This window comes from Silene latifolia, chromosome X (assembly GCF_048544455.1).
Source record: "Silene latifolia isolate original U9 population chromosome X, ASM4854445v1, whole genome shotgun sequence".
In the NCBI taxonomy this organism is placed as follows: Eukaryota; Viridiplantae; Streptophyta; class Magnoliopsida; order Caryophyllales; family Caryophyllaceae; genus Silene; species Silene latifolia.
Genome location: NC_133537.1, coordinates 334,475,672 through 334,543,602, shown reverse-complemented (window position 1 = coordinate 334,543,602; position 67,931 = coordinate 334,475,672). Strand labels below are relative to the sequence as shown.

Below are 67,931 nucleotides of genomic sequence, written 5' to 3'. Positions count from 1 at the left end.
AAATATTTATTCATTGATAGAATATGAAAAGCTAATAGAAACAAACAACAATAAGTACTAATATCTACCATATTTGTAGAGTAAGAGTCACTTTTTTTATATATATTTATATCTATGAATGATAAACATATAAATATCATAAATATCACAAAGTCAAGTTTACAACAAATCCTTGATGAAAATTTAATCACCAATTTATGTTTCAAAACTTCATTAAAAATACAAATACTTTGACTTAAATGGCAAGACATTGTTTATACAATTGAATATTTTACATGAAATGTATTAGAAAATTAAAAACCAAGTGAAAAGAATAGGAAACCATAAAGCTACAATAAACCAAATGTGTTAGATGGGAAGTGATGAATAAGGGAATGAAAGTTACAAGAGCATAAACCATCACCTAAATTACACTACTACAGATACAACCTATAACAACGGTCAAAAACCGTTGTTATATAAAAAAGCGGACGTTGTTAAAGCGTCCGTTGTAAAAGGTTTTAACAACGGTTTGTTTTCTTAAGGAAACCGTTGTGAAAAATATTAACAACGGTTTTAAGTATAAAAACCCGTTGTAGAAAGTGTGACTCAATTTTGGGGGGGAAAGTTATAACAACGGGTTGTTTGTAAATAACCGTTGTTGTTTGTTCTTAAAAAAAAAAAAAAAAAAAATTAAATATTACTAGCTATAAATATTAAAGCATCCTTTACTAACATATTAAAACATCCTTTACTAACATTCATTAATTGAAACAACATGGCAATGAACCCTAATTTTATCAACAACGAAGAATGGCTTACACAAACGATTGAAGATGATGGGAAGGTTCTCGCCAGCTTCCGCCGATCAACACCCATTAATCAAAGCATCCCTTGAACATCAACGGAATTATTGGATTAAGAGGCGTGAAGCAGTCCGGCTTGTCAACAAAGCCTCATCATCATCATCATCATCATCTTCATACCCTCGTCGGCCTGTTACTCGCAACTTGGCTCGACCCGGAGATATGTTGAGTTGTACTCTTCCAACCTTATCTCCACATGCAAGTCGTGTCCTTGCATATATTCAATCTGTTATTGCAAAATATGAAGCCAATGACCCGGAAGTTAGCGGTATACCAGAGTGGCGTGATTGGTGGCGGGTTGAGAAGCGCTTTTTACGCTTAACCGGGTTGTTCCTAAAACTATTATACATCTTTTGATTTCGATAATTCTTTGTAATGTATTTGGTTTAAAATTAAATGAAATGATCATTTTGAAAGTGTTGAGTTATGCTTGTTTGATTTGCTTCCATTTTTTCAACTCCATAGATCTATCAGTCATCATCAAGATCTGATTATGGCACAACTTCCTAACATATATGGCACAACTTCCTAACATATATATTAATTAAAAAACAACTCAACCCACACATTAGTATAAATACATTGCATTATCTCAACTAACATGCATTTCCATTATCTCAATATATTCTCCAAACCCTAACTGCTAAAACATGCTCGATCCGTACTGAAGGACGCCAAAGAAGATGGAAATGAAATAATTAGAAACACATACATGGAAATGAAATAATTAGCAGATGCTGAACGGAACCTAATGGTCGATAAAAACACATACATTGAAATGAAATAATTAGAACGAACAATAAAATAATGACGATGAAACAAACCTGATAATTACAGAACGTACGTAAAGAGACGATGAAATCAACAGTGACGGCGAGAAGATAAAGCGACGATGAGAAAGAGAGAAAGAGACGATGAGAAAGTGTGTGTTTTGTGTTTGTGTTTGGCTTCTTTCTGCTGGGTTTGTGTTTGTGTATTAAGGTTTGTGTTTTGTGGCTGCAGCAGACTTGTGTTTGTGTGGTTTATAGTATGGAAGGTATTGACAACGGTTATTAAACAACAACCGTTGTGAAATATGTTTTAACAACGGTTATAAAAAACACCCGTTGTTAAATAAGTTTTAACAACGGGTTTCAAAAATAACCGTTGTGATTACTTTTCACTAACTTTGCGCCAATTTTGCGCCAAATTATTAACAACGGTTGTTCATGTGTGACCCGTTGTTAAAACGAATAACAACGGTTTTTATAACCATACCCGTTGTAATTGATTTTAGTAAAATTCGCGCCATACATTCTACAACGTCTATTGTGATTTTCGTGAATATTCGTTGTTAAAGGGGCATTGTAGTTGCCTGGATTTGTAGTAGTGTTAATTACTCACATATATAATAAGAAAGAGTAGGTCTCCTGAGAGACGGTCTCTTAATAACCTTTATTGAGAGACTATTGTACAATTTTGAGAAAAAGTGGTACTAAAGGTAATAAAATAGGTACAAATCATAATTAATAATAAAATGGGTACATTTATTATGTAAATAGGTACGAAATTACTATGTCACGATCAATAATAAAAAGGCTACGAAATACAAATAAAAGGGTACGAAAGATTGGTCTCTCAATAACTTAGTGAGAGACCGTCTCTCCCAAGTTTTAGTGAATAAGAAAATACATACCCTTAGTTGAGTAGTCATTTGTTATCATAGTTTGAGAATTATTACCCTTTCGCATTGTTACAACGAAATTTTAAGTAGAGCCTCAACATGAATGTATACACATGTTTCTTAAGCGAAACTCACAAAATTTAGCATTTGTTAGTGGCAATCAAATTAATCAAACCAAAAATATTAACCTAAATGAGGGCCAAATGGATCAAATGCTTAGTAGCAAGTGTCGACACTCTTGACGCAAGTAAACCTGCAACTCCAAACACTTTTATTAGTAACTTAAATCTCATATCTACAATACACCAATTAAAAAAAAAAACTAATTAATACAAAAAAAATATATATTGAACTGTAAAATAATACTATATTGAGTATTAAAATATTTTAAATGATAAACATAACTTCGCCAACCTAAACTAGCATATGGAAATATAAACATATTAATAAAAAAAACTAAAAAACGAAAATATTGGCAAAGAGAATATGATATTGAAAGAGAGAGAAAACTTGTATACTATACATTTTTTAAGACATTAAAGATTTGGGTATGCCTCTTCCTCTTCCCTAATATTAAAACATGAAAATGAGTAAATTAACTATATGAATTTATGAGATTAAAATTTGTCAAATTACTATAAAGATTCTTTAACTATGTCATTAATGAGTTCTTAATTAGTTTTCCATTCTCTTGAACTTCTATTAATGTAAATACATAATTAAACAATAGGTAAAGATGAAAGATGGAAGTTTATGTAGGCATAAGTAAAAAGAGTTTAGTGCTAGCATGAGATGATGTCCCATGTCCTTTAGTTAGATGCTCTACATACTTTTTTTTTTATATTATTGTATGTATAAATGAGTGAATTAAATTAATATTGTGTCACAATAAATTATTTTCATGTCACATTGTAGCTGAATAGAATCCTAAACCAATGGCTGCGTCGAGGGGACTCTCTGAACTGGCCATCTTCGGCAACTGTGTGAAGGTCAAATTGGGGGAAGATGATATTTTGGAGGTTGTGTAGGTAGTAAATTCATGTGGGTTGGCTAAAAGAAGCTAGATTAGAGGGGATTAAGAAGGTAAGAAAGGGGGTGTTAAGAAATGACGGGCAAATATGGTATATGCCGATTGTGGGTAGGCAACGATAGCTAGGTCCACGGTATGTGAAGGTGGTGACGTGGGATTTTTGTAATGCAAGATGACATTTAGTCCATGTCTACGTGGCGTTTAAGGTGGTGAGTGGGATTTTCGTAATCCAAGGTGGCATTTAGTCCAGGTCTATGTGGTCTTTAATGGTTACCCTTTTAATAATATTTATAGATAAACTAGTTTTGGAGCCCTGAAAATCACGGGATCGTCAATAATTTGGTTGTCTTGAGAATTTAATTGGTAATTTGTGCATAACTTATATGGAATACTCCTTCCGTCTTAATCATTTGTTAACTTTAATTAAACAACTGTTCACAAAGAATAAAAAGGTATGAAAATGAATTGGACGGAATAAGCAGTATTTTAAAAACGAAATCTGAATAGCTTGGTGGTCCCGAGCCTAGGGCACGGTCCGTTTGTTTGAAGCAAAGCGAAAATGAGCTTTCGGGTACTTATGCGGTTATGCACAGTCAAGATGGCTATAGAAATACGTAACATGAAGTTGGTGCTCCAATGTCATCCGGTATTTTAAGAGGATTTAAAAATATGAGTATTTAAAAATATGAGTATCATTAACTACCAGTAAAAAATATTAAAAGAAATCATTTTTCATCATATATGAACAAATTGTATTGAAATTTATTGTATACTCCTATGCTACAGAAAAGTACATGATGATAAATGTAGCACAAACACTAAGGCATGAATCTCAAATTCGCCGCTGTAACACCCCCTCATACCAAGGTGCCTTACCAGGACCACCCTACCATGAAAGTGCGTTACCATCTCGGTTTCCCGAGGTTAGTATATACCAAAGCGTCTGAATTGAGCATCATTATTAAAGTAATGTAAAAAGCAAAGTTTACAATATCCAAAACCAAATACTGTCTAACGAAATACAACTTCAAAGTCTTAACAATAAAAGAAAACTCGCTAAGACTCAGACGGTGATGCTATGACTCGTGGTGGCAAATCTCCCAAGAAAATCCCCAAGCTCTCACTAGCAAAACCTGTCAAGCCTGCTCACCATCCCCGAATGGATCACCGCAGATTCCACAAACAACAACGGGGTCAGTATAATGCAACAAACAAGACAAACAAATGCAATATTCGTCTGATCATCACCAACTCCCAATCACCCAAGCTCACATAGTAACCGACTACACACCAAAGTGTGTAGCCCTGCCAGATTACCCATCGCAACAGGTAATCCTCGCCGCCGATGGGTGACCGGCAGCCGATCCCACCTAGTCCAGCTCCTCAACGAGCGACAACAATCCCTGTCCCTTAATGTGCACATCCCCTCCCGTGGCGGGTTCCACGGAGGGCGAACTAGGGTGTGAAGCCACTCCCGCAAGTGACTCCACCACAATCACAATCACATGACATTACTGTCATCTCAATCCCCTCACACCAACACTGTCACAAAAACCTTCATTCTACGATGATCAATAGACGACGATAATTACAACAACAAGTCATGTAAAGCACAGTAAACTGAGTAGGGAAACCCTATCTTAGCAATAACAAAGAGATGCAACACGAACAATCAAAAAGGCTCCTCTACGAAGTCTTCTCCTATACAATGATCATGCAACACGATTACACTTTGTACAATTCTCAGAATCTTCTTCTCATGTAAATGTACAGTAACTCACAACAATACAAATAATCATGAAGATAGAACTTACCAACAGTGTAACGAGAACTTAAACGCAAGAACCACGACGATTATCCACACAATGACGCTACAGAATGCTCGAGAGGAGGATTAGGGAATGATTTGGGTGTGATTAGGTTAACGTAGAAATGATAACGCTTATGAAATGATATTAGAAACTGACGCGGTTGTATAAAATACCCTAAACATTCCCTAATCAAACCGTCGAAATAACACTCCGCCAAACCGGACACTCGGTCGAGTAAGTGCATACTCGGCCGAGTGTCCAATACTCGGTCGAGTATTCACTATACTCGGCCGAGTATTCCTCGGCAGAACCAAAATAACACGCACTCAGAGCACTACTCGGCCGAGTAGGCTCTACTCGGTCGAGTAGGCTCCAAATAAAATCCGTAGTGTCACAATCTTTCCCCCTAAAAAGAACTTCGTCCCGAAGTTCACACTCTACTACACAAGCAAGCACAACACTATGTCACAAGACTATAACAATCACATGAGACAACTCCAAGGAACTATACAAGCATTACAACAAGTTACCCCAAACGCATCTCCCGACTCGAGCCAAACAAAGAAAAGAAACCACAAAACACCATCGCGACCATCTCCTACCCCCCTAAAAAGACAACGGTTACGTCCCCGTAACCAAACATACCTGATCAAAAAGGTTAGGAAAACGTTCTCGCATAGCGTCCTCAGGTTCCCATGTGGCTTCCTCCACATTATGATTAGACCAAAGGACCTTGAGTAAGACCGTCTCACCATTCCGGGTCTTACGAACCTTGCGATCAAGAATCTCCTTAGGAGTCTCGGCATAGGACAAGGATTCATCAAGTTCGATGTTCTCCATCTCGAGGATGTGCGACGGATCACTCACATATTTCCGGAGTTGAGACACATGAAAAACATTGTTCACTCTATCCAAAGCTGGTGGTAAAGCTAACCTGTAGGCTACCTCGCCAACACGGTCCAGAATTTCATAAGGACCTATAAACTTTTGGCTTAGCTTACCCTTTTTCCCAAACCTCATAACACCTCGCATAGGTGACACTTTCAAAAGCACCTTGTCACCTACCGCAAACTCAATGTCCCTGCGGTGTAAGTCGGCGTAGCTCTTCTGGCGATCTTGAGCTGCTCTCATCTTTTGGCGAATCAACTGGATTTGCTCAACCATATCTTGAACCAATTGTGGCCCTAAAACCACTGTCTCGGAACTATCATCCCAACAAACTGGACTTCGGCATTTCCGGCCGTACAAAGCTTCAAAAGGTGCCATCCCAATGCTTGTATGATAACTATTATTGTATGAAAACTCGATCAAATCAAGTCTGTCTTCCCAACTGCCTCCAAAGTCCATAACACATGCCCTTAGCATGTCTTCTAAGGTCTTGATGGTCCGTTACTGTCGACCATCGGTTCTTGGATGAAAAGCAGACTCATTTTCAACGTTGTACCCATCAACTCTTGCAGTTCTTGCCAAAACTTTGATATGAACCTCGCATCACGATCAGAAACGATGTCTTTCGGGATACCATGTAACCGAACCACATGCTTTCTGTAACCCAATGCCAGCTGCATCTTTGACCAAGTATCCTTCATGGGGAAGAAATGGGCTGATTTGGTTAACCGATCCACAATCACCCAAATCATGTTGTTACCTTGTTGTGACCTAGGTAACCCCACAATAAAGTCCATGGAGATCGACTCCCACTTCCACTCCACTGGACCACAAGACCGAATCTTACCTTGGGGTCTCCTTTGTTCACCTTTGACCCTTTGGCAAGTCAAACATCTAGCCACAAACTCAGCTACATCTCTCTTTATGTTCGGCCACCAAAAAGTCTTCTTAAGGTCTCTCAGTAAAGCTTGTCACCACCCGGTGAACTCAATAAGGAGTGCAATGAGCCTCGACAAGATCATTCTCCTTAACTCGCATCGTCAGAACACACCATCTCCCATCAAAACGAACACTCCCATCCGGATGTATAGAGAACCCGGAAGTCGCTCCACTCTCTACCTTTGACTTCCACTCCTGGATCTTAGGATCAAGCTCTTGCTTACTTTTGATGTTTTCATACAACTCTGGCTCGATCGTCAAATCCCCGATGGTATTCCCCTCTTGAATCATAAAGATCCCCAATCTAGACATCTCATCTCTCAACTTCAAAGAAGGACATAGCCGTGTACATAGCGAATGAACGCTCTTCCTACTCAATGCATCTGCGACAACATTAGCTTTACCCTCGTGATAGATGATCTCCATATCATAATCTCCAATCAGCTCCATCCACCGCCTCTGTCGCATGTTAAGCTCCTTCTGAGTGTAGATATACTTTAGACTCTTATGATCAGAGAACACCTTAAAAGTTGCGCCATAAAGGTAGTGCCTCCAAATCTTAAGAGCGAACACAACTGCACCCAGCTCCAGATCATGAGTAGGGTAGTTCTCCTCATATTGCTTCAACTGCCTCGAAGCATAAGCTATCACTCTCCCTCCCTGCATCAAGACACAACCTAGACCGTTCTTTGAAGCGTCGGTATAGACCTCAAAGTTCTCACAACCCTCTGGCAAGGCTAGGATAGGAGCTGTGGTCAAGCGTTCCTTTAAGGTCTGAAACGCCATTTCACAACTCTTATCCCAAACAAATCTGACTTCCTTCCTCATCAAGGATGTCATAGGCCGCGCTATGGTAGAGAAATCTTTCACAAATCTCCTGTAGTAGCCGGCAAGGCCTAAGAAACTCCGAATCTCAGCAACATTCTTCGGCGATTACCACTTGGTAACGGCCTCAATCTTACTAGGATCCACAGATACCCCCTTCTTGGATATTACATGGCCTAGAAAAGCCACTTCCTCTAACCAGAACTCACACTTGGATAACTTGGCATAGAGCTGATTTTCTCTCAAAGTCTGCAAAACTATCCTCAAGTGCTCTTCGTGCTCTTCCTTAGTCTTGGAATAAACTAGGATATCGTCGATGAAAACAACCACAAATCTATCCAAAAATGGTGTGAAGATCCGGTTCATCAAATCCATAAAAATTCTTTGGCGCATTGGTCAACCCAAAAGGCATCACTACGTACTCGTAGTGACCATAACGAGATCGGAACGCTGTTTTAGGAATGTCCTCATCCGCTATCCTCAGTTGATGATACCCCGACCTCAGATCAATCTTAGAGAATACACCCGCTCCACTTAGCTGATCGAACAAATCATCAATCCTCGGCAACGGATACTTATTCTTCACTGTAACCCGATTGAGCTCTCTGTAATCAATGCACAGCCTCATACTCCCATCTTTCTTCTTTACAAAAAGGACTGGAGTTCCCCACGGTGACACGCTAGGCCTGATATAATCCTTGTCTAACAACTCATGTATCTGCTTCTTCAACTCAGCCAACTCTTTAGGTGCCATACGATAAGGTGCTTTAGATATAGGACCCGTTCCCAGCTTAAGCTCCACGCTGAAATCGACATCCCTCTTGGGAGGCAAACTCGGTATTTCCTCAGGAAAGACATCTTTGAATTCTTTTACCACGGAAATCTCAGAAGTTGTCGGCGGCTCTACTCGGTGATCTCTCACATGACAAAGAATTAAGGGATACTTCTTCCTTAAACATGACTTTAAGGTCATAACTGCTATAAACCTACACTTAGGCTTTACCACAAACCCTCTATAGGACACCCTAACACCCTTGGGACCCTTTAAAGACACTCTCTTTTGTCTACAATCTATCCTGGCATCATACCTACCTAGCCAATCCATCCCGACAATCACCTCAAACCCATCCTTAGGAAACTCTAACAGTCTCTTTGGTAAATCTACCCCTCCAATCACCATAGATATACCCTTATATAACTTGAGACACGACACGACTCTCCCAGAAGGTATGAACACATCATCTTTTACAACCTCAAACTTTCCCAAACCCATAGACACAAAGATGACTTTTAGACACAAAAGAATGTGTAGCCCCGAAATCAAACAAAACAAAGGACGGTACATTATTAACAAGAAAGGTACCCGGAACTACATGAGCATCATCTTGTGCTTCCCGCTTATCCATCATGAAGAGCTTTCCACTATTCTTCCGTCCTCCACCCCGAATCAAGCATTGGAGGTACTTGGCTTAGCTGCCGAATCCTGGGTGACACTGTTATTCTGGCGCTGATAAGATCCACCACCACCGCGGTTGTAACCGCCCTGGTTACCCTGTCCACCTCTGTTGCCCCATGAACCTCCCGGTCGGTTGCTAGCAAAACTCTGAGTCGGCCCCTGAGAGAAATTTCCTGATCGAGCTCCTGAACCATTGCCGGGCTTGTAGCTCGTGCATTCCCGCCTTTTGTGACCTATCCCACCACAGTTGAAACACGTAAGGTTGGTGTTGTCACTTACAGCCCGACCTCCATTCTTTCCCCAACCACGAGAACCTCCAGAGAAGCCAGCTCCACTAGAGAAAGCCTTAGCATGGTTAAAATTCCCTTTCTTGTTGGTTGGCTGATTGTTGTTCCCGCTATCTCGGCCTTCCTCTTTTCGTAGATCCTCTCCTCGATCTCCCTTGAGAGATCCACCATTCTCTCGGCTTGACCCGCTCTCGAGATACACTTCCTTGAGGTCGGTAGCAACCCCAAATGGCATACGACTCACGATCTTAGCAGACAAACCCCTCTCAAAACGGAGAGCCAAACCCCTTTGCCCGAGCTGCATATCCTCCACATAACGAGATAGCTCCAAAAACCGATGATAGTAATCAGTGACTGTCATCTCCTCAGACATGGTGAAAGAATCAAAGTCGGATCTCATCTTGTGTCGGATATGCTCCGCACAAACTCGCTCTCTCATAGCACTCTTCAACCTGCACACGGAATAGCCCCTCCCGCCTGGTAGTAAGCTCTAGCATCATCCTTGACGTTCTGCCACCAAACTGCAGCTTCTCCTCTTAGGTAGTACACTACCTGCTCAACAATCATGTCCTCGGGGCACTTAACCATTTCCATGAGAGCTTCTATCTCACGGTGCCACTTCTCGAGCAGCTTTGGTTCACCTACCCCGTCATATGTGGGAGGGTGGAAACGAGCAATGTTGATGCTAAGCTGGGTTGCATCCATCGTCTTTTCGTTTCGTTTTCCCACATTTTTGAGAGCTTCAAGGAGAGCCTCTTGTTGCTCAATCATGCGAGCAACTTCATCAAGAGTCATCTCTGAAGCTTGGATCTGCGCGGGAGTTCTTTTGGGCGGCATTTTGAGCAGATAAGCATGAAAGAAACGTAAACACATGCTCAAAATTTAACACTTCTTCCGCCATAAGAACACTCGGCCGAGTATACATAATACTCGGTCGAGTAAAGATAACTCGGTCGAGTATCCTCCCAGATACTCGGTCGAGTATCGACTCCAGAGACAAACGTCAAAACACAAAAAGAACACTCGGTCGAGTATAACAACACTCGACCGAGTGGACTCTACTCGGTCGAGTATACACTCATACTCGGTCGAGTTATCACAAACAGTAGCAACTGCTACTTTCCATCAAACAACACTCGGTCGAGTTTTTGGCTACTCGGCCGAGTACTCCATACTCGGTCGAGTGCCTGCCTTGCTCGGCCGAGTTACGCTATAAACAGATTTATAGATTACGATCCCCCTATCATGCTCACTATTCCCGCAGCAAATACTTAAGGATTTAAAACCATGTTATAATCACGTCAGCATGTAATGCATATATTAAAACTTTAACACCATATTGTAACCATATCAGCATCCAATTTGCACATATGCTAAATCCAACGTTGAAATCACAACCCGTTTCATCTATTACTCCTCCCATCACAACAGTTAAGAACTTCATCACACATATATGCAACTACCGACTTTTACCAACATGTATCTTCACATACGTGCACATACAAAGCCTAGTCCTCATCACACTTCCCCCCATGTTACCGGCTCGAGTTAGTAAGGGCCAATGTGCGACTCCGGGACGTCTCCCGAGTCTTTGCGGTAGCTCCAAACAACTCTCCCCGGGTTCATTTTAGTTAGACTCCCTAAATTCATTAAATTCATTTGTTTAGGTGCCGGAATCTTCGGCTCTGATACCACTTTGTAACACCCCCACATACCAAGGTGCCTTACCAGGACCACCCTACCATGAAAGTGCGTTACCATCTCGGTTTCCCGAGGTTAGTATATACCAAAGCGTCTGAATTGAGCATCATTATTAAAGTAATGTAAAAAGCAAAGTTTACAATATCCAAAACCAAATACTGTCTAACGAAATACAACTTCAAAGTCTTAACAATAAAAGAAAACTCGCTAAGACTCAGACGGTGATGCTATGACTCGTGGTGGCAAATCTCCCAAGAAAATCCCCAAGCTCTCACTAGCAAAACCTGTCAAGCCTGCTCACCATCCCCGAATGGATCACCGCAGATTCCACAAACAACAACGGGGTCAGTATAATGCAACAAACAAGACAAACAAATGCAATATTCATCTGATCATCACCAACTCCCAATCACCCAAGCTCACATAGTAACCGACTACACACCAAAGTGTGTAGCCCTGCCAGATTACCCATCGCAACAGGTAATCCTCGCCGCCAGTGGGTGACCGCAGCCGATCCCACCTAGTCCAGCTCCTCAACGAGCGACAACAATCCCTGTCCCTTAATGTGCACATCCCCTCCCGTGGCGGGTTCCACGGAGGGCGAACTAGGGTGTGAAGCCACTCCCGCAAGTGACTCCACCACAATCACAATCACATGACATTACTGTCATCTCAATCCCCTCACACCAACACTGTCACAAAAACCTTCATTCTACGATGATCAATAGACGACGATAATTACAACAACAAGTCATGTAAAGCACAAGAACTGAGTAGGAAACCCTACCTTAGCAATAACAAAGATGATGCAACACGAACAATCAAAAAGGCTCCTCTACGAAGTCTTCTCCTATACAATGATCATGCAACACGATTACACTTTGTACAATTCTCAGAATCTTCTTCTCATGTAAATGTACAGTAACTCACAACAATACAAATAATCATGAAGATAGAACTTACCAACAGTGTAACGAGAACTTAAACGCAAGAACCACGACGATTATCCACACAATGACGCTACGGAATGCTCGAGAGGAGGATTAGGGAATGATTTGGGTGTGATTAGGTTAACGTAGAAATGATAACGCTTATGAAATGATATTAGAAACTGACGCGGTTGTATAAAATACCCTAAACATTCCCTAATCAAACCGTCGAAATAACACTCCGCCAAACCGGACACTCGGTCGAGTAAGTGCATACTCGGCCGAGTGTCCAATACTCGGTCGAGTATTCACTATACTCGGCCGAGTATTCCTCGGCAGAACCAAAATAACACGCACTCAGAGCACTACTCGGCCGAGTAGGCTCTACTCGGTCGAGTAGGCTCCAAATAAAATCCGTAGTGTCACAGCCGCTTCTCCCCAAATAAGAAGATAAAGCCCCATGTATAACAGCTGAAGCTGTTCCACTTCGGACCGTATTATTGGCAGCCTGTAATTTAGGAAACAATTATGTTGGAATTTTGGCAGCGGAATGTAGTGAGCACGGTATTCTCAACATGGATGATTTTAATAATAACCCTATATATAAAGGTCATTGGTCATTGTTGGATAGATATAAGAGTGTGTATGCTTAATATTCCGAGTTAAGCAGTTGGAAATTTGCGAAGCCCCAGGTAAGACTTACCAAAGGTTGTCCTTGCGATCTAAGTAACCACGTCTTATAGCTCTTTGTGATTTTTTTCATCACTCTAGTCAATGGTCGTTCATCCAACTGAAAACAAATTATCGTATTAAAGCTAATCTGAAACAAGCTAACCACCACAAATCGATTGTAAAAGAAAATTCCAAAAAATCTCATATCGCATAATCACCTTTGGTTATTGTTGTTCCGGCTATGGAAACTGGGGTATATGGACATTTGCAAGCAATAAAATAAAGTTCTTTCTTTGATTTGCCAGATTATCTTTCTGAAATCGAAACATTGCTTAAAGCCAATCTAAGAGGGATGTCTTTATCTTGCCTTTTATTGTAGTCCTTAGGCCAAGTGAGACCTCTGGTATTTCAAATGACTGAGTAATATTTCTAGCATATTCCGGAAATATTATGATACTCATAATATTCTCCATTCTATCTTTTCCTACATTATCTCTAACAATATAATCCGAACTTAATATATCTCTAATATTCATAATCTTCTTCATTCTATCTTTTCCTATTTTATCTTTAAGAGTATAATTCTAAACTAATATATCTATATTAGAGATATATTAGAGACAATCTATATTAGAGATATATTAGAGATATATTATAGACAAAGGATAAATTTGCTAAAGTTGGATGAGAATATTCAAGGGGGGACCATTGCAATTGATGATTTGAACATTTTTTGTCACTAGTTGGTATACAAACATATGTGCCATTTTTTTTTTTGTTTTTTTTTTTTAAGATAGGATTTAATTTGTTACATGTAATTTTCAATTGGGGTACTTTAATGTTATATATATGCTGAAATTGGACTGCCCTTTTTAGAGGCTAACGAATTGTATCCAACGATATTGAATGCATTCCTCTAAATTGCATTGTTAGAGGTAGTTCTTGTTCAATGTTTTTAGGCGTTTAGAAAACGTATCTCTATTCTGCACATTTAATGTTTCCTGCTACCAAGTTTGTAATATCAAATTTCCCTCTTTGGGGAGTAGTAGTCAATCAATCTACTTTCCACCCCATTGCTTTCTTATTGCTTGTTGCTTGCATTCTTATGAACGACTCCTACCTTCACAACTTACTAACAAGCATGTGTGTGTCGACCGTTGATGATCGAAACTAGGATCCCGACACACGCAAAGCGAGACCGATTACGAATGCTCTAGTGCTTGACAAACACTAGTGCTTGACGCTCTCGCTAGCATTCTTGTCGTGAGTTTAGACAAGGGTGCGCTCCACGACCCGACTCAAAGTTCGGACCGTGACACTTGGCTTTTATCTCAAAGATCTCGTGTTCGATCCTCTATATTAGTAGTTTTAAGTTTTATTTATTTTTAACTCAAAACAAATATATGAAATGTTTAAATTGGTTGGATTCGAACCCCAAACCATACACCATAAATATGAGGATAGAACCATCTTACCAACATTCCTTCTTGTATTTATTTTTGTGTATTAGTGTTTTTAGCTATGAAAATCCGAGGGTTTCTTGTCTTGTTAAAAAATTGCGTTTATAACGGGTTTTTAATAACTTTTTACAAATTTATGTCATATATTATGTAAAAAAAATATTTTCAGGGGCCTACTTTTTAAACTTTGCACATGCCCCCAAAATATCGAAAACGGCCTTGTCAATGAGACATATTTATTAACTTGAAATTTTGTAATAAAATGTTCAATACATATACAATATAAAATAATTAGTCAGATAAAAATAGTTTGTTCTACAATTTACATGTAGGTTATATTGAATCTAGCAATGTTGTAGTAATATGAGTGCAACTCATTTTTTCACGAAACTTCATACTCATGTATCTACTATTCTCTTAAAAATGAAAGAAACATTATTACCTCGTCAATTATATTACTTCATATTTGTAATACAAATGATTATTCAATTCTATATATAGGAATGAAAAAGTTGATCAACGACGGGGATTTTTTTTTTCTTTTTTTTTTTTGTGACGAGGGAATCCGTAGCCGCTATCTTTGGTGCGTATTGAGTAAACTCTCGGGTGTACTCGATAGCATACAAACCACTTATACAAGGTAAGCCACCCGAGGGTGACTGTAACACCCCCCATACCAAGGTGCCTTACCAGGACCACCCTACCATGAAAGTGTGTTACCATCTCGGTTGCCCGAGGTTAGTACATATCAAAAGCGTCGGAACTGAACACATTTATTAAAGTACTGTAAAGTATAAAGTTTACAACATCCAAACCCAAATACTGTTTAACAAAGTACAACTCCAAAGTCTAACAATAAAGGAAATCCAACTAAGACTCGGACGGTGATGCTATGACTCGTGATGGCAAATCTCCCATGACAATCCCCAAGCTCACACTAGCAATACCTGTCAAGCCTGCTCACCATCCCCGAATGAATCACAGCAGATTCCACAAACAACAACGGGGTCAGTATTACTCAAATATTAAGACAAACAAGCAGAGAAATCAACTGATCATCACCAATTCCCAATCATTCAATCTCCCACAGTAACCGACTACACACCAAAGTGTGTAGCCCTGCCAGATTACCCATCGCAACAGGTAACCCTCGCCGCCAGTGGGTGACCGCAGCCGATCCCACCTAGTCCAGCTCCTCAACGAGCGACAATAATCCTTGTCCCTTAATGTGCACATCCCCTCCCGTGGCGGGTTCCACGGAGGGCGAACTAGGGTGTGAAGCCACTCCCGCAAGTGACTCCACCACAATCACAATCACATGACATCACAGCCATCTCAATCCCCTCACACCAACATCGTCACAACAATCTCCATACTCCGATGATCAACAGATAACAATAATCACAACAACATGTCTTACAAAGAATAGTAAACTGAGTAGGGAAACCCTACCTTAGAATTCAACAGTGGAAATGAACTTGAACACTTAGAAAGGCTCCTCTACGAAGTCTTCTCCTATACCATAATCATATCACACAATTACACATTGTACAACCCCCATATTCCCAATTCCGTAAATATACAGTAACCCCAACGAATACAAATAACATAGAATAAAACTTACCAACAGTAGGATGAGGAATTGTACGCAAGGACTCCGAAGGTTTCACAAACAACAAGGCTATGGAATGAATATGGAGTGATTAGGGAGAGATTAGGGTTAACGTAGAAATGATGAAGTTGAAATGATGTTTTGAAAACTGACGCGGGATATAAAATAATCTTAAACACTCCCTAATCAAACCGTCAAAATAATACTCGCCAGACCGAATACTCGGTCGAGTAAAGTTATACTCGGCCGAGTATCCGCTACTCGGTCGAGTATTCACTATACTCGGCCGAGTATTCATCGGCAGAACCAAAACAACTCACAGCAACAGCTAGGGGTGTAAGCGAGCCGAGCCGAGCTCGAGCTTACCTATGATCGAGCTCGGCTCATATTGTAAAAGTCGAGTTCGAGTCCGAACCCGAGTTCTTGAAATCAAGGCTCGGGATCGGCTCATATAATATTTTACGAGCCCGAACCCGAGCCCGAGCTTTGTTTGCGTACTATTTTTTTGAGCATTATTTTAATTATAAAGTAATTTTTTATTTAAAAATTCAAATTCAAACGAGAATATTATTTTTTTGTTAGCTTATAATAACAGTTATTATGTAATTTTATCTTATAAACTAATATTTTAATTTATTTATTTTAAAATTGATACAATTTAAGTAAATATATTGAAAAACATTAAGTAATTTTAAAAATAACGAGCTCAAACGAGCTCCCAAGCCGAGCCTTAGTGTGCTCAAGCTCGGCTCGGTTTGGGCTCAGCTTAGTTCGAGCCCGAGCTCGAGCTCAGTTTGACCGATCTCGAGCCGAGCTTTGACCGAGCCGATCCCGAGGGCTTGTCGAGCAGGCTCAGTTCATTTACAGCCCTAGCAACAGCACTACTCGGCCGAGTAGGCTCTACTCGGTCGAGTAGTCACCAAAGAAAACCCGTAGTGTTACAATCTTCCCCCCTTAAAAAGAACTTCGTCCCGAAGTTCACACTCTACTATAAAACAAAACACAACACTACAGCACAAGACTATACTAACCACATATAACAACACCAAGGAACTATACAAGTCACCACAAAAAAAATCATTATCCCAACTCAAAGCAAAACAACAAACAAAACAAAACAAGACCGCGACCATCTCCTACCCCCCTAAAAAGACAACGGTTACGTCCCCGTAACCAAACATACCTGATCAAAAAGGTTAGGAAAACATTCTCGCATAGCTTCCTCGGGTTCCCATGTGGCTTCCTCCACATTATGATTAGACCAAAGGACCTTGAGTAAGACCGTCTCACCATTCCGGGTCTTACGAACCTTGCAATCAAGAATCTCCTTAGGAATCTCGGCGTAGGACAAGGATTCATCAAGCTCGATGTTCTCCATTTCAAGGATATGCGACGGATCGCTCACATACTTCCGAAGTTGAGATACATGAAAAACATTATGCACCCTATCCAAAGCTGGTGGTAACGCTAACCTGTAGGCCACCTCGCCAACACGGTCCAAAATCTCATAAGGCCCTATAAACTTTTGGCTTAGCTTACCCTTTTTCCCAAACCTCATAACACCTCGCATAGGTGACACTTTTAAAAGAACCTTGTCACCTACCGTAAACTCAATGTCCTTGCGGTGTAAGTCGGCGTAGCTCTTCTGACGATCTTGAGCTGCTCTCATCTTTTGCCGAATTAACTGGATTTTCTCAACCATATCTTGAACAAGTTGTGGCCCTAAAACCACCGTCTCGGAACTATCATCCCAACAAACTGGACTTCGGCATTTCCGGCCATACAAAGCTTCAAAAGGTGCCATCTGTGGACAGCGGGCCGCCCACGGGGGCGCTTGGGAGTGAAGGGGCTCGAAAACAAGCGTTTGCATTTTGTATGGAGTCGCCACCAATTTTTATGGGAAATTGGAACCGTTCGAATACCTCGTGTCATGTCAAGACACAAAGTAGTGACATGAACACTAAGCAATCGTTACCCTTAGCATTCTATGTCTAGAATGACTCTCGCGGATGCCAATGAACACGGGTGCTCACGGAGATCTGGAGTAAGGGGTGAGGGTACGTATTAGGAAGCTCTTTTGATCGAACACCTAATCCCGCCCGCCTCGATAGCGGCCTCTACTAATGATTAGGGAAGTTTATTCGTACTTGATATATCGTCGGCTATATGCATGCAATGCAACATCCATAGATTAATCCTAGCATGTGAATTAAGACTAAGTCGGTGAACAATTAATTAGGCAAACAATTAGGGTCGAAGTGGGATTTAATGTTGGTTTACATGTGGACACATACAAATAATAAATACAATAATTATAAATTACAATAATGAAAATTACAATAATTACAATGGATTTAATTGATTTATGTCGAAAATACCTTTAAAACGGATGATTTGATAAAACGAATAAAAGAATAAAATAACAAATCAACGAACAGGAATTAGCGATATTACGAATATTAGTTAATTGATACGTAAACTAATTAATATAGGTCAAGGCGAAAAAGGAGTTCGGGGACGAAGTCGTCTGGAACAGCAAGAGAACATCGCGCCCTTTGGAAGAGGCGCAGCGATTCTTTGCGTCTGGCTTCCAAGGACGAATTCTGGCTGTGAAGCCGGAACTGCAATTGTTAATGTCAGTTGATGAATTTAATGGATTGATTTAATTTATGTACCCGGATGAAAGTGATTTACAGATTATTTAACATGTGATTTGAGTCATAAAACAATAAACATGAATGAGACGGAAATAAGACGGATTAAACATGTGAAGGGTCGATGTTAATGAACGATTAATTAGTGACATCGGTGAAACAAACTACACAATGACGAAATATCAATGAATACGGATGCAAATATATCAATGACGAATCTCAGAAACTCAATATGGACAGATTGAATCCCTAAGAATCCGGGTTTGAACATTAATGACAAAAAACCCGTAAATATCGATTATCTAGGATTTAAGTCGGAACAACAATGAATAAAACATATTAATGATGAATGAATAATTTATTAAGGATCATGTGAACGAATTAACAGAAAACAATTGAAAGCAAATAAAAAAAAACGAGAGACGAATTACAGAGGACGAAGAAGAAGAAAAGAAGCAGGAACTGCGGCAGCCTCATGAAGAGGCGCAGCAGGTGCTGCGCTCCTTTGAAGAGGCGCAGCAGTTGCTGCGTCTTTTCTCGACTGTCTATCTATCGGGAATCCGCAAAAACAGGTTTTAAAGACGGTTTTAGAAATCGGTTTTAATGAGTACTTTCGACATAAACCTTACAATTGTGATACGATAAATAAAATACAATAAATAAAAGGAGAGATTACACCCTCAGACTTACATGTTGACGGAACGAGAAGAACTAAGAAAATCGATTAGTGATGCTCGACGCGAATGCAAGGAAAGAGTGCCCTCGTAAGAGGAAAACGATTTAACAAGTTGATTAATTAGATTGATTGAGTGTAGTGGTCAAATTGGTCGGTCATGCAACGGAGAGGCTGGTACCCGGAAAGATCCGAGCTTACGTGGTCGGAAGTCCAAGCACGTAGGCGCCAATTAGTAAGAACGAAGTCTAGAATGCAAAGGGAGAAGAGAAGGGCGGACACTCGCGTGAGAAATATGAGGAACGAAAGCTCCTATTTATACTAATCACGTGAAGGAATAGGGTTTCGGAGACTCTTTGGAAGTGAATCTCGGAAAGATATAAAAAAGATACGTAAATCATGCAAAGAAGGGCCTGGGAAGAGGCGCAGCAGCCACTGCGTCTCTTGGAAGAGGCGCAGCAGTGCCGCGCTTTGTTCCCGGGGGTTTCCTCCCGCTAAGAAAGATTTCCGCGTTTTAGTTATGGTAGGACGGATTTAATTTGATTATCTTTTGAATATTACGGGATATTATTTGCCAAAAGATAAAATTTGATGAATATGGAATAGAAATATCCGGAACATTCCAACATTCGACTCGGGATTTAACAAATATCGAGAAAATGGAGACGGTTTTTGACCCGGACTCCGAATGTACTCTAATTACTGCCAAAACGACCGTATCGGCACGTAGATGACAACTAAGAGGTTGACATTTATATTTGAGCAATCACTTGACGATAATCTTACGAACTGTCACTAATCGTTCCGCGAATCAAACATGCGGCCCAATCATCACCGGGTGGTTTGCGAGGGGTGCGAAACGAGGTGTCTCTGAGCCCCCACTTTGACCGAGGCTTGGACAAGGCGAAAGTCAAAGTATAGCCATCAGGTCAATCGAAGATTACAACCTGACGACTATGGCGACGCGAGGCGGTTCAAGGGGTCTGAACCAAGGACCTGTCGTCGGGAACATTTTAGAGTCCATTAGACTACGTAAGGAGGCTCGCCAGCCATAAGAAGAGATCATACCTGAGACTTAATCGATCTTCGCGGGGAATAAGAGATATTGAAAGCAGCAGGACGTTGGTAGAAACTGCTGTGGGAATCCGCTTGCGTCGGTCTCGAGCGAATTCTGGCGAAATTTGGAAGTTGAATCTGCTTGCGTCGGTCTCAAGCGAACTCTTGTTGGGGAATATGTCGACGACTAGGAACATCTTGATCGTCGGGGAAAGTCTTGAGTGAGCAGTACTGCAAAATACTACTGCGCTGGATAAAATGATTTGACGACTAGGAACATCTTAATCGTCATGGAAGAAAGTCTCGAGTGAGCAGTACTGCGAAATACTACTGCGCCAGACAAAATGGTTGAGCAATACTGCGAAATACTGCTGCGCGGGATAAAATGAACTCGGACAATACTGCGAAATATTGTCGCACTGGATAAAATGCGGGCCGGAACGAAAGGAAATCGTCGAAACGGACCAAAGTGATAAAATGTCATCGAGGAAGAGGCGCACCAAAGATGGGCCCACGAGTAACGAACTCATAACGGATTTTTGAAAATCCAACAGGAGGGAAACAAAGGAAGAGGCGCAGCAAGAGCTGCGTCTCTTGGAAGAGGCGCAGCGCCTGCTTCGTCTCTCTTTTCCCAATTCAAAGAATTCCGCGTAAAAACGCGAAATCAGAAAGGTTTTATTTCATTTCATTCGAAACACAAATCCTTCAATTTCTCTCTCAAATCTTCACCATTTCTATCAAGGTTGGATTCAAAAGCTTGCTTAAAATATGACTAATCGAGGTATGTGCTTTAATCTTGCATTAATCTTCCATATTTGTCGAATTTTGAGCTGCGAACATTAGGGTTTTCGACCCAATTGATCGAAAATTTGGGGCTTTTCCCCCAAATGGATTTGTCATGCCAAATTGATACTAGAAACGAGTAGTAGGCAATGTTAGGAACATAACCATGTATTTACTTCGAATTTTCATCAAGTTTTGAGCCCTTGAGCGAATTTTGAGACTAGTTTTACTGACTAGATCGAAAATTGCTTCAAAAATGGCCTTAGGATTGCCCATTTGTGATGAAATTTGATAGTAGGGACCCTTGGATGATGGGTAAACTTCCTGTCATCTCGGAAATTTGGTTTGTGACAACTTTTGCAGGACACTTTTTAGGGCATAATCGCCATTATAGCGAAATGCTGCCGAATTTTCGACTCGAACTCGGAACTAGGCTTTGACTTTGACTTGACTTGACCCTATTCATCACATGAGTGATTGGGTTTGGCGGGAACATGGCCAAGGATGGCCGGAAAGGGGCGATTTCTGGGCCTTGAAGGCTCGAAATGCTACTTAACAAGGGCTTGTCGTCATGTGACGCGGCTTTGGATTTGCTTTAATCGTTGCGGTGACGATGCTTCTTCTTCTTCCGGGAGAGATCCCATGGATATAGACGCCGCTGTTGAGGAGGCTTTAGAGCGAGCCTTCACCGCCGCGGTGATGGTCAGCTGCGAGGAGGTCCCCGAGGAGGAGGTCATTGACGAGGAGGAGATTCCGAGACGGGCCCACCTCGGACGAGGGGTCGCCACCGAGAGGCGCTCCTGCGTGGGCCGAGACCTGGGAGAGTAGGCACCTTGTGTGGGCTGCAGAGGGTCACTTGTCCTACAGGACGGTGAAGAGCTTGGTAAATAGGAATTCCCTAACTCTTTACCTATCCTTTTCCGTTTTTGTTCAAATCTCTTCCAAATTTATTCCAAAACTAAAGATAGCTTTGTTTCAAATCATGATAGGAGGCCGGGAACATCCGGTCGTTCTCGGGGTATACGACGGCGATGGAGCACTACGAGCGGCTGTCGGAGGAGGAGAGGGCCATGATCGAGCGCGGAGCATTTGGTCCTCTGGTCCAGGTTTGGAGGGATATCGTGAAGAGGAAGTTGCGGGCCAACCTTAGCTTGGTTCGCGCTTTCTTGGATCGATTCTGGGATACGACTTCCACATTTCACCTGCCTTTTGGTGAGGTGGGAGTCACCTTGGAGGACTACGGCATGATTTCTGGTCTGCCGTGTGGGACTGAGGAGATGGTGTGGCCGGAGGCTGGCATGAGGGCGGATTCGGCCGAGGCGAGGAGGTTGATCGGCTGGAACTTGTCGCCGAAGGCTGTTGCGGTGCCGGGTTTGGTACCCAGTACCTATGTTCGAGATTACTTCGCGGGGAAGACCCCGACATCGGTGGTGATCGACGGGAGGGAGACGGCTCCTCCTCCTTGTACTGCCCGAGCGCAGGGCTCGTGCCGGGCTTTGGTGGTTCTTGTCTTCGATTTACCTCGGAGACAAGGGTGAGAGGCTGTCGACGAAGCTTCTCCCCTTTCTTTCGACCCGAGTTCCTTAGGGCGTTGGGGCCGGGTCACTTTGCTGGTTTTGCGGTCCTCATCCGCTTTATGAGGGCCATGGTTCGCCCCGAGAGATGATGGAGAAGGGGACTTCTCCCGGCGCCGTCGGACCCGGCTCTTTGTTGGAGGTATGAACCTTCCTTTAGATCAACGTAAATTCCTTTCTTTTATCAAAGATCGAAAGATCGTCATTGACTATTCTGTTTTACAGGCGTGGGTGTACTCTTACTTTCCGGACCTCGCGCCCAAGAGGACGGAGCCGTTGGAGAGGGCCTATCCCGTGGTGAGGGATTGGGTTATGTGCCGGACGAAGAGCAAGCGTTCTTCTCACAATGTCTACCGGCGGGATGTGAACGCCCTTCAGTGAGCGGCGTGAGTATCCCATTTGTATTCATTCACATCTTCTCATATTTTGTTTTCAATTGATCATAGGAATGACCTTTGCCTTCATATTGTCACAAAGGGTGCCCAGACCTTGGGCGGAGTACGCCGGAGCGCCTCCCTTTGTTCTTTGAGACCCTTCGTCCTAGGAGTTCGAGTCGGCTGTTGTGGACGTCGATGGGTCCCGTATGGTATCCGGGTGAGCGGTTAGCTCGTCGGTGCTTTCGGGGCGCGTTGACGGTTCCCGTCGATCCTCCTAGGACGATGTTTAGGGAGCCTTCTGAGGCTGAGAGGGAGGCGGACCTGGCCGGTGCCAGTGGCGACGACCTTCTTCTCCCTGAGGAGGATTACTCGGCGTTCCTTTACGGGAGGTTGGCCTATTGGCCGGTAGTGGTGAGTATCCTTTGTTTTCTTGTTGATTTGATTTTGAAAATTACGACGAAGGATCATCGATTAACGAGAGTTGTTTTGTCCTTGTAGGAGGTTGAGGCGGCGGGCATCGAGCCCCCAGAGTACCCCGAGACCCTCGAGTACACTGACGCTACTGGGAGGACGACGATCTCTGAGTTACGTGACTTTGACGTAGCTGTGACGGATGCTGGCCTGGATGACTGGCAGCATCTGATTCGGAGGGTGAGTTCCCATTTTGCATAGTTTTCGTGTAAGAACACGTTTGACTGAATTTGTTTAATTTGCTGAGAATTTCCTTTTGAAATGCAGGTCGCGCCATCTCGGTTCGTGGCACTATGGAGGGTGGCCAACCGGCTACGAGCTACGGCCATTGAGGCACTCGTCGGTGGCCGAGGTCGTCAGGTATGAACCTTTGTGCCCATTTTTCGATCTTCTTTTTTTTTTTTTTGAGTTTTGGTTTTCCAATTGAGTTGATTGACGTGAGCCAATTCGTTCTTTGTTTCGGGTGACCGCGAGTCGGGACGAGAGTTGGCCCAGGCTCGGAGGAGACGGCTCGCTTGTCGAGGAGCTCGAGTTTCGGGATGCCGAGATCGCCGCTCCGATGGCGAGAGTTGCTTGAGTTGGAGGGTGCCCAGAAGAGCTTGTGTAGTTTTGTAGATTTGTACATTTTGATTTTGAAACATTTTTGGACCTGGTTTGGGGCGCAAGCCCCCAGTTTTCTTGGATTTGATTTGGTCGGGGCGCAAGCCCCCAGTTTGCTTGTACATCTGGACTTGTTCGGGGCGCAAGCCCCCAGTTTGCTTGTATATTTGCTTTTTGCTGTATATATGATGGCCTGAGTGCCTTTGCTGCTGGGTTGTTTGTTTGTACCTGCAGGTTAGTTCTTGAACAGGTTTGGTAGATAACGGTTTACGCCGTTACGATGTCGAAATTACATGGAAAATCACGCGATTCACACACTTTATATACATATAAGGCCTTTAATTGGCGCACAATGAGACTCGAAAGAAGCACAAAAATGCAAAAATTTTGCCGGAAATGACCGGAAATGACAAATGACCGGACGGTAGGGAGGGTTACCCCCGAAAAAAAAGAAAAATAGAAATTCATAAGTTAGAAAATGTAGCAAAAGAAATTAAGAAAATGAAATAAATATATGAAAGTTTGAATAATAAAAAGAATTAAATGGACAATTAAATACACAAATGTGATAAAATGGCGAAAATGTCAATGTCGCCTCGAAATGCGTGCCCGCGAAAGTAGGAAATCCCAAAACACGGTAAACTTCCGTAGTTTACCAAAATAAAATCCCATAGGAATAGGAAATCACGCGTGTTATAGAATTAGGAAAGATCCAAACGCGGAAATCACAGGAGTGAGCACTGGGAAGAGGCGCAGCATGAGTCCGCGTCCCTTTGAAGAGGCGCGGCAGTGCCGCGCCTGTTCCCGAGAGGGTTTGTTCGACGGATTTTGGAAACAAGAAAATTAGTATAAATAGAAGCGCTGCCGAAGCTTTGAATCATATAATTCTTCCGTCTTTTCTTCGTCGCTTCTCCTAAAACTCCTATAATAAATTTTCAAGAGAAAGTTATCATCATGAATACTTTAGAGGTTCGCTTGAAGGAATGGACTAGTGAGTTTTCGAACACGGAAAAGCACGACATGGGTGCTTATAATCTTGGGTCTTTATTGAGTTTGAAACTCATCAAGGTGGTGAAACCGTTCTTAGATGCTTGCCTTGATTATTGGGATCCAAATTATCATGTATTCGCCTTTCCGGAGGTGATATCTTGTCCTTTTCCGGAGGAAATTGTTTGCTATTGGCGGGTGGGACCCCGAACACTTACCCGCCATCCCTTCTACTTTGCTCAAGGGTATAAGAGTAAGTTCGAGATTTGCTTGGACTGACTAGACTCGAGGTAGATCGTCTTGTTACCCCGAAAGGCGTGCGGATGTTGGATTTTATAGACCGATTTATCAACAGGGCCGACCCTACTGTCTCTTATGTCGCTAGAAGGAGAGCATTTGGCTTCTGTTTGTTGCATGTGTATGTTTTTCAGGGACATGTTGATGAGGATTTGAGAGGTGATCCTCGCCTTTTGAGCCTTATTGAGCAAATGGAGCTGCGCAGGAGCCCAGCTTGTCTGTGCTTAGGGGAGATCATTTTGGGTTTGGATAATAGGAAGTCCAACCGCGATCTTCCGTTCTTGGGAAGTCCCGTTATCCTACAGGTAAAAGACACCTTCCTTTCTTCTTTCTTTTCGTTTTTTTTTTTTTTTTTTTTTTTTTTTTTTTTTTTTTTTTTTTTTTTTTTTTTTTTTTTTTTGGTTTTTTTTTTTTTTTTTTTTTTTTTTTTTTTTTTTTTTTTTTTTTTTTTTTGGTGTCTAATACCTGTCTTGGTAGGTTTGGCTCATGGAACGGCTCCGATTGCTTGAGCCCCCAGTTCATGCACTTTCCTATCATGCTCGTATGATTTCGATGAGGACGAGGTTGTACATGGTGGATTTCACTCGGGTCTGTGACTATTGGAAGAACAAGCTAAAGACTGATGATGGCCCTTTGATCAGGTGGGTTGTACCGTGGTGGCACCTCAAGTCTCCACGGGTGTCTTCTTTAGATCCCACTAGGTCCGTGCGCATCCCTGGATTGGAGTTTATGGTGTGCATCTTTCCTGAGAGGTTGATGAGGCAAGTTGGGTTGAAGCAGATGATCCCTAGGCTTGACACCGTCCCGCAGACTGCCATGGCGTTGACTACCGAGAGCCGAAGAGAGTGGGCTATGAAGTGGGCCCAAAGAAATATGTGGTTCCTGAGCTTCTCCTCCAATGCTTTGTGGGTGTCGGATTCTTATCTGAGGTGGAGGAAGGCTGCAACTTCGGAAGAGCGCGAAAGACTGAGGAAGCGCGAGCCCGTTGATTACAAGGTGCGCGAGGGAGAGAAAGAGAAAGAGAAGCATCTGACCGAAGGAGAAGAAGAAGCCGGCTTTCAAGTCATTCATCCTTCGAAGAAATCAAAGACTACTCCTGTCGCAGAGATGGTGGTTGACAAGAACGGGAGGGTCAGGCCTCGAGAAAGACCGTTGGTGATTAGGTCTGAAGTGGTGCAAGAGCGCCCGGCTCGAGGTCGTGACAAGAAATATGACAAGGGCAAGGGAAAGATGGAGGAATAGCCCAAGTCTTATTATTATTATTAGATTATTATTATTATTTGTTGTAATAAAAAGGGGGATTTTTAGAATCCTAGCCTATCTATTTTTATTATTTGTCGTACTATTATTATTAGAAATTGAATGAAATAAAAGGTTAAATGGTTATGAAACCGCTGGCATTTTCTTTAATTATTCTTGTCGAATTTCAGATGCGACGCAAATGTCCTTCTATTTACATTTATTTTATATATAATGGCGGGTTGAATCCCGTGAAGGATTGCCTACGTATTCACTTAAAAAAGTGAAATCAAACCCTTGCGCGTAGTTCGAGTAAATGTAAAAGAATAATTGTTCGAAGCAAGAGCTTGTATTGAACATAGAAAATAAGCATGAGCTTTGCTTACTCGGGAGGTGCGAATTTAGTTTGTTTGATGATATGAGGATGACAAGTTTGCCAGGATGCAAGAGCATAGTGGCATTCAAATGGGCCAGGGGCCGTTTATTTAGTGCCACAAGAGCGACACTTAGGCTTACGCGAGGCGCGTTTCTGTTCTATCCTAGGCATAGTACCGTTTCAGTTGGTCGAGATTTGTGGGGTTTGAAAACTCATTTCCATCCAGGTCTGTGATTCTAACCGCACCCCCTGGGAGTATGGATTTGACTAGATATGGTCCGGCCCAATTAGGTTTGAATTTCCCTCTCGGGTCGACAGGTAAAAGAGCTCTAACCGATTTGAGAACTAAATCTCCTTCTTTGATGTTTCTTGGCCTAACCCTCTTGTTGAAAGCTCGTTTGATACGTGCTTGATATGTTTGGACATTATGTAAGGCACGTAGCCTACGTTCATCCAAGAGGATGAGTTCTTCGTATCTATCCCTTTTCCAATCGGCCTCCGGGATTTGACTTTCTAGTAGAATACGCAAGGATGGTATTTCTAGCTCAATTGGTTGTACGGCTTCCATGCCGTAGGTCAAATAGAAAGGAGTAGCCCCGGTGGGCGTCCCGATCGATGTACGATACCCCCACAAAGCGAAGGGTATTTTGCTTGGCCAATCTCTATAATTGTCAGTCATCTTCTTGAGGATCGTGACGACATTTTTGTTAGCCGCCTCTACCGCGCCGTTAGTCTGTGGTCGATAGGGCGAGGAGTGATGATGCTTGATCTTGTACTTGGCTAGCAATTGTTCGGTTTCGGCTTGGAAGTGGGACCCATTATCGCTAATGATCTCATGCGGGCAACCATATCGACAGATGATGTTGTTTTGTATGAACTTTGCCACATTTTTAGTTGTAAGAGCGGTGTAGGAAGCCGCTTCTACCCACTTGGTGAAGTAGTCAATCGCTACTAGGATGAAACAAGACCTCCTGTTCCTACTGGGGTTATTTTCCCAATTATATCAATCCCCCATGCGGAGAATGGCCAAGGAGATGTCATTGTATAGAGCAACGAAGGAGGGACGTGTTGTACGTTCCCGAAGATTTGACAGTTGTGGCAATGCCTCACATATTTGATGCAATCGGATTCCATTGTGGTCCAATAGTACCCTAGACGTGTGATTTTCTTTGCCATCATAGGCCCACTCATGTGAGGACCGCATTCTCCGTCGTGGACTTCTTCCATTACTTTCCGTGCCTGTGAATGATCAAGGCAACGTAGGACTACACCAAGAGGTGTTCTTTTGTACAATTCTCCTTGCATCAGGATGTATTGGGAAGCTAGTAGGCGTATAGCTCGTTGTCCCCTTTTGTCCATTTCTGGTGGATAAGTGCCGTTAAGCTTGAAGTTTAGGATTGCTTGGAACCAGGGTTCTTGTGCGATTTCTTCTTCATCGGTAATTTGATGGACATACGCTGGTTCCGACCGTCGTTCGATACACAAAGGCATTTCCATCATGTAATCTGGCATGTTTATCAAAGATGCAAGTTTCGCAAGAGCGTCTGCAAATTGATTTTCCTCTCGAGGTAGGTGTAAGTAGGTTACATGATCAAAGAATTGAGCCACTTGGTCTATTCTGGCCTGATAGGGTGCAAGGCTTTCACTTCGGATTTTCCAGGATCCCGTGATTTGGTTGATGATCGCTGACGAATCCCCATGCACTCGTAGGTTTTTGATCCCTAAGCTTACTGCCGCTTGTAGTCCAATGAGACAAGCTTCATACTCTGCGGCGTTGTTTGTCACCTCGAAGTCGAGTTTGACAAAGAATCGGTGTATGCTCACCTTCAGGAGAAATGAGCAACACTCCTATCCCAAATCCTCTTAGGTTTGATGCTCCATCAAAGTATAGATCCCAAGATTCTACATCAGTCTGAAGTATATCCTCGTCGGGAAATGACCAAGTATCTATGGTTTGTGCGTCGTTGATGGGGTTTTCTGCGAAGAATTCGGCGACGGCGCGACCCTTTATTACTTTCAGTGGCACATATTTGAGGTCAAATTCGGAGAGCATCATGGTCCATCTTGCCAGACGTCCGTTGAGAACGGGTTTCTCGAAGAGGTATTTGACTGGATCCATTTTGGAGAATATCTTGACAGAGTAGCTAAGCATGTAATGGCGTAGCTTCTTTGTTGCCCATACAAGAGCGAGGCATGTCTTTTCGAGTTGTGAATATTTGCACTCGTATTCCAAGAACTTCTTACTTAGATAGTAAATAGCTCTTTCTTCACTTCCTACAGTTTGAGCTAGCATAGCACCCATGGCAGTTTCAGTTACCGTGAGATACAAACCAAGAGGTTGATCTTGTTGTGGCGGCATGAGCACTGGTGGTTTAGCTAATATCTCCTTGATTCTGTCGAATGCTTTTTGACAATCATCGTCCCACATGGTGTGGTCTGTTTTCTTGAGTTTCTTGAAGATAGGCTCGCAAATCATAGTAAGTTTCGATATGAATCGACTTATGTATTGAACTTTTCCCAGGAATCCTCTTGACTTCTTTTTCTGTTTGAGGTTGTGGCATTTCGATCAGGGCTTTGATTTTGGAAGGATCTATTTCTATGCCTCGTTGGCTAACGACGTATCCTAGGAGTTTGCCAGATGTCACCCCGAATGTGCATTTTTGAGGGTTGAGTCTCATATTGTACTTCCGTAGCCTTGCGAAGAACTTGCGAAGGTTCGCAATATGTCCCTCTCTTTCCTTGGATTTGACAATCATGTCGTCTACATATACCTCGACTTCCTTATGCATCATGTCATGTAGAAGTGTAGTCGCGGTGCGTTGGTATGTAGCTCCGCGTTGATCAATCCGAACGGCATTCTTCAGTATAGCAATAGGTTCCCCATTGGGTGACGAACGCGGTCTTATGCATGTCTTCCATGGCCATTTTGATTTGGTTGTAACCCGCATACCCATCCATGAAGGATAGTAATGCATGGTCTGCAGTATTGTCTACCAATATGTCGATGTGAGGTAGAGGGAAGTCGTCTTTTGGGCTTGCTTTGTTCAAATCCCTAAAGTCAACACAAACTCGGATTCTCCCATCCTTTTTGGGCACGGGTACTATGTTAGCTACCCAGTCAAATACTCGGAAACTTTGATGAACCCGGCTTTGAATTGTTTGTCAACTTCTTCCTTAATCTTTAGAGCCCACTCTGTTCTCATTCGTCGAAGCTTCGTTTCACAGTTTGAAACCCGGCTTAATCGGAATCCTATGTTCGGCGATATCCCTGTCGATCCCTGGCATGTCTTTGTAGGACCAAGCGGAAACGTCTTTGAATTCATTTAGGAGGTCTATGAAATCGGTTCTTTCGGTTGAGCTCAAGGTAGTCCCTATCCTAAGTTCTTTGGGTTCTAGTTCAGTTCCAACATTGATGGGTTCGGTGTCCTCAATTACAGGTCCCCCTTCCCCTTCCTGTAGTATTTCTTTGGCTACGTAGGGAGGTATTTCGGTCAAGTCTGGATCTTGGTCATCCTCGGTATCATCATAAACAGTGCACTCAAGATAACGCAAAGAGTAAGCGAACCGATTTATTCATATTAAGATTTGAGTAAAGTTGAAACAAAGAAGCCAACCGATCCAAGGATAGTGGCGGCAAAGGGACATAATGGGGCATTTCCCGAACTACTGTGACTACTCGAAAATAAGCTAGGAGAAACGAGGGAGTGGGGATGACGACAGAGTAGACTCTCTAATGACTCCTCTAGATTCTGACTCTGACTCCGACTCCGACTCTGATTCGAATTCGTCGTCTTCTGGTTCTTCTTTGAACATCTCTCCTTCTCCAGTGGTGAGCTTGAAGAGTCTTCCTTGACTGTTGGTCCATTTGATTGATTTTCTCCACCCTTTCTGCTGCTTGGTGTCGATTTCTGTGATCAAAGCGGTGGGGTTGAAGCGATCGTCTTGAAGTATCGTAGTAATGATCTCATCTGCGCGCGGCCCTAACAAATCGGTCCTCTCCAAACAGAGGCTAACGCTTGTTCGTCTAAGCAAGGTGCTTGACGGGTTTTGACGGTAGGAACCGTTTCTGGAGGGATGAAGTAGCAATCGTGAAAGATCTCGATTCCGGCTAACTTCTTCTCGAGGTAATGCCAAGGTTCGGGAAATCCATGAAAGAGTTCCGAACTTCCTTCTTGGACGAAGTATCCATTGAGGGTAGGAAGATATGGCCTCATTTGGACTCCTACATACTTGCGGTTTTGGACTTGGGCGAGCATTTCGAGAACTTCTTCTGTTGTGGGTTTGTACCCTAGTCCAAGTGGTATTCTTGATGAGTTGCCCTTCTTATATGGCGCGAATGTGTTCTCCCGAATTGGGTTCAAAGGCATTCCAGGGAAGTATCCCTGGTTCTTGAGTATGTGGTTGACCACCAAGTTGGAGTAGGGATTATAGTATAAGGGTGCCAACTCACTTTCTATGACATTTACACTTTGGAAGCCCCCAAGTTCGTATATGGGATCCGCAAGGACTTGATTATTTGATTGCTTCTCGATTATGGCCTTAATGGGTGACGAAGTGATTGTCACAACTTTGCCATTTAGTGGGATCTTGATCTTTTGATGAAGGGTGGATGTTACCGCTTTGGAAGCGTGAATCCAAGGCCTTCCCAGAAGTATGTTGAATGAAGCTTCGATGTCCACTATTTGGAAGTTAACCTTTCGTTCGATTGGTCCCGTTGCTATGGTTAGGTTAGCAAGTCCTACCACTTTTCGTCGTGTACCGTCATATGCACGTACACCTTGATTTGTAGGAGTCCAGTCCGACTCTCTCATGCCTAGTTTGTGTGCCGTTTTGAGGGGTATGACGTTGACCGCGGAGCCATCATCTACCAAGGTCATTGGCACATTCTTCTTTAGACAGATGACGGTGATGTATAGAGCAAGGTTGTGACTGGCGCCAAAAGGTGGCAAGTCTTCATCCGAGAAAGTAACAGGGTTACTTAGTTTCGGGGATTCTTGGAAGACCAAGTTAACTACATCTTCAGGAGTAGAGTTATGTGCCACATTCAATTTGGCCAAGGCTTGCAGTAAAGCTTGGCGGTGTGGAAATGAGCTCGCCACTAGTTGCCAGACCGAAAGATCAGCCTTGGTTTTTTGTAATTGCTTGAGCAAATGATCAGTGGGGTCGTCTTCGTTGTCATTTGGTGTGATGACATTGGTTGGACCGTTTTGAGTAGTGCTTTGGTATGGACGACCCGAGCGAGTTAGGTGATCCACATCTTGGTCTTCACCATTTTGGACTATTTCTTTGACTAAGGAGTTTTCAATGAGATATTCATCTTCATCGTCATCGGCCCAAACCCCATTGATTGCGGCTAGTTCCCTCATCCTCATGATGTCACTTTCTAGTTGTATGATTTGATCGACTAGTTTATCGACCACGGTGATGACTTCTTGCATAGTAGCATTTTGAGAGAAGATCAACGATGCGCGTTCTTTAGGTGTTGCATTGGGATCGCGCAAGATCATTACCATGCTTTCTAATTCCCACACTTGTCTATCTACACTCCTTGCCCAGGCGATGAAGTCGGAAATGGTAGGGGAGATGGTAGAGTAGAGTCTTTCTTTCTCAATTGCCTGAATTTCATCCTCGGCGGGAGAAATGAGATGTGAGCAATCTAAGGTAGATTCATCACTTGTAATCACTAGAACTCCAAGAGGATTCTGAGTGTTATTAGGCTTACCTCCTGGTGGAATTGGAAGTCGACCATCTTCGATCATATCTTGAAGCACGTGTTTCAACTTGTAGCATTTTTCGGTGTCGTGCCCCTTACCCCTATGGTATTCACAGTAGGAATTTTCGTCCCAGAATTTGGACTTCCTTTCGGGCTCGGGAGTAGGTCCAATGGGTTGGAGTTTGCCTTGCTTCACTAGCCTTTTTAGAGCATTGGAGTACGTATCTCCAAGGTTTGTGAACTTCCTTGGTGGGCTAGTTTTCTTGGATGGTTCGAGAAGGTTAACTTCGTCGGTCTTGCTAGTAGAGCCGTATGAACGACTCGTGGACCCTTGATATCCTCGACCTACCGTTTTGGACAAGAGTCCTTTGCGGATGTCATCTTCAATTCGTGTCCCTAACACGGTTAAGTCTTTGAAAGTCTTGATGTTTTGATATCTCAGATGGTTGGCATATATGGGCTTGAGATTGTCTACGAATTTCTCCACAAGAGTGGCCTCATCCGGGCGTTCTACTAGTTGAGTACTAGTCTTCCTCCACCTACTTAGAAAGTCGGTGAATCCTTCTTTGTCATTCTGGGTAAGAACCTCTAGAGTGCGCATATTGACTTGGATCTCGGCATTATCCGCGTATTGTTTTGAGAATTCGATCGCGGCGTCCTCCCAAGTAGCGACCTTCTTGTGATCTAGGGTATAGAACCATTGCTTCGGGATGGTGTCGAGAGATGAAGGAAAGATCCTTAAGAACATCTCGGGTTTGATGCCTTTGATAGACATGTAATCTTTGAAAGCTCGGATGTGGTTTAAAGGGTTCTCGTGTCCTTTGAACTTAGGGATATCCGTCATGCTAAAGTTAGTGGGCAATTTGGATTTGACGGCTTCATACTTACGATTGTTCTCCCTGTAAATGTCATCTCCTTTAAGGTACATCAATTGCTCCTCTAGGTATTGGAGTCTTTTCTCACCAAGGTCATCCCCATGGGAGGACTTTCATCCTTAGACTCGTCATCGGAAAATTGTAGTACTTCACCTTTAATGGGAGGCAACCTTCCCTCTACGTCAAAGATACGGCCCTCGATGAGCTCGAGGCGGTCATAGGTTTGGTTTTGGGTAACTTGCATTTGGGCCAGCGCGGCTAGGATTCGATCACTATTCTCTTGAAGTTGCTGGAGGTTCGTATCATCACTTGACCCGCATCTTGGAAATCGGACCGAGAGATCGGCGGCGAATCAAAACATGATCGACCATTCTATCACACTTGCTAAAAGAGGAAAAGACTTGACTCATGAAGTGGGTGTGTGCCACTTGTGTTGAGTGAGTTTTGAAGAAAGACAAGGTCTTTGAAAATGTGTGTCCTAGCCAACTGTAGTGTAGTTGTAGGAGTGGACTCGAAGTGAGGTTTTGAAATGGGCTTGTGGCCCGAATTTTGACACGAAAAAACGGACAGAGTTTTGACCGGATTTTGTACTAATTAAAGGCCCTATTTTCGAAATTCTTGATTGAAAACGGGTTTTGATTTTTGAAAGTTCGTCATGGTTTTGTTTAGAATGGTGATCACATAAGGTTTGCATATTTTATACAAGCATTATAACGGGATGCTGAGTGCATTTAGAAGGGTTTTTGGTTTAAAGGGTGGGTTGCCATACCGAACCATCAAACCCGAAGTCTGTGGAGAGGCTCGTGCCAAACAAGAGTAAGGCCGATTCCTAGTCCATTTCCTCGAGTAGTGAAGGCCCTTGATACAAACAAGAGTAAGCATCATGGTATGGATGACGTCAACCGCTATCCATCCTTAGGCCCAAATAGGAATTAGGACCGTTTAGACGGGACGATTGGTCGAATAGGTTGGGTTGGGCCTAGGAAGGCCGAATTAAACGGTCTAGGAAGACCGAGTTATGAAAACCGACAATTGTCTTGCACAAACTTATTCCCTAACCTTGTTCAAGTTTCACCCTAGCTACACGTAAGTGTATATCCCAGAGTCGCCAAATCGTGGACAGCGGGCCGCCCACGGGGCGCTGGGAGTGAAGGGGCTCGAAAACAAGCGTTTGCATTTTGTATGGAGTCGCCACCAATTTTTATGGGAAATTGGAACCGTTCGAATACCTCGTGTCATGTCAAGACACAAAGTAGTGACATGAACACTAAGCAATCGTTACCCTTAGCATTCTATGTCTAGAATGACTCTCGCGGATGCCAATGAACACGGGTGCTCACGGAGATCTGGAGTAAGGGGTGAGGGTACGTATTAGGAAGCTCTTTTGATCGAACACCTAATCCCGCCCGCCTCGATAGCGGCCTCTACTAATGATTAGGGAAGTTTATTCGTACTTGATATATCGTCGGCTATATGCATGCAATGCAACATCCATAGATTAATCCTAGCATGTGAATTAAGACTAAGTCGGTGAACAATTAATTAGGCAAACAATTAGGGTCGAAGTGGGATTTAATGTTGGTTTACATGTGGACACATACAAATAATAAATACAATAATTATAAATTACAATAATGAAAATTACAATAATTACAATGGATTTAATTGATTTATGTCGAAAATACCTTTAAAACGGATGATTTGATAAAACGAATAAAAGAATAAAATAACAAATCAACGAACAGGAATTAGCGATATTACGAATATTAGTTAATTGATACGTAAACTAATTAATATAGGTCAAGGCAGAAAAGGAGTTCAGGGACAGAAGTCGTCCGAACAGTAAGCAGAGACATCGCGCCCTTTGGAAGAGGCGCAGCAGTTGCTGCGTCTGTTCCAAGGACGAATTCTGGCTGTGAAGCCGGAACTGCAATTGTTAATGTAAGTTGATGAATTTAATGGATTGATTTAATTTATGTACCCGGATGAAAGTGATTTACAGATTATTTAACATGTGATTTGAGTCATAAAACAATAAACATGAATGAGACGGAAATAAGACGGATTAAACATGTGAAGGGTCGATGTTAATGAACGATTAATTAGTGACATCGGTGAAACAAACTACACAATGACGAAATATCAATGAATACGGATGCAAATATATCAATGACGAATCTCAGAAACTCAATATGGACAGATTGAATCCCTAAGAATCCGGGTTTGAACATTAATGACAAAAAACCCGTAAATATCGATTATCTAGGATTTAAGTCGGAACAACAATGAATAAAACATATTAATGATGAATGAATAATTTATTAAGGATCATGTGAACGAATTAACAGAAAACAATTGAAAGCAAATAAAAAAAAACGAGAGACGAATTACAGAGGACGAAGAAGAAGAAAAGAAGCGAGAACTGGCGGCCCTCATGAAGAGGCGCAGCAGTGCTGCGCTCCTTGAAGAGGCGCAGCGATTCTTTGCGTCTTTTCTCGACTGTCTATCTACTGGGAATCCGCAAAACAGGTTTTAAAGACGGTTTTAGAAATCGGTTTTAATGAGTACTTTCGACATAAACCTTACAATTGTGATACGATAAATAAAATACAATAAATAAAAGGAGAGATTACACCCTCAGACTTACATGTTGACGGAACGAGAAGAACTAAGAAAATCGATTAGTGATGCTCGACGCGAATGCAAGGAAAGAGTGCCCTCGTAAGAGGAAAACGATTTAACAAGTTGATTAATTAGATTGATTGAGTGTAGTGGTCAAATTGGTCGGTCATGCAACGGAGAGGCTGGTACCCGGAAAGATCCGAGCTTACGTGGTCGGAAGTCCAAGCACGTAGGCGCCAATTAGTAAGAACGAAGTCTAGAATGCAAAGGGAGAAGAGAAGGGCGGACACTCGCGTGAGAAATATGAGGAACGAAAGCTCCTATTTATACTAATCACGTGAAGGAATAGGGTTTCGGAGACTCTTTGGAAGTGAATCTCGGAAAGATATAAAAAAGATACGTAAATCATGCAAAGAAGGGCCTGGGAAGAGGCGCAGCAGCCATCGCGTCTCTTGGAAGAGGCGCAGCAGTGCCGCGCCTTGTTCCCGGGGGTTTCCTCCCGCTAAGAAAGATTTCCGCGTTTTAGTTATGGTAGGACGGATTTAATTTGATTATCTTTTGAATATTACGGGATATTATTTGCCAAAAGATAAAATTTGATGAATATGGAATAGAAATATCCGGAACATTCCGAACATTCGACTCGGGATTTAACAACTATCGAAAAATGGAGACGGTTTTTGACCCGGACTCCGAATGTACTCTAATTACTGCCAAAACGACCGTATCGGCACGTAGATGACAACTAAGAGGTTGACATTTATATTTGAGCAATCACTTGACGATAATCTTACGAACTGTCACTAATCGTTCCGCGAATCAAACATGCGGCCCAATCATCACCGGGTGGTTTGCGAGGGGTGCAGAAACGAGGTGTCTACACCATCCCAATGCTTGTATGATAACTGTTATTGTATGAAAACTCGATCAGATCAAGCCTGTCTTCCCAACTGCCCCCAAAGTCCATAACACATGCCCTCAGCATATCTTCTAAGGTCTTGATGGTCCGTTCTGTCGACCATCGGTTCTTGGATGAAATGTCAGTACTCATCTTTAAAGTCGTACCCATCAACTCTTGCAGCTCTTGCCAAAACTTGGATATGAACCTCGCATCACGATCAGAAACGATATATTTAGGTATACCATGTAACCGAACCACATGCCTCCTGTAACCCAATGCCAGCTGCATCTTAGACCAAGTATCTTTCATGAGAACGAAATGGGCTGACTTGGTTAACCGATCAACAATCACCCAAATCATGTTGTTACCTTGTTGTGACCTAGGTAACCCCACAATGAAGTCCATGGAGATCGACTACCACTTCCACTCGGGTACTTTCAAAGACTGAATCTCACCTTGTGGTCTCCTTTGTTCACCCTTGACCTTTTGACAGGTCAAACATCTGGCCACAAACTCAGCTACATCTCTCTTTATGTTTGGCCACCAAAAAGACCTCTTAAGGTCTCTATAAAGCTTGTCACCACCCGGGTGAACTGAATAGGGAGTGCAATGAGCCTCCGTCAAGATCACTCTCCGCAACTCTGCATCCTCAGGAACACACCATCTCCCATCAAAACGAACACTCTCATCTGAATGGATAGAAAACCTGGAAGCCGTTCCACTCTCTACCTTTGACTTCCACTCCTGAATTTTAGGATCAAGCTCTTGCTTACTTTTGATGTTCTCATACAACTCTGGCTCGATCGTCAAATCCCCGATGGTATCCCCCTCTCGAATCATAAAGATCCCCAAACTAGACATCTCATCCCTCAACTTCAGCAAGGACATAGCTGTACATAGCGAATGAACGCTCTTCCTACTCAGTGCATCTGCAACAACATTAGCCTTACCCTCGTGATAGATGATCTCCATATCATAATCTCCAATCAGCTCCATCCACCGTCTCTGTCGCATGTTAAGCTCCTTCTGAGTGTAGATATACTTTAGACTCTTATGATCAGAGAACACCTTAAAAGTTGCTCCATAAAGGTAGTGTCTCCAAATCTTAAGAGCGAACACAACTGCACCCAGCTCCAGATCATGAGTAGGGTAGTTCTTCTCATATTGCTTCAGCTGCCTCGAAGCATAGGCTATGACTTTCCCTCCCTGCATCAAAACACAACCAAGACCATTATTTGAAGTGTCGGTATATACCTCAAAGTTCTCACAACCCTCTGGCAAGGCTAGGATAGGAGCTGTGGTCAAGCGTTCCTTTAAGGTCTGAAACGCCGTCTCACAACTCTCATCCCAAACAAATCTGACTTCCTTCCTCATCAAGGATGTCATAGGCTGCGCTATGGTAGATAAATCTTTCACAAATCTCCTGTAATAGCCGGCAAGGCCTAAGAAACTCCGAATCTCAGCAACATTCTTCGGTGATTCCCACTTGATAACGGCCTCAATCTTACTAGGATCCACAGATACCCCCTTTTTAGATATTACATGGCCCGGAAAAGCCACTTCCTCTAACCAAAACTCACACTTGGATAGCTTGGCATAAAGCTAATTTTCTCTCAAGGTCTGCAGAACTATCCTCAAGTGCTCCTCATGCTCTTCCTTAGTCTTAGAATAGACTAAGATATCGTCGATGAAAACAACCACAAACCTATCCAAAAACGGTGTAAAGATCCGATTCATCAAATCCATAAAAGCTGCTGGCGCATTGGTCAACCCAAAAGGCATCACCACGTACTCGTAATGACCATATCGAGATCGGAACGCTGTTTTAGGAATATCCTCATATGCTATCCTCAGCTGGTGGTACCCCGACCTCAGATCAATCTTGGAAAACACACCTGCTCCACTTAACTGATCAAACAAATCATCAATCCTCGGCAACGGATACTTGTTCTTCACAGTGACCCGATTGAGCTCTCTGTAATCAATGCACAGTCTCATACTCCCATCTTTCTTCTTTACAAAAAGAACTGGAGCTCCCCACGGTGACACACTAGGCCTGATGTAACCCTTGCCTAGCAACTCATGTATCTGCTTTTTCAACTCCGCCAACTCTTTAGGTGTCATACGGTAAGGTGCTTTAGATATAGGACCCGTTCCCGGCTTAAGCTCCACGCTGAAATCAACATCCCTCTTGGGAGGCAAACTCGGTATCTCCTCAGGAAAGACATCTTCGAACTCTCTCACCACAGATATCTCAGAAGCTGTCGGTGGCTCTACTCGGTGATCTCTCACATGACAAAGAATCAAGGGACACTTCTTCCTTAAACATGACTTTAAAGTCATCACAGCTATGAACCTACACTTAGGCTTTACCACAAACCCTCTGTAGGATACCCTAACACCCTTGGGACCCTTTAAGGACACCCTCTTTTGCCGACAATCTATCCTGGAATCATACTTACCCAACCAATCCATCCCGACAATCACCTCGAACCCATCCATAGGAAACTCTAACAGGTCGACTGGTAAATCTACCCCTACAACTACCATGGATACTCCCTTATACAGCTTGTGACACGACACAGACTCCCCTGAAGGTATGAATACATCATCTTTTACAACCTCAAACTTCCCCAAACCCATAGACACAGCATGACTCTTAGACACAAAAGAATGTGTAGCCCCGGAATCAAACAAAATAAAGGACGGTACATTATGAACAAGAAAGGTACCGGTAACTACATGAGCATCATCTCGTGCTTCCTGCTTGTCCATCATGAAGAGCTTTTGTGGACAGCGGGCCGCCCACGGGGGCGCTTGGTGAGAAATGAGACAAGCGTTTGCATTTTGTATGGAGTCGCCACCAATTTTTATGGGAAATTGGAACCGTTCGAATACCTCGTGTCATGTCAAGACACAAAGTAGTGACATGAACACTAAGCAATCGTTACCCTTAGCATTCTATGTCTAGAATGACTCTCGTGGATGCCAATGAACACGGGTGTTCACAGATATCTGGAGTAAGGGGTGAGGGTACGTATTAGGAAGCTCTTTTGATCGAAACCTAATCCCGCCCGCCTCGATAGCGACCTCTACTAATGATTAGGGAAGTTATTCGTACTCGATATATCGTCGGCTATATGCATGCAATGCAACATCCAAGTTTTAATCCTAGCATATGAGAATTTAACTAAGTCGGTGAGACACGTAATTTAGCATACAATTAGGTCGAAGTAGGATTTAATGCTCATTTACATGTGAAAACATACAAGCAATGAAAGGGATACAATAAAAGAAATACAATAATGAAAATTACAATGATTACAACGGATTAGGCGATTTATGTCGAAAATACCGCTAAAACGGATGATTTGAGAGAAAAGAATAAGAAAGAATTAAATAAATTAACGAACAGGAATTAGAAGGTGATAATACGGTTAATAGTTAATTAATACGTAGCCTAATTAATTACGTCAAGGCAGAAAAGGAGTTCGAGGCGTAACTCATCTCGAACAGCGCAGCAGATCGCGCCCTCGAAGAGGCGCAGCAGACGCTGCGTCTGTTCCAAGGGTGAGTTCTGGCTGTGAAGCCGGAACTGCAAACCGTTAATGTCGATTGGTAAATTTGATGATTGATTGATAATATTTACACGGATGAAAGTGATTAACAGATTAATTACATGTGAATGATGGTCATAAAAGCGATAAACATGAATGAGACGGAATTAAACAGATTATCTACATGATGAAGCGATGTTAATGAATGAGTCCTCTATTGAAATCGATTAACCAACATTAGATACGATGAATTAATGACGAATATGACAAAAGACAGATTAAAACTATATCAATGACGAATTCCAGAAACTCAATATGAACAAATTGAACTTCTACAACCCGGGTTTGAATTTAATGACGAAAACCCGTAAATATGGATTATTTGGGATTTAAGTCGGATTTGTGACAATTAAAACAAGTTAATGATGATGATTAATATGATACAATATACATGTGAATTATCAATGGCGATTATATCAGAGAATTAACGAACGAACAAATAACAAACAAAAGGAACGAATTACAGTGGACGAGGAAGGAGAAAAGAAGCAGGAACTGCGGCAGCCTCACGAAGAGGCACAGCAGGAACTGCGCTCCTTCGAAGAGGCGCAGCAGTTGCTGCGTCTTTTCTCGACGTCTGTCTACTGGAAATCCGCAAAAACAGGTTTTAACAAAGGGTTTTAGAAATCGATTTTAACGGTATTTTCGACATAAACCTTACAATGATGATACGATAAATAAAATACAATAAACAAAGAGAATTATACACCCTCAGACTTACATGTTGACGGAACGAGATGAACTAAGATATCAACTAGTGAATGCTCGACGCGAATGCAAAGAGAGTGCCCTCGTAAGAGGAAAACGATTGATTAATTAAGGTTGATTGAGTGTAGTTGGTCAAATTGGTCGGTCATGCAACGGAGAGGCCGGGTACTGAAAGATCCGAGCTTACGTGGTCGGAAGTCCAAGCACGTAGGCGCCAATTAGTAAGAACGAAGTCTAGAATGCAAAGGGAGAAGAGAAGGGCGGACACTCGCGTGAGAAATATGAGGAGCGAAGGCTCCTATTTATACTAATCACACGACGGAATAGGGTTTCAGAGACTCTTTGGAAGTGAATCTCGGAAAGATATGAAAAAGATACGTAAATCACGCAAAGAAGGGCCTGGGAAAAGGCGCAGCAGCCCATCGCGTCTCTTGGAAGAGGCGCAAAGACTGGCTGCGTCTATTCCCAGGAGGTTTCCTCCTGCTGAAGAAAGATTTCCGCGTTTGAGTTATGGTAGGACGGAAATAATTCGATTATCTTATGAATATTACGGGATATTATTTGCCAAAAGATAAAATTTATGAAATATGGAATAGAAATATCCTAAACATTCCAACATTCGACTGGATTTAACAGTTATCAGAAATGGGAGACGGTTTTTGACCCGGACTCCGAATGTACTCTAATTACTGCCAAAACGACCGTATCAGGACGTAGATGACAACTAAGAGGTCGACATTTAATATTTGAGCAATCACCTGACGATAATCTTACGAACTGTCACAAATCGTTCCGCGTATCAAACATGCGGCCCAATCATCACCGGGTGGTTTGCGGGAGGCAGCAGAGGGCTCGTCTGTGGCTTTGGTGGTTCCTGTCTTCGATTTACCTCGGAGACAAGGGCGAGAGGCTATCGACGAAGCTTCTTCCCTTTCTTTCTGACCTGAGTTCCCTAGGGCGCTGGGACCGGGTCATCATGGTTTTTGCGGTCCTCATCCGCTTTATGAGGGCCATGGTTCGTCCGGAGTTGATGGAGAAGGGGACTTCTCCTGGCGCTGTCGGACCTGGACTGCTGCTGGAGGTATGAATCTTCCTTTAGACCAAAGTAAATTCCTTTCTTTATCAAATCACGAAAGATCGTTATTGATTATTCTGTTTTACAGGCGTGGGTGTACTCTTACTTCCCGAGTCTCGCGCCTAAGAGGACGGAGCCGTTGGAGAGGGCCTATCCCGTGGTGAGGGATTGGGTCATGTGTCGGACGAAGAGCAAGCGTTCTTCTCACAATGTCTACCGGCGGGACGTGAACGCCCTTCAGCTGAGCAGCGTGAGTATCCCGTTTGTATTCACTTATTCTTCTTATACTTTGCTTTTAATTGATCATAGGAATGATCTTTGCCTTTATATTGTCGCAGTGGGTGCCCAGACCTTGGGCGGAGTACGCTAGAGCGCCTCCTTTTGTCACCGAGGTCCTTCGACCTAGGAGCCCGAGTAGGCTGCTGTTGTGGACATCGATGGGTCCTGTGTGGTATCTGGGCGAGCGTTTGGCTCGTCAGTGCTCTCGGGACGCGTTGACGGTTCCCGTTGATCCTCCCCGGACGATGTTTAGGGAGCCTTCTGAGGCTGAGAGGGAGGCGGACTTGGCTGGTGCCAGTGGCGACGACCTTCTTCTCCCTGGCGAGGACTACTCGGCGTTCCTCTACGGGAGGTTGGCGTACTGGCCGGTAGTGGTGAGTATCTTTTACTTTCGTTTGATTTGATTTTAGCGGATTTGCGACGAAAGATCGTCGGTTAACGAGAGCTATTTGTCTTTGCAGGAGGTTGAGGCGGCGGGCATCGAGCCCCCAGAGTACCCCGAGACCCTTGAGTACACCGACGCGACTGGGAGGACGACGATCTCCGAGCTGCGTGACTTTGACGTAGCTGTGACGGATGTTGGCCTAGACGACTGGCAGCATCTGATTCGGAGGGTAAGCCTCTTGTTTATATAACTTTTGTGTAAGAACACATTTGATTGAACTTGTTCAATTTGCTGAGAATTTCCTTTGAAAATGCAGGTTGCGCCATCTCGGTTCGTGGCACTATGGAGGGTGGCCAACCGGCTGCGAGCTACTGCCATCGAGGCACTCGTCGGTGGTCGAGGTCGTCAGGTACGAATCCTCATTTGATTTCTTTTGATTTTTGGTTTTTTGATTTTTGATCTTGCTCGAATTGATTGACATGAGCCAATTTCTTGTTGTTTTACAGGGTGACCGCGAGCTGGAGCGAGAGTTGGCCCAGTCTCGGGAGGAGACGGCTCTCTTGTTGAGGGAGCTCGAGTTTCGGGATGCCGAGAATGCCGTTCTTGCGGCAAGAGTTGCCGAGTTGGAGGGCGCCCAGCAGTAGTTTTGTGTAGTTTTGTAGACTTGTACATTTTGGACATTTGATCTTGAAACATTTTTGGACTCTGTTTGGGGCGCAAGCCCCCAGTTTGCTTGGACTTTTGGACTTTATTCGGGGCGCAAGCCCCCGCTTGCTTGTGCATTTGTATATACGATGGCCCGAGTGCCTTTGTCGCTGGTTGTGTTGCTTGTACCGCAGTTAGTTCTTGAACAGGTTTGGTAGACAACGGTTTATGCCGTCATGCTGCCGAAATTTACATGGAAATTACGCAAAACATACATTTTATATACATATGGCCTTAAATCAGCGCAAAATGAGACTCAAAAGAGCGCAAGGAAAAGCAAAAAATTTGCCGGAAATGACCGGACGGTAGGGAGGGTTACCCCTAAAAAAAGAAAAAAACGAAAATCTATAAGTGTAGAAATGAAAATGTTGAAATTCGTTAAAAATGAAAACAAAAGAAAATTATTTCCTAAAAAGAAAATGAAATTTATTTCCTAAAAAATAAATAAATGAATTAAAATAATGATAAAAAAGAAGAATTAAGTGTGATGAAAATGGCGAAGGTGTCGACGTCGCCTCGAAATGCGTGCCCGCGAAAATAGGAAACTTAAAGCATGGTAAACTGCTCGTGTTTACCAAAATAAAATCCCGTAGGAATAGGAAATTATTCGTTATAGAATTAGGAAAGATCCAAACGCGGAAATCGCAGAAGGTGAGCCTGGGGAAGAGGCGCGGATGAGTCGCGTCCTTTGAATAGGCGCAGCAGGCGCTGCGCCTGTTCCCGAGCCGGTCTGTTCTGGCGGATTTTTGGAAACAGCAATTAGTATAAATAGAAGCGTCGACGAAGCTTTAAATCATATAATTCTTCCGTCTCTTCTCCGTTAATCCACATAAAAAACTCCCAAAATAAATTTTCAAGAGAAAATTGTCATCATGAATACTTTGGAGATCCGTTTGAAGGAATGGACTAATGAATTCTCGAATATCGAGAAGCATGACATGGGTGCTCATAACCTTGGGTCTCTATTGAGTTTGAAACTCATTAAGGTCGTAAAACCGTTCTTGGATGCTTGCCTTGACTATTGGGACCCGAATTATCATGTTTTCGCGTTCCCGGGGGGTGATATTTGTCCTTTTCCGGAAGAAATTGCTGCTATTGGCGGGTGGGACCCCGAACATTTACCTGCCATTCCTTCTACTTCACAAGGGTATAAGAGCAAATTCAGAGACTTACTTGGACTGACTAGACTCGAGGTGGATCGCTTAGTTACCCCGAAAGGCGTGAGAATGTTGGACTTTGTAGACCGATTCATTAACAGGGCCGACCCTACTGTTTCCCATGTTGCCAGGAGGAGGGCATTTGGCTTTTGTTTGCTGCACGTGTATGTCTTCCAAGGACATGTTGATGAAGATTTGCGAGGTGATCCCCGTCTTTTGGGTCTCATTAAGCAAATGGAGCTGCGCAGGAGCCCAGCTTGTTTATGCTTAGGGGAGATTATCTTGGGTTTGGATAATAGGAAATCCAACCGCGATCTGCCACTTTTGGGGAGTCCCGTTATCTTACAGGTAAAAGACACCTTTTTTTTTTTTTTTTTTTTTTTTTTTTTTTTTTTTTTTTTTTTTTTTGATGTCTAATACCTGCTTTCGGTAGGTTTGGCTTATGGAACGGCTCCGATTGATCGAGCCCCCAGTTCATGCACTTTCCTATCATTCCCGTATGATTGCGATGAGGACGCGGTTGTACATGGTGGACTTCACCCGGGTCTGTGACTATTGGAAGAACAAGCTGAAGAATGATGATGGTCCGTTGATTAGGTGGGTCGTACCGTGGTGGCACCTCAAGTCCGTCACTGGAGTGTCTTCTCTGGATCCCACTAGGTCCGTGCGCATCCCGGGATTGGAGTTTATGGTATGCATCTTTCCGGAAAGATTGATGAGGCAAGTTGGGTTGAAGCAGACGATCCCTAGGCTTGATACCGTTCCGCAGACTGCTGTGGCGCTTACTACAGAGAGCCGAAGAGAGTGGGCTATCAAATGGGCCCAAAGAAACATGTGGTTCTTGAGCTTCTCCGCCAATGCTTTGTGGGTGTCGGATTCCTATCTGAGGTGGAGAAAGGCTGCAACTCCGGAAGAACGCGAAAGACTGAGGAAACGCGAGCCTGTTGATTACAAGGTGCGCGAGGGAGAGAAAGAGAAGGAGAAGCATCTGACAGAGGGAGAAGAAGAAGCTGGATTTCAGGTCATTCATCCTTCAAAGAAATCAAAGACTACTCCTGTCGCGGAAATGGTGGTTGGCAAGAACGGAAGAGTCAGGCCTCGAGAAAGACCGTTGGTGATTAGGTCTGAAGTGGTGCAAGAGCGTCCGGCTCGAGGTCGTGACAAGAAGTATGACAAGAATGACAAGGGCAAGGGGAAGATGGAGGAATAGCCCGAGTCCTTATTTATTATTTGATTATTATTATTATTGTTGTAATAAAAAAGGAGGGATTTTTAGAATCCTAGCCTATTCTATTTTTATTATGTAACGTATTATTATTATTAGAAAGCGGATGGAATAAAAAAGGTTGAATGGTTATGAAACCGTTGTGATTTTCTTTTATTATTCTTGTCGAATTTCAAATGCAACGCAAATGTCCTTCTATTTACATTTTAGATATAATGGGTTGAATCCTGTGAAGGATTGCCTACGTATTCACTTAAAAAAGCGAAATCAAACCCTTGCGCGTAGTTCGAGTAAATGTAAAAGAATAATTGTTCGAAGCAAGAGCTTGTAATGAACATAGAAAATAAGCATGAGCTTTTGCTTGTTCTCAAGGTGCGAATTTAGTTTATTTGATGATATGAGGACGACAAATCTGTCAAAATGCAAGAGCATGGTGACACTTAGCTTATTTCAGCTTGGCCAGGGGCCGTTTATTTAGTGCCACAAGAGCGACACATGGGTTTACGCGAGGCGCGTGTGCGGTCCTATTCTAGGCATAGTATCGTTTCAGTTGGTCAAGGTTTGTGGGGTTTGAAAACTCATTCCCATCTAGGTCTGTGATTCTAACCGCACCCCCTGGGAGTATTGATTTGACTAGATATGGTCCGGCCCAATTAGGTTTGAATTTTCCCCTTGGGTCGACGGGTAAAAGAGCTCTAACCGATTTGAGTACTAAGTCTCCTTCTTTGATGTTTCTTGGCCTAACCCTTTTGTTGAAAGCTCGTTTGATACGTGCTTGATATGTTTGGACATTATGTAAGGCGCGTAGCCGACGTTCATCCAGGAGGATGAGTTCTTCATATCTATCCCTCTTCCAATCGGCTTCAGGGATTTGACTTTCGAGTAGAATACGCAAGGATGGTATTTCTAGTTCGACTGGTTGTACGGCTTCCATGCCGTAGGTCAAATAGAAAGGAGTAGCCCCGGTGGGCGTCCCCGACATGTACGGTACCCCCACAAAGCAAAGGGTATCTTGCTTGGCCAATCTCTATAGTTGTCAGTCATTTTCTTGAGAATTGTGACAACGTTCTTGTTTGCTGCCTCTACCGCGCCGTTAGTCTGTGGTCTATAGGGCGAGGAGTGGTGATGCTTAATCTTGTATTTGGCTAGCAATTGCTCTGTTTCGGCTTGGAAGTGTGACCCATTATCGCTAATGATCTCATGTGGGCAACCATATCGACAGATGATGTTGTTTTATATGAATTTGGCCACATTTTTAGCCGTAAGACTAGTGTAGGAAGCCGCTTCTACCCACTTGGTGAAGTAGTCAATTGCCACTAGGATGAAACAGTGACCTCCTGTTCCGGCTGGGGTTATTTTCCCGATTATGTCGATTCCCCATGCAGAAAATGGCCAAGGAGATGTCATCGTGTATAACAATGAAGGAGGGACATGTTGTACATTCCCGAAGATTTGGCAATTGTGGCAATGTCTCACGTATTTGATGCAATCGGACTCCATTGTGGTCCAATAATACCCTAAACGTGTGATTTTCTTTGCCATCATGGGCCCACTCATGTGAGGACCGCATTCTCCGTCATGGACTTCTTCCATTATCTTTCGCGCCTGTGAATGATCGAGGCAACGTAGGACTACACCAAGAGGTGTTCTTTTGTATAATTCTCCTTGCATCAGAATGTATTGGGAAGCTAATAGGCGTATAGCACGTTGTCCCCTTTTGTCCATATCCGGTGGATAGGTACCATTAAGCTTGAAATTCAGGATTGCTTGGAACCAGGGTTCCTGTGCGATTTCCTCTTCATCGGTGATTTGATGGACATAAGCCTCACGCCTCGACCGTCGTTCGATACACAAGGGCATTTCCACCATGTGATCTGGCATATTTATTAGAGATGCAAGTTTCGCGAGAGCGTCTGCAAATTGATTTTCCTCCCGAGGTAGGTGTAGGTATGTTACGTGATCAAAGAATTGAGCGACTTGGTCTATCCTAGCCTGATAGGGTGCGAGGCTTTCGCTTCGGATTTTCCAGGATCCAGTAACTTGGTTGATGATCAGTGATGAATCCCCATGTACTCGGAGGTTTTTGATGCCTAAGCTTACTGCCGCTTGTAGTCCAATGAGACAAGTTTCGTATTCTGCAGCATTGTTTGTCACCTCGAAGTCGAGTTTGACAGCAATCGGTGTATGCTCACCTTCAGGAGAAATGAGTAACACTCCTATCCCAAATCCTCTCAAGTTTGATGCTCCATCAAAGTATAGATCCCAGGAGTCTACATCTGTTTGAAGTATATCCTTGTCGGGAAATGACCAAGTATCTATGGTTTGTGCGTCGTTGATAGGATTTTCTGCTAAGAATTCGGCGACGGCGCGACCTTTTATAACTTTCAGTGGCACATATTTAAGGTCAAATTCCGAGAGCATCAGAGTCCATCTTGCCAGACGTCCGTTGAGGACGGGTTTCTCGAAGAGATATTTGACTGGATCCATTTTGGAATATATCTTGACGGAGTAGCTAAGCATGTAGTGACGTAGCTTCTTCGTCGCCCACACAAGAGCTAGGCATGTCTTTTCGAGTTGCGAGTATTTGCACTCATATTCCAAGAACTTCTTACTTAGATAGTAAATAGCTCTTTCTTCGCTTCCTACAGTTTGAGCTAGCATGGCACCCATGGCGGTTTCAGTTACTGTGAGATATAAACCAAGAGGTTGATCTCGTTGCGGTGGCATGAGCACTGGCGGTTTAGCCAATATCTCCTTGATTCGGTCAAACGCCTTTTGACAATCATCATCCCACATGGTGTGGTCTGTTTTCTTGAGTTTCTTGAAGATAGGCTCACAAATCATCGTGAGTTTCGATATGAATCGACTTATGTACTGTACTTTTCCCAGGAATCCTCTGACTTCTTTTTCTGTTTGAGGTTGTGGCATTTCAATCAGAGCTTTGATTTTTGAAGGATCTATTTCTATACCGCGTTGGCTAACGACATATCCCAGGAGTTTTCCGGATGTTACCCCGAATGTGCATTTCTGAGGATTGAGTCTCATGTTGTACTTTCGTAGCCTTGCGAAGAACTTGCGAAGATTTGCAATATGTCCCTCTCTTTCCTTGGATTTGACGATCATGTCATCTACATATACCTCAACTTCTTTGTGCATCATGTCATGTAGGAGTGTAGTTGCGGTGCGTTGGTATGTAGCTCCGGCGTTAATCAATCCGAATGGCATTCTTTATAGCAATATGTTCCCCATTGGGTGACGAATGCGGTCTTGTGCATATCTTCCATGGCCATCTTGATTTGGTTATAACCCGCATATCCGTCCATGAAGGATAGTAATGCGTGGTCTGCAGTATTGTCCACCAATATGTCAATGTGAGGTAGAGGAAGTCATCTTTCTGGACTTGCTTTGTTTAAGTCTCTCAAATCAACACAAACACGGATTCTCCCATCCTTTTTGGGTACGGGTACTATGTTAGCTACCCAGTCAGAATACTCGGAAACTTTGATGAACCCGGCTTTGAATTGCTTGTCCACTTCTTCCTTAATCTTTAGAGCCCATTCTGTTCTCATTCGTCGAAGCTTCTGTTTCACGGGTTTGAAACCCGGCTTAATTGGAATCCTATGTTCGGCGATATCCCTGTCGATCCCTGGCATGTCTTTGTAGGACCAAGCGAACACGTCTTTGAATTCATTTAGGAGGTCTATGAAATCGGCCCTTTCGGTTGAGCTCAAGGTAGTCCCTATCCTAAGTTCTTTGGGTTCTAGTTCGGTTCCTACATTGATGGGTTCGGTGTCCTCTATTACAGGTCCCCCTTCCCCTTCTTGTAATATTTCTTTGGCTACGTAGGGAGGTATTTTGGTCAAGTCTGGGTCTTGGTCATCCTCAGTATCATCATAAACGGAATTGCACTCGAAAGAACACAGAGAGTAAGCAGAACCTGATTTATTCATATTAAGATTTGAGTAAAGTTGAAACAAAGAAGCCAACTGATCCATGGTCAGTGGCGGCAAAGGGACAGTAATTGGGGCATTTCCCGAATTACCGTGACTACTCGAGGCTAAGCTAGGAGGAACAAAGGGAGTGGGGATGACAACAGGAGTAGATTCTCTAATGACTCCTCTAGACTCTGACTCTGACTCCGACTCCGACTCTGACTCGAACTCGTCGTCTTCTGGTTCTCCTTTGAACATCTCTCCTTCTCCAGTGGTGAGCTTGAAGAGTCTTCCTTGGTTGTTGGTCCATTTGATAGATTTTCTCCACCCTTTCTGTTGCTTTGTGTCGATTTCTGTGATCAACGCGGTGGGGTTGAAGCGATCGTCCTGAAGTATCATAGTAATGATCTCATCCTGCGTGGCCCTAATGAATCGATCTTCTCCAAACAATAGGCTAACAGCTTGTTCGTCGAAGCAAGGTGCTTGACGGGTTTTGACGGTAGGAACCGTTTCGGGAGGAATGAAGTAGCAATCGTGAAAGATCTCGATTCCGGCTAACTTCCTCTCAAGATAATGCCAAGGTTCGGGAAATCCGTGAAAGAGTTCTGAACTCCCTTCTTGAACGAAGTACCCATTTAGAGTGGGGAGATATGGCCTCATTTGGACTCCTACGTGCTTGCGGTTTTGGACTTGAGCGAGCATTTCGAGAACTTCTTATTTTGTGGGTTTGTACCCTAGTCCAAGTGGTATTCTCGTCGAGTTGCCTTCCTTGTATGGTGCGAAGGTGTTCTTCCGAATTGGGTTTAAAGGCATTCCAGGGAAGTATCCCTGGGATTTGAGTATGTGGTTGACCACCAAGTTAGAGTAGGGATTATAGTATAAGGGTGCCAACTCACTTTCTATGACGTTTACACTTTGGAAGCCCCCAAGTTCGTATATGGGATCCGCAAGGACTTGATTGTTTGATTGCTTTTCGATTATGGCCTTGATGGGTGACGAAGTGATCGTCACTACTTTGCCATTTAGTGGAATCTTGATTTTTTGATGAAGGGTGGATGTTACCGCTTTGGAAGCGTGAATCCAAGGCCTTCCCAGAAGTATGTTGAATGAAGCTTCGATGTCCACTATTTGGAAGTTAACCTTTCGTTCAATCGGCCCCGTGGCTATGGTTAGGCTAGCAAGTCCAACCACTTTTCGTCGCGTACCGTCATATGCACGAACACCTTGATTTGTAGGAGTCAAATCCGACTCTTTCATGCCTAGTTTGTATGCCGTTTTGAGGGGTATGACGTTGACCGCGGAGCCATCGTCTACCAAGGTCATTGGCACATTTTTCTTTAGACAAATGACAGTGATGTATAGAGCAAGATTGTGACTAGCGCCAAAAGGTGGCAAGTCTTCATCCGAGAGAGTAATAGGATTACTTAGCTTAGGCGATTCTTGGAAGACCAAGTTGACTACATCTTCAGGAGTGGAGTTATGTGCTACATTCAATTTGGCCAAAGCTTGCAGTAAAGCTTGGCGATGTGGAAATGAGCTTGCCACTAGTTGCCAGACTGAAAGATCAGCCTTGGTTTTCTGTAATTGCTTGAGCAAATGATCAGTGGGGTCATCTTCGTTGTCATTTGGTGTGATGACGTTGGTTGGACCGTTTTGAGTAGTGCTTTGATATGGACGACCCGAACGAGTTAGGTGATCCACATCTTGGTCTTCACCATTTTGGACTATTTCCTTGACTAGGGAGTTTTCAATGAGATATTCGTCCTCATCGTCATCGGCCCAAACCCCATTAACAGCAGCTAGTTCCTTCATTCTCATGATATCACTTTCTAGTCGTATAATTTGATCGACTAGTTTATCAACCACGGTGACTACTTCTTGCATAGTGGCATTTTGAGAGAAGATCAATGGTACGCGTTCTTTGGGTATTGCGTTAGGATTGCGTAAGGTCGTTACCATGTTTTCTAGTTCCCACCCTTGTCTATCTACACTCCTTGCCCATGTGATGAAGTCGGAAATGGTAGGGGAGATAGTAGAGTAGAGCCTTTCTTTCTCAATTGCATGAATTTCATTTTCGGTGGGAGAAATGAGGTGTGAGCAATCTAAGGTAGATTCATCACTTGTAATCACTAGAACTCCAAGAGGATTCTGAGTGTTGTTGGGCTTACCTCCTGGTGGAATTGGAAGTCGACCATCTTCAATCATATCTTGAAGCACGTGTTTCAACTTGTAGCATTTTTCTGTGTCGTGCCCTTTGCCCCTATGGTACTCACAGTATGAATTTTCATCCCAGAACTTGGATTTCTTTTCGGGTTCGGGAGTAGGTCCAATGGGTTGGAGTTTACCTTGCTTCATTAACCTTTTTAGAGCGTTGGAGTACGTATCCCCGAGGTTTGTGAACTTCCTTGGTGGGCTAGTTTTCTTGGATGGCTCGAGAAGGTTAACCTCATCGGTCTTGCTAGTAGAGCCGTATGAACGACTTGTGGACCCTTGATATCCTCGACCTACCGTTTTGGACAAGAGTCCTTTACGGATGTCATCTTCAATTCGTGTCCCTAATACGGTTAAGTCCTTGAAAGTTTTGATGTTTTGATATCTCAAATGGTTGGCATATATGGGCTTGAGATTATCCACAAACTTCTCCACGAGAGTAGCCTCATCCGGGCGTTCAACTAGTTGAGTACTAGTCTTCCTCCATCTACTTAGGAAGTCGGTGAATCCCTCTTTGTCATTTTGGGTAAGAACCTCTAAAGTACGCATGTTGACTTGGATCTCGGCATTATCCGCATATTGTTTCGAGAACTCGATTGCGGCGTCTTCCCAAGTAGCGACCTTCTTGTTATCTAAAGTGTAGAACCATTGCTTCGGGATGGTGTCAAGAGATGAAGGAAAGATCCTTAAGAACATCTCGGGTTTAATGCCTTTGATAGACATGTAATCCTTGAAGGCGCGGATGTGGTTCAAAGGGTTCTCATGTCTTTTAAACTTAGGGATATCCGTCATGCTAAAGTTAGTTGGCAATTTGGAATTGACGGCTTCATATTTGCGATTGTTTTCCCTATAAATGTCATCCCCCTTAAGGTACATCAATTGCTCCTCTAGGTATTGGAGTCTCTTCTCAGCTGCAGTTGTCCCTATGATAGGATTCTCGTCTTTAGACTCGTCATCGGAAAAACGTAGTACTTCACTTTTAAGGGGAGGCAATCTTCCCTCTACATCAAAGATACGGCCTTCGATGAGCTCAAGGCGGTCATAGGTTTGGTTTTGGGTAATTTGCATTTGGGCTATCGCGGCTAGGATTCGATCATTACTATCTTGAATTTGCTGGAGATTTGTTTCTTCACTTGATCCGGGCATCTTGGAAATTGGACAAGAGATCGGCGACGAATCAAAACACGATCGACCATTCTATCACACTTGCTAAAAGAGGAAAAGTTTTGACTCGTGAAGTGGGTGTGTGCCACTTGTGTTGAGTGAGTTTTGAAGAAAGACAAGGTCTTTGAAAATGTGTGTCCTAGTCAACTGTAGTGTAGTTGTAGGAGTGGACTCGAAGTGAGGTTTGAAATGGGCTTGTGGCCCGAATTTTGACACGACAAACGGACGGAGTTTTGACCGGATTTTGCGCTAATTAAAGGCCTATTTCGAAATTCTTGTTTGAAAATAAGGATTTTGATTTTTTGAAAATTCGTCATGGTTTTGTTTAGAAGTGGTGATCACGTAAGGTTTACACATTTATACAAGCATTATAACGGGATGCTGAGTGCATTTAGAAGGGTTTTGGTTTAAAGGGTGGGTTGCCATACCGAACCATCAAACCCGAAGTCTGTGGAGAGGCTCGTGCCAAACAAGAGTAAGGCCGATTCCTAGTCCATTTCCTCAAGTAGTGAAGGCCCTTGACACAAACAAGAGTAAGCATCATGGTATGGATGACGTCAATCGCTATCCATCCTTAGGCCCAAATAAAAATTAGGACCGTTTAGACGGGACGATTGGTCGAATGGGTTGGGTTGGGCCTAGGAAGGCCGAATTAAACGGTCTAGGAAGACCGAGTTATGAAAACCGACAATTGTCTTGTACAAATTATTCCCTAACCTTGTTCAAGTTTCACCCTTGGCTACACGTAAGTGTATTATCCCCAGCGGAGTCGTCAAACTGTGGACAGCGGGCCGCCCACGGGGGCGCTTGGTGAGAAATGAGACAAGCGTTTGCATTTTGTATGGAGTCGCCACCAATTTTTATGGGAAATTGGAACCGTTCGAATACCTCGTGTCATGTCAAGACACAAAGTAGTGACATGAACACTAAGCAATCGTTACCCTTAGCATTCTATGTCTAGAATGACTCTCGTGGATGCCAATGAACACGGGTGTTCACAGATATCTGGAGTAAGGGGTGAGGGTACGTATTAGGAAGCTCTTTTGATCGAACACCTAATCCCGCCCGCCTCGATAGCGGCCTCTACTAATGATTAGGGAAGTTATTCGTACTCGATATATCGTCGGCTATATGCATGCAATGCAACATCCAAGTTTTAATCCTAGCATATGAGAATTTAACTAAGTCGGTGAGACACGTAATTTAGCATACAATTAGGTCGAAGTAGGATTTAATGCTCATTTACATGTGAAAACATACAAGCAATGAAAGGGATACAATAAAAGAAATACAATAATGAAAATTACAATGATTACAACGGATTAGGCGATTGGTAAATTTGATGATTGATTGATAATATTTACACGGATGAAAGTGATTAACAGATTAATTACATGTGAATGATGGTCATAAAAGCGATAAACATGAATGAGACGGAATTAAACAGATTATCTACATGATGAAGCGATGTTAATGAATGAGTCCTCTATTGAAATCGATTAACCAACATTAGATACGATGAATTAATGACGAATATGACAAAAGACAGATTAAAACTATATCAATGACGAATTCCAGAAACTCAATATGAACAAATTGAACTTCTACAACCCGGGTTTGAATTTAATGACGAAAACCCGTAAATATGGATTATTTGGGATTTAAGTCGGATTTGTGACAATTAAAACAAGTTAATGATGATGATTAATATGATACAATATACATGTGAATTATCAATGGCGATTATATCAGAGAATTAACGGACGAACAAATAACAAACAAAAGGAACGAATTACGGTGGACGAGGAAGGAGAAAAGAAGCAGAATCGCGGCAGCCTCACGAAGAGGCGCAGCAGAATCGCGCTCCTTCAAGAGGCGCAGCAGCTTCTTTGCGTCTTTTTCTCGACGCCCTCTTTCACGGAAATCCGCAAAAACAGGTTTTAACAAAGGGTTTTAGAAATCGATTTAACGGTATTTTCGACATAAACCTTACAATGATGATACGATAAATAAAATACAATAAACAAAGAGAATTATACACCCTCAGACTTACATGTTGACGGAACGAGATGAACTAAGATATCAACTAGTGAATGCTCGACGCGAATGCAAAGAGAGTGCCCTCGTAAGAGGAAAACGATTGATTAATTAAGGTTGATTGAGTGTAGTTGGTCAAATTGGTCGGTCATGCAACGGAGAGGCTGGTACTCGGAAAGATCCGAGCTTACGTGGTCGGAAGTCCAAGCACGTAGGCGCCAATTAGTAAGAACGAAGTCTAGAATGCAAAGGGAGAAGAGAAGGGCGGACACTCGCGTGAGAAATATGAGGAGCGAAGGCTCCTATTTATACTAATCACACGACGGAATAGGGTTTCGGAGACTCTTTGGAAGTGAATCTCGGAAAGATATGAAAAAGATACGTAAATCATGCAAAGAAGGGCCTGGGAAAAGGCGCAGCAGCCACTGCGTCTCTTGGAAGAGGCGCAGCACCTGCTGCGTCTATTCCCAGGAGGTTTCCTCCTGCTGAAGAAAGATTTCCGCGTTTGAGTTATGGTAGGACGGAAATAATTCGATTATCTTATGAATATTACGGGATATTATTTGCCAAAAGATAAAATTTATGAAATATGGAATAGAAATATCCGGAACATTCCAACATTCTCACTCGGATTTAACAGTTATCAGAAAATGGAGACGGTTTTTGACCCGGACTCCGAATGTACTCTAATTACTGCCAAAACGACCGTATCGGGACGTAGATGACAACTAAGAGGTCGACATTTAATATTTGAGCAATCACTTGACGATAATCTTACGAACTGTCACAAATCGTTCCGCGTATCAAACATGCGGCCCAATCATCACCGGGTGGTTTGCGGGAGGCGCAGAAATGAGGTATCTACAGCTTTCCACTGTTTTTCTGTCCTCCACCCTGAACTGAAGCATTGTAGGTACTTGGCTTGGCGGCCGAATCCTGAGTGGTGTTGTTGTTTCCGTGCTGATAAGATCCACCACCACCGCGGTTGTAACCGCCCTGGTTGCCCTGTCCACCTCTGTTGCCCCATGAACCTCCCGGTCGGTTACTAGCAAAACTCTGAGTCGGCCCCTGAGAAAAATTTCCTGACCGAGCTCCTGAACCATTGCCGGGCTTGTAGCTCGTGCATTCCCGTCTTTTGTGGCCTATCCCACCACAGTTGAAGCATGTAAGGTTAGAGTTGTCACTCACACTCCGACCCCTATTCTTTCCCCAGCCACGAGATCCTCCCGAGAAACCAGCTCCCCCAGAAAAAGCCTTAGCATGGCTAAAGTTCCCTTTCTTGTTGGCCGACTGACTGTTGTTTCCACCATCACCTTCCTCTTTTCAAAAGCTAGCCCTCTCATCGATCTCTCTTGAGAGATCTACCATTCTCTCAGCTTGACCCGCTCTCAGGTACACTTCCTTGAGGTCAGTAGCAACCCCAGCTGGCATACGACTCACTATCTTAGCAGATAAACCCCTCTAAAACGGAGAGCCAAACCTCTCTGTCCTAGCTGCATGTCTTCAACATAACGAGATAGCTCCAAAAACCGATGATAGTAGTCAGTGACCGTCATCTCCTCAGTCATGGTGAAGGAATCAAAGTCGGATCTCATCTTGTGTCGGATATGCTCCGGCACAAACTGCTCTCTCATAGCACTCTTCAATCCAGACCAAGGAATAGCTCCTTCCGCCTGGTAAAAAGCTCTAGCATCTTCCTTGACATTTTGCCACCAAACTGCAGCCTCACCTCTTAGGTAGTACACTACCTGCTCAACAATCATATCCTCGGGGCACTTATCCATTTCCATGAGAGCTTCAATCTCACGGTGCCACTTCTCGAGTAGCTTTGGTTCACCTACCCCGTCATATGTGGGAGGGTTGAAGCGAGCAATGATGATGCTGAGCTGAGTTGCATCCATCGACTTCTCGTTCCCCTTTCCCACATTTTTGAGAGCTTCAAGGAGAGCCTCTTGTTGCTCAATCATGAGAGCAACCTCATCAAGGGTCATCTCCGAAGCTTGGATCTGCGCAGGAGTTCTTTTGGGCGACATACTAAACTGAGAAGAAACACGGAAACGTAAACACAAAAGCCTGCAACTCAAAACGTAATAACTTTCCGCCAAAAGAACACTCGGCCGAGTATACAACCATACTCGGTCGAGTAACGTCCACTCGGTCGAGTATCTTAGATACTCGGTCGAGTATTCGACTCCAGAAGCGAACGTCAGAAACTCAAAAACAACACTCGGTCGAGTAAAACAACACTCGGCCGAGTAGCCACTACTCGGGCGAGTATACTGTTTACTCGGTCGAGTTATCACATACAGTAGCTACTGCTACTCACTGCCAACCAATACTCGGTCGAGTGCTTGGTTACTCGGTCGAGTACCTGCCCTGCTCGGCCGAGTCACAGAATAGACGGGTATACAGTATAAAGTTCTTTATCATGCTCACTATTCCCGCAACGAACACAAAACATCAAGGACTTCAATGCCACGTTAAAATCACATCAGCATACGATTCAAATATCAAGAACTTTAATGCCACGTTATAGTCATATAAGCATACAAGTCATGCATACACTAAATCCAACATGACAAACATTCACACACCCGTCACATCCTCTATTTCTCCCATCACCACGTTTACAACTTTCAACACACACACTTTCAACTACCAACTATTACCAACATGCATCTTCACATACATGTACATACAAAACCGAACTCTCATCACACTTCCCCATGTTACCGGCTCGCGTTAATGAGGGCCAATTTGCGACTCCGGGACGTCTCCCGAGTCTTTGCGGTAGCTCCAAACAACTCTCCCCGGGTTCATTTTATTTAGACTCCATAGGTTCATTAAATTCATTTGTTTAGGTGCCGGAATTTTCGGCTCTGATACCACTTTGTAACACCCCCTCATACCAAGGTGCCTTACCAGGTCCACCCTACCATGAAAGTGTGTTACCATCTCGGTTGCACGAGGTTAGTACATATCAATAGCGTCGGAACTGAACACATTTATTAAAGTACTGTAAAGTATAAAGTTTACAACATCCAAACCCAAATACTGTTTAACAAAGTACAACTCCAAAGTCTAACAATAAAGGAAATCCAACTAAGACTCAGACGGTGATGCTATGACTCGTGATGGCAAATCTCCCATGACAATCCCCAAGCTTACACTAGAAATACCTGTCAAGCCTGCTCACCATCCCCGAATGGATCACAGCAGATTCCACAAACAACAACGGGGTCAGTATTACTCAAATATTAAGACAAACAAGCAGAGAAATCAACTGATCATCACCAATTCCCAATCATCCAATCTCCCACAGTAACCGACTACACACCAAAGTGTGTAGCCCTGCCAGATTACCCATCGCAACAGGTAACCCTCGCCGCCAGTGGGTGACCGCAGCCGATCCCACCTAGTCCAGCTCCTCAACGAGCGACAATAATCCCTGTCCCTTAATGTGCACATCCCCTCCCGTGGCGGGTTCCACGGAGGGCGAACTAGGGTGTGAAGCCACTCCCGCAAGTGACTCCACCACAATCACAATCACATGACATCACAGCCATCTCAATCCCCTCACACCAACATCGTCACAACAATCTCCATACTCCGATGATCAACAGATAACAATAATCACAACAACATGTCTTACAAAGAATAGTAAACTGAGTAGGGAAACCCTACCTTAGAATTCAACAGTGGAAATGAACTTGAACACTCAGAAAGGCTCCTCTACGGAGTCTTCTCCTATACCATAATCATATCACACAATTACACATTGCACAACCCCCATATTCCCAATTCCGTAAATATACAGTAACCCCAACGAATACAAATAACATAGAATAAAACTTACCAACAGTAGGATGAGGAATTGTACGCAAGGACTCCGAAGGTTTCACAAACAACAAGGCTATGGAATGATTAGGGAGTGATTAGGGAGAGATTAGGGTTAACGTAGAAATGATGAAGTTGAAATGATGTTTTGAAAACTGACGCGGGATATAAAATAATCTTAAACACTCCCTAATCAAACCGTCAAAATAATACTCGCCAGATCAATACTCGGTCGAGTAAAGTTATACTCGCCGAGTATCCGCTACTCTGGTCGAGTATTCACTATACTCGGCCGAGTATTCATCTCAGAACCAAAACAACTCACAGCAACAGCAAAGACTACTCGGCCGAGTAGGCTCTACTCGGTCGAGTAGTCACCAAAGAAAATCCGCAGTGTTACAGTGACAGCTCAAACTCTATTAGGCATAAACTCAGGCCAAGAATGCTCCACAAATTTTTGTTCTTGGGAAGGCGTGAACCTGGGTCTTCTGGGAATTTCACTCAAGTTTTAACCACTAGACTCCATCCTTGCGAGCAACAATGAGGATTTAGAACACGGGCTATGCAAATTAGTCATATACAAAATCTTACATATTTCTTTTGTAGTTTACGTAGATAACATTTATTCACATCATTTATCTCATCTACCACGCTTCTAGCAAGTACAGATCCTTTTTGTGTATTAACAAATTCATCATTAGGAGGAGACCTAGATCGAGGATTGTCCAAGTTCTTTTCATGGGTGGTCTCCAATAAATCACTGCTAGATATTTTTTGTAAGGATGTATTTTCATCATTGGTAAAGTCTTGCCCTTTAATTACCTTGATCGCCTTCTCTCATTCTAGATCGTGATCTAATTTAGTACATTCCCCACTTCTTAGTTATATTAATCCTTCCACTGTGGTCGCCAAAAACTTGTTTGTGTGGAAACAAGCACAGTACTTTAAGGTACCCTGAAAGTCGTAACTACCCTACACTTTGTGATGTACCCTAAATATAAACTTTAGAAAAAATAGTTATAATCGGCAAAAGAAAAAAAAAATTAGAAGTGAATAATTGAAATTCTAAAATTTATGAAAAGAATTTTGCTTGTTATAGTATATGTTTTCATCCGTCTCATTGTAGACGGACACTATCCGTCTAAACTGTAAACGGATAATGTCTCTTTCACAAAATGCAAGTGGGAGGGCAAGTGGGGGTATCCATTTTCTACCCACTTGCACTATTCACTCTCATTTTGTGAGAGAGACAATATCCGTCTACAACTTTAGATGGATAATTTACGTCTAAAGTGTGTGTATATGTTTCATACTTTCTTTTTATTCTTTTGACAGGAAGATCGTCATTTTTTGTCAAAATATTCTTAACTATAAAAAGATAAGCTTTTAGTAGTCGAAATCAATATCTATCTATATTAATAAAGGAAGCTTTTTTCGAGCGATTATAGAGAGTTCAAATTTTATACGCTACTCAAATAAATAAATTAATGAAAATAGATAAGATAGAAAAATAAGGTAGGTGTTTGTATAGTAATGGAAGTTCACGTCTACTTTGTGTCTATCTACCAAATGACAATAACAATAATATCAACTGATAACAACTAAAAGAGTTTTATTAGAATTCAAACATGTATTTGTTTACCTATAAAAGAGATTTGGTAAGTAGGATTTCAGTCGCGTTTTTGCCCCTCATTTATACCTTATTCCAACTCGTTTTTGCATTCTTAATCGATTAAATAGCTCATTTAATTACTAATTTATAATAATTAGTCGTGTTAGCTAGAATTAATAATTAGTCGAATTCTTATTTAACATTGGTATTAATATTACTTTATTATAATAATATGTAGGTACGAAGAAGAGAAGAAACGGGTTAAATAAAGTGAGTCAAGACGGCTCAAGTTTGACCGTAACCAGCCTAAAACAAAAGAAATGCATTGGAAAAGTCAAAGTCTTGTTTATTCCCAAAATCACAAACACCTATTTTGTTCCTGGTACTTCGTCGGATTCAAATCATCAAATTACATTAATAACACCACCATTCACGCACCAATCCAATTCACCATGATCATGGCCCCCACCTTCACTCCGACGAACCCGACACCGTCACGCACCTTCAGCGTCCTATGTCCAAACCCGACAACCACATTCCATCACCATCAACCTCCATCATCCTCCCCTGCTCATATTCTCAGCCCACCACAATCACAGATCCGCCAATCAAACCACCATCTCCGTTCAATCCTCCGACATCCAGCAACCACGCATCATCAGTCCATCCCCACACCAATTCCAACGCATCTCAATAGCAACAACCACCGCGACTGCCAGCCCACGACCTCAGCTGCTCCGTTCAACCTCAAACAACAACGAGCAATACACTTCCGATCTTGCGCTGGAATTGAGCAATCATAGATCCGACATTACCTTTGAATCAAACCCGAGTTGAATTTGCAGTCCATGCTTTTAAGGAAGGAGGAGGAAAAAGGGGGAGTCAATGTAACCATCGAGCCTAGAAATATTGCAGCCGAGGGGCATAATGATGCCCGGTCGGGTGAAGTTTTACCCGGGCGGGTGAAATGATACCCGGTCGGGTATCTTGATGGTTTTGGCCGGGTGTAATTCTGAAGAAAGAAAGTGTCCATGTGTGTGTTTGTGGACTCGTGGCTTTTTGCAGAAAAAGACAAAAAGGAAATTTGGAGGCCTGCTTTGTTTTTGGTGGGTGTCGTGTGACACAAATGAAGATTATTATTATTATTATTATTACTATTATTATTATTAGACTAGTATAAAAGAGATATTACATTAGATATTAACACACCTTACATTAGACACCCTCAATTAGATTAAAAATTAGACTAGTTCATCTTATTCTCTCTCAATATTGTAAAACCCTCATATTTCCTCTCTTATTTTTATTCAATAAAAAGTTGTTATCTTTCTTTAATTATTAGTTTAATTCTTCTTTGTTCATTCAAGTTCTTCTCTTTTCATTAGTTTACAATTAGTAATTTTGGGTTGTATTTGGGGAATTGAAGAATCCTTCCATATTTCAATCCAAGTTATTTTCTTTGCTATTGAGTTGATATAATTTCTCTTCTTAATTTCATTTGTTTACATTTGTATTTCTTTCAAGTTTAATCTTAATTGTTTATGTTAGATTGTTGTTATTTTCTCTCTTGTTGATCTTTTCTCTATTCACCATTGTTGTTTACAAGATTGAATCTTTGAATTTCTCATGTTAAAGATTGAGTCTTTGAGTTTATTGAGTTAAAGTTTGTGCCTTTAGTTTAATCTTCATTGTCTCTTGAATTAAATTGTCTTTCCTTATAATTTAAGTTGGATTGTTGTATGATTAGTAATAGAATTTGTTCTTCCACCATGTTTATGCTCAAAGTTTCCATCTTTATTGTCTCTTTTGTCTTAAGAAACATGATTAGTGAGTAGTCTTCTACTAGGACTCGGTTTGACCCGACATGAGTAATTTCACTAATTGAATCTCATAAAGGCTAATTATTTGGGGAAATTGGTGAGGGTAGTTTAGAGGAACTACATGGTTTAAGGATCGATTTTGGGTAGTGTCGACTTGTAACCCTTGTCCACCAACGAGAGTTGGTTAGGTTGTAAATTGGATACCCGGAATTTGGTCTTGTCACCAACCAAGGTTGAGACCGAAAGGGAGAACCGAGGGAGGATGCCTCTAGACTAGCGTTTGAAATCGACCCTCGAGAGAGGGAGTGGGATGACCCGGAATACGATGGGGGCTTAATGACCTTGACCAAGTTCTTGACCTCCTCGGAATTGTGCACGTTTTTGGGGTAGTTGAGTGTTTAGTTAGGGATTCCTACCTTCGAACCCGAGAGGGGGATTGGTGGGTAGTGCTAGTGTCCTACTTCGAACCCGAGAGGGGGGTCTTAGGCGAATTAGAGCCATCTCCTCCTTACTTGTCTACCCGAGTGATTAGCCTAGGGAATTAGTATGTGAAATTACGAATTGTTGTGGGAGAACCGAGTTCTAGGCCTTTTATTCATTTGATTTACAACTTTATTCCTCTCTTACCCATTTATCATCTTTAGTTAATTTGCATTTTATTTCATTTATGTTAGTTGTTTAGTTTAACAATCTCATCTTATATTGCCGACTTAGCTAAGCACGAGAATTTAGACAATTAGTAATCACCCATGCTCCCTGTGGATTCGACCTCGACTACCCTACTACATTAGTTGAGTTATTTGTTTGATCGGGGGAGTGCGACAAACCCCGCTTATCAAGATTATATGTAGCCTACGAAGTACTCCAACCCCTTTTATAGTCATCTATTAAATATAATTAAAAGGCTACCCTAAAATCACAAATAAACGCTACCTAGACAAAGCCACGTAGGATTTAAAAAGCCACCTAGATTAAAATTTAATGTGATGTGACATATTTAAATGTGATGTTGTATATTTTTAATGTGACATGGCGAATTAATGTGACATGGATTATCAATTTATTATTACATGACATTAATTTAAATCATTTATCAATAAATTAATTTAATTCACTTATATCTGTAATATTAAAGGATATTATCATTATTTTTAAATGAATTTTGTATATTAAATATATTATCTTCCAAAATTTATATAACCCTTACAAATTTACATCAAATTTCATACTTTATAATTAATATTTGACATTTTAATTGAAATTTTTGTAATAAAAAATGTTAATAAATTTCATAATTTATAATTAAAATTAAAATTTTAATTGAAATCTATAAAATATTATTAAAAGATTACCCTAAAATGACCAATTGAGTCCACGTAGACAATGCCATGTAGGATAAAAAAAGCCACGCAGACATTCATAACTTATAATTAATATTGACATTTTAATTGAATTTTTTGTGATAAAACATGTTAATAAAATTTATAATTTTGTAATTAAAATTGAAATTTTAATTAATTTTTTTGTAATAAAACATGTTAATAAATTAATTAAAACTCTAGTTAGTTATCTAATTAATTTTTATTTAAAATAATATTATGTTAATTATCCCAATATTTATGTATAGTTAGTTATCCCCAATATTTGTTCAAATTCTATCTAATATTTGTGCAAATTCTATCAAAATATTTATGTATAGTTAGTTATCCTCAATATTTGTGCAAATTCTATCTAATATTTGTGCAAATTCTATCAAAATCTTAAACTTATATGGCTATATATACCATAAAAAAATGTGTATTCTCATAGCTAATACTCCGTATAATTAAGGAATAATTGACAAGAATAATCCGACCTTTAACTGATCTTCCCAAAATAAGCCGATCTTTCATTAATCTAAGAATAAGCCGACCTTTTATAGGTATCTTCTTAAAATGAACCGTAAGTATTGGTGACTTGCTATTGAAAGTTAATGACCTGTTAGCTGCAAGTAAAGGTTAAAGAAGGTCAATCTTATTCATTGACTTTCATCATTCTCTCTTTTATCTCACTTTTACATATTTTTTCTAGTAATTTCTGAGTCACTGATGTTCAAATCAACGAAAGATCAAATCTTTTCACTCATTTGGCCTTCCACATTCAAACAATAAAATCCCAAAAACTCCAATTTCCTTGAAACACCCGTCTTTGTTCAACAATGCCAGTGCCACAAGAATTCTTGATGAAAAGAGACAAATCAGAGATGAGAAAATGGTCACAACCAAAAAACATATATGCAACAATAATCGGAACTTGACGCCAAATACATCCCAAATCACACACCCTCCCCCTTTAAAAATAAGTGCATAGATTGAAATACAAATCGGAGATATCGCCATGTTCAATAGAGCAAATCAAAGCTCCAGCGAATCGCCACCATCGGGTCATAATTTATATAGAAACATAATTTGAATATATTATAGTCAATGGGATAACTTATTCTGATCCTCAAGGTCCATAGTTTCGGTACCAAAAACTATGATGTTTCTTTACAACGGAAAATCCATTGGGGGGCTCACACCTTAATAACAATTTCTGCTCTCCTTCATAACTACTTTGTAACATTAAGTTGGGTGGTGATGGTTATTTTGTAGCAACTAGAGTAAAAATGGTGCATTTTAAGGTGTTTAGGAGAGAATGAAGATGTAGGAGATAATTAGGAGAGAATGAATATGAACGGGTGTGCCTTGAGAGAGAGAGAGAGAGAGAGAGAGAGAGAGAGAGAGAGAGAGATGGACTTATAATTTAAATTACTGGTTTAGTAGGTTACCCACTCTTGGGTGCATTTTAAGAATATGGGGTTACAAGGTTGAACTGTTGTTAGATTAACGAAAGGTCGGACTATTTTGAGAAGACGATGCAAAGGTGGGATTGTTGTTGTTAATTTATCCTATAATTAATGTGCACTAATCTATCTAACTAATGAACAAAACGGAGGGTCTGCACATCGTAATGCACAAAACCTACTCTCGCGGTTCATGCATCGTGTCAAATGTTAGCCACATTCATCCCAACTGTTTTTATTGCAATGCGTTGGATAATAGGACACATATATGATGCAGGAGTGGTCTTACATTCCTGTCGGAGGCTCTTTACCCAGTACAGAGCAAAGGAACCTTGCATTTGGTGCTCTGCAAGCATGGTGCATCCAGCCACAGGCAGGATACAAGTTAGCTTAATGACAGTTCCATAGCAAATTGATATCATGCTCAGAGTAGAGTGATAACTCCTATTGTGACTACTTTTCCTATGCAAATGACAATTATTCGCAATCAAATCACTAAAAAATGAGAAACCCATTTGCACAAACCAAGTACCCTGCAAAATTAACCCTAACCCACGTCCTAATTTAGCAAAATTAACACCCCCTTTTGCCCTAATTGATTCAATTGATTAAAGATGGTTTCTCATTAATCTCAATAAAAGACCTCTCTCATAAAGGAAATTATCATTCTATTATCATTTTTCTTTTTAGATTTTTACTTGAACACAATTGGTGTAATATTTTATTATATTTTTCCATTTATCTAAAAAATAGAATTACATTATTAGATGAAACTCTTCCCGTTAATTTGACACTTCTACAGTTCTAGCGTTTTAATGTTCCTTAATTAATCAAAATGTCCAAATAAATTGATAAACAGCTACGAGTTTTAAGGATTTGTACATTTGTTAATTTGATATGGAGATAAACAATGGGGATAAACAACATAGTAAGGTAAACGACTTGCAGTTTTGAGGAGTTTACATTGTATAATGAGGTGATGACTATAATTATATGGTGTTTTACGTACGGATAACTAACTTAATTTATTGTATTACTAAATTATATTCCATTAGAAAATTTATCTATAAATTTGAAAAGTGAAAACTTAAAGGATAAAAGTTTAAAATAATTTGTAATTATCCTCTTATTCTAACAAATTGTAATTCCTATTACTAGAGTCCTTACATAAACGTACTTCTTAATCTTATATAAAATTAATAAGATAAATTTTTGAAAAGAAAGAAACTTTATTGAACGGTGTTCAAATTAATAAGATAGGAAGATTTATACAGAGTACCTTATTTGAATAATTGAAATACAACTTTTACGTATCATTCAAAATGATATTAAAAGATATAAACAAAATCTAGTAAGTTATATATCAAGGTTTTATTTTCATTTTTTTGGCTAATTTAATTGTTTTCTGACTTTTATTAAATTAATTGCTAATTACTTAGAAGAAAAACTTTATTTACAAAACAATAACATTTTCTTTAAAATTATATTATTTTTAAAAATTTATTTTCGTGTTTAAAATTAAAGTATGTTCCAATTCAATTTCAAAAATTTATATTTTATACATTATGTAATTTTTTTCTTCCATTGTCATTTTTTAAAAAATAAAAGTAAGAATAATTCTATATTTTTTTCATAAAATCTAATATATTTTAGGTTAAATATTTGAATTTGTAGTTTTAGATAGTATTCAATTTGTCATGAGATTTTTAATTTCATTTTTTTTTTTGAAATTTAAGGAGGTAAATTACTCTTATTGAGATTTAAGGAGATTAATTTCACAATTAGATAAAAGTAAAGGAGTTTTAGTTACCACTTTCCGCATTTACTTATATCATTACTTATCTTTTTACTTTTTTGTTAAGAGTATAATTATTGGGGAATTGTTTTTGATTGATATGTGTCTCTTACATGTTATTGGAGGTTTTTTTTAGTCAACAGATATTAGAGGCTTAGAGCATGATGACTTTGAAAACCCGAAGTTCCAATCCAGAAAACCTTTAACTCTCTCCCACATGTTATTAGAAGCT

The 67,931-nt window shown here is 41.9% G+C and overlaps 1 protein-coding gene across 1 annotated transcript; it reads left to right on the top strand.

Annotated features, from left to right (window-relative positions):
- Nucleotides 1–23,493: 23,493 nt before the first annotated feature.
- On the top strand, nt 23,494–66,298 carry LOC141620918 (uncharacterized). The gene is made up of 4 exons (XM_074437663.1): nt 23,494–23,646; nt 23,734–23,886; nt 23,974–24,066; nt 66,164–66,298. The coding sequence occupies exons 1-4, from the start codon at nt 23,518–23,520 to the stop codon at nt 66,296–66,298; spliced, it is 510 nt and encodes a 169-aa protein (XP_074293764.1). The 5' UTR covers nt 23,494–23,517.
- The last annotated feature ends 1,633 nt before the right edge of the window (nt 66,299–67,931 follow it).

Coding starts and splice junctions, on each gene's coding strand:
- LOC141620918 (XM_074437663.1), top strand. CDS start 23,518: ATGTTTAGGGAGCCTTCTGAGGCTGAGAGGGAGGCGGACCTGGCCGGT. Junction 23,647..23,733: donor TGGCCTATTGGCCGGTAGTG/GTGAGTATCCTT, acceptor TTGTCCTTGTAG/GAGGTTGAGGCGGCGGGCAT. Junction 23,887..23,973: donor GGCAGCATCTGATTCGGAGG/GTGAGTTCCCAT, acceptor TTTGAAATGCAG/GTCGCGCCATCTCGGTTCGT.